We start from the raw sequence: 68,540 nt of genomic DNA, 5'->3' as shown, positions 1-68,540 counted from the left end.
TTCCAAAAGCCCGTTTTTTTTTCCACAACCAAAGATATTAGGTTTATTGTCATAGATGAGTAAAATAAGCAGAAAATATTCACATTTAAAGGAGTGGTTGAACCAAAAATTAAAATTCAGTCATTATCTACTCATTGTCATGCCAGTTGAAGATCACATTTAGTTTTTTAGTCCACAAAACACTGCTGGAGTTTCACTGGTTAGGGAAAATGCACAAAATGTGCATATTTTGTGAAAGTAAAATGGTGACCAGTTTTCAAACAGAAAAAAAAAGAAAAAAAAGTGATGTGGCTCCAAGCTAAGGATCTACAGTGATGATTCAGGCTAAAAACATGGTGTAAATGACATCTTTAAAGTCAACTTCGTATGTTGGGGCTTTAGGAGACTTGGATTACACCAGATAAGCTGTATGAAGGCATTTTATGTTTTTCATTTATTTTTGTACATTTGAAAACTGGTCACCATTCACTTCCATTATTTGGGAGACTCTGCAACACTGTTTTCCTGTGAAACTCCAGCAGTGTGTTGTGGACTGAAATATTAAACCTGACCTTCAATCAGCATGATGGTGAGTAGATAATAACTGAATTTACATTTTTAGGGTGAACTATCCCTTTAAGAGGCAAAATCAGAGAATTTAGTTTATGTTCAGTTTAATTTAGTCATTGGCAACTAATCAATTCATGGATTACAGTTGTAGTTTTGTGTTTTTTCCAACACCCACGCCTGATCAGTGGGATCAGGTGTGTGAAGGCACCAGCCCTGCTTCATGTGATCAGGTGTGGGCTGAGGAGGAGGAGGAAGAGGAGGAGGAGGAGGTGAAACTATGCGGTGGTGTGGCTCTGCAGGAGCAGCAGTCAGCAGCACTGCAACATAGGAACGCTGTTCTGCTGGTAGAGTCATATTACTGACTTCAGATCAGCACCACAGACAGCTCCTGATGCTGCTGGCCCCGGCGGCGGGGTGGGGGAGGTGGGGTGAGGGGGGGTCTGTCCTTGGTGCTGAAATGTTCCACCCTGCGTTCTCAAGTGCAACAAGTGCAGCCAAACATGCGGGCTGCTGCCCCCCCCCCCCCCACTCTTCAACACGTCTGGATCAGGTCGCCATGAGAAGCTGCTCTTGCTGTTCTGAACCGCCGCCGTGCCGTTACACACTGTTCAGTGAGCATATACCTGCAGTCAGTCAATCTATTATGAGGCCACAATCTGCTTTTATCAACACAAACATCAAGACAAATCTTAAAAAAAAAAAAAAAAAAAAGGATTTTAAAATATTGACTCAACATCCAACCACAGAGCAGCTGAGTGGTGGAGCCGGTGATGTTCTGCAGTGGAGGCGGTGTAGGTGGCTGCCGGGCTGCAGGGGAGGTGTGATGCGTGATGTGCACACACGCAGTGGATGATGGAGATTAGCAGAATCTAAACATGACTGATCTCATCTTCTTGACCTCCATGTTTGAACCAAAAAAAACAAAAAACAAAACAAAAATCAGCCTTATTGTCTCCAGCAGATGATGGGGGCTCTGGTCTAAGCAGGTTACACTCGTGTTTATACCAACAAAAGCGAATTAAATAATCGGCCTCTGAAGACAAATCTGTGAGCATAAAGCCACCTCCAAGACTGGTGTCAACATGAGTAACCTCCCGCAGCCTACACACACTCACTGTAAACCTCCAACAAACATGGACGTCAGTGTTCTGCAGACATTTTAGACACGACAGAGGACTGTCACTGTCTCTGTCTCTGTCTCTGAGGGATCAGAACATTTCACCGCACACGCGGGCTCCAATTTATCAATCTGGCTATTTTTGGCGAAGCGAGTCATGGATGATGGCTGGAAATGACGATAATTGGGATGATGATGATGATGCTGATCATTATAATGATGATGATGGAGGAGGAGGACAATAGGGCCACCTCTGTTCTGACCATAAACAAAGAAAGATGGCAGCCAGTGTTCATTCAGTTCGCACAGGGGCCACAATTCACCACAAAACCTCATTATAAAAAACAGCACATTTTTCTATGAATACTTGACTGTAAAAGATGTGATTGTTTGTATATGATGCTATTAATGTATCTTCATAAATTACACGTCATTGCTCGCATATTTAAAGAGAATTTAAGGTGAGTTTTCTGACATCAACCTGACAAACAGCAGAAATCACTCCACACTTTGCGCGTTTTTTTTTTTTTTTTGGTATTTTTCTGATCACCCTGCTCACTGAAAACACCGCTCTGCTTTGGCAACGAGGCGTCAGTTTTACAAACATATTTATTATTAATAATAAGTCAGTCTAAACGTATTTCTTGTGTGATAAAAGAAGAATAAAGTGAGAGATAAGTTGAGACTTACTTTTGGTTGAGTGGGAGCGGAGCGGAGCAGCGGGGGGATTCCAGCTTCCCTCCTCGTCACGTCACACTCTCAGCTGCTCGGCTCGTGCGGTCCTGCTCGCAGTCCTCTGCGCGCGCTGCTGCTGCTGCTGCTGCTGTTGTCGCCTGTGGCTCGTTGTTATTGTTGTCTAATGTCAGTGTCGTCACTGTTGTTGTTTGTTTGTTTGTTGCCGCTCCTCTCCCGGGATTCCTGCTCCTTGGCTCGTCTGTTTTCGGCCGGCTGCATGCGCCTCTCTTATACCTCCGCCCTCGGGGCCCACGTGATTCATGCGTCAAGCGGTCCCCATTGACGTCACCAGACTGGGTTTCATTCATAAGATTTTTCTGCAACCAGCAACCCCCCCCCCCCACCCACCTCGCCTTACCCCCACCCCCTCCCATCACCGCCGCCCCATCCTTTGATCAAACCAATTAACTGCAGTGCTGCGAGCTGCTGAATGAACACAAGCTGCTGAATGAATCCGCAGTTTATGGAGGCATGTGTCAGGGCCGGAGCCAGCCGGTCAGGGGCCCACATGGATCAAGATCTGAACTCATCTCTGCAGGCCTTCAGTCAGGAATCAACACAGCTAAAATAAAGCAGCTGCAATGATCAGTCCATCAAAAGAAAACTACTTTGTTAATTAACATTTCAGTCATTAAAATGTCACAAAACAGGACTCCCACATGCGGTAACTGGCGACATAAAATTTATTTGCAACGTTTAGGTACTAGACCTTCATCAGGCAAACAGTCTGTGTCAATGAAAAGATATCTTAAAAGGATAGTTCACCCAAAAATGAAAATTCAGGCATTATCTATACTCAACCTCATGTGGATTGAGCGTCGGGTTTATTTTGTTAGTTTGCAAAACACTGCTGGAGTTTCACAGGAAAACAGTGCTGAAGAATCTCCCAAACAATGGAAGTGAATGGTGACCAGTTTTTAAATATAAAAAAATTACAGAAAAAATAAATAAATAAAACACCTCCATACTGCTCATCTGGTGTAATCCAAGTCTCCTAAAGCCCCAACATGCACATGGTCCACACGGTCACACCACACACAGCCAGTTCAGACAGTGTGCATGTGTATGTGAATGTGGCTCCAAGATAAGGATCTAAAGATTAGGGATAAAAACATGGTGTAAATAACATTTTTTTTAAGTCAATTTGGCATGTTGGGGCTTTAGAAGACTTAGATTACACCAGACGAGCAGTATGAAGGCATTTTATGTTTTTTTTTTCTGTTGTTCTTTCACGTTTGAAAACTAGTCACGTTCACTTCCATTCCTTGGGAGATTCTGCAACACTGTATTCCTGTGAAACTCCAGCAGTGTTTTGTGGACTAAAAAAAAATCAGTATGACTGAATTTTCATTTCTGGATGAACTATCCCTTTAAATAGGGAGTGGTTGTCCATCTGCAACCAGTCACATCCCCCATGTGCAAAATAAAATAATAATCAAATTTACATTTAATCAAGTGGGTCCCTATAAATAAATCCTACAGGTACAATAAATGATAGCAGTAAAAATATCCATATTCATCAGGTTTCAACATGTATGGGTGAACCTGATATCTAGAAAAACGGCACCTAAAAATAAATGTACATATTTATACATATCCAGAACTGTCCAAAACTGAGAGAGAAAGCCCTCAAAATATTCTCGTCGACGTCACTTTGGGCGATGAGCAGTTTTCACATTGTTTTTTAATCATAGTGACAACCCTGTAACACAACAACAACAACAACAACAACAATAATAATAATAATAATAATAATAATTTAATTTAATTTAATTTGTTTCTGAAAAATAATCAAAGATAGGCAAAATAATTGTTAAAGTTCACCTTCACTCAAAACTATGTTTTTCATCTTGTTTCTTTTGCTCACTGAAAATGTGATGGTAAGGGGCGGGGCTACAAGCATTATTTGTGACATCACTAACTATTTTGGAAGTCAACCCTGCTCAAATTGGCAACTTATACAAGTTGTGACCAGTGCACACACACTGAGAATGGACTTTATAGTGAAGTAGTAGACATCTTGTGTCCATCAGGAAAAATTAACAAATTAACAAAATTTGCATATCCAAAGTTATGTAAGTTTTTAATGAAGAATAAAGTGAAGATGTGTTTTCAAGGATTTTAATGTGAAATTTCTAGTTTTTGTTTTTATCAAGGATTTTCAAATCAAAAGGCCCAAATCTAAAGGAAGTTAGAGTCATTGTCCAAGTTGAGTTGCAAGACTTTTTTATATTGTCAAGTGGAGGCAAAAGTCATTATATTTGTGACTGACTCGATTACACTGATTTGGATATGTGTGTCAGCTTTCAAGTGCTGGCCTTACAGAATTTGCCTTTTGTCACTTTAATTGTAGTTATGAGAAAATTTGTTATCAACATTTGTAATTAATGTGATTTTGTGGCCTGTCCCTGTCCAGGTCTCCATGGTGGACATGAGGTTGTATGCCTCAGGTCCCACAGCAGGTCCTGAAGCTGTTCAGTGTCCTCCTGCATCCACATCCTTTACATTGATTTGATCATGTTATGTATCGGGAGCTTTGTCATCAAATTCTGTATTTAATGTGATTTTGTTGTTCTGTACACACAACATCTATTTCACATCAGTCTAACTTGGGAGGGGATCTACACAGGGTAATTTTACAACAACCCATTACAACACAGGAGAGTTTAAAACAGCTAATTACAGCACAGGGGAGTTTTACAACAGCCAATCACAACACAGGTGGCTTTTATAAGAAGCAATCAAAGCACAGGGTAACTGTACAACAGCAAAGTACAACACAGGGGAGTTTACAACAGCCAATCACAACTCAGGTTGTCTTAACAACAGCCAAACACAAAACTAGGGCATTTTACAATAGCCAATCACAGCAGAGGTGGCTTTTACAACAGCTAATCACAGGTTGTTTTTGTACAACAGCAAATCACCACACAGTGGGAATTTATAACAGCACACAACATCACAACACGGGGTTGTTTTACAACAGCCCATAAAAACACAGGGGAGTATACAACAGCTAATCACAACACAGGTGGCTTTTATAACAGCCAATCACAACACAGGTTGACCTCACAGCAGCCAATCACAAAACAAGGGAGTTTTACAACAGCTAATCACTACAGAGTTGGCCTCTACAACAGCCAATCACAACACAGGGTGACTTTACAACAGCCAATCACAGCACAGTTTTTTTTCTACAATAGCCAATCACAAAACATGAGTTTCACAACAGCCAGTCACGGCATTGATGGCTTTTACAAAATCCAATCACAAAACAGGAGTTTTACAGCCAATCATAACACATTTGGATGTTACAGTAGCCATTCATAGCACAGGTTGTTTTTCTCCAACAGCAAATCACCACACAGTGGGATTTTGCAACAGCCAATCACAACACATGAGGATTTTACAGCTTTAAGAAGTGTGCGACTAGAAGAACAGAGCACAGTAAACTGATGGTGTTAAAACACGTAGGGCAGAATGAAAGGTTGAAACACTGTACCAACACTGGTACATGAAGGAAACTCAAGTAAAGCACGTCAATACTTCTTCATTACTGCTGTTCTGTGGTTTCTGCCACACACTGTGGTGGAAGAATGGAGGAGTTTGTGCTGTTCACAGCATTAAAAATGACATCTAAACAAAAACCTTTCTTTGAGCTGCAAGCAGCAGCTCTAGTATGGTTGGTCAACAAAAATTTCAAAAATTTCCTTTTGGCCTTTGGTGGCCACAGTTTTCAATTTGGCATGGAGGTCTAAAATGTGTGTGTGAGTTTGTACCCGTGAAAATTGGCCTATTTTAAAGAGGCTCATAATAACTTCTAAACTGATTCATGTAGCATGATCAAACCAAACAGAGCTCCCTTTTCATTAGTGGTTGTATGCTCTTCCACCTACACCTTAGCCACGCCTCCTTTCATAATTCATTAACTATTTGTTGTAGATGTAAGGGGGAAATCAAGATGAGGCCGATGAGCTCATGTTTTCATTCTTCCTGCTTTGGTAGACCCTCTATGGATCCATTGCTCTGGACCTGTTCTTGTGCTGCCGGGAAGTGGTTAGTAGTTCATCAGTATGAACTGGTACCCAATTAACAGATAAGCACCCCACGACTATGTGTTAAACTGCCTCAGAGGCATCTTTTATGTCTGCTGTTGTAGACCTCTGCCTCTATGAATTTCCAGTGCCAATGATACATCCCATGGTGGAGCTTGGCTCTCATATTATTTCCTCTTCCTCCTTATTACCCTCTGTCTTCTGTTGTCTTAGAAGGCAGTCCATCTTGTCCATCTTCCTGATGCATTCATATCTCTCATCAGTATGTTCTGGTCACCAACCGTGTGCTGCCATGTTCCACGGGAGGGAGTAAGGGAGATTTTTTATGGGGGACCTGTGACTCCTTACTGACTGTCCTGACTGTGTTTTGAAAGCTTGATCTTCTGTACGCAAGGTGGCAACACAACCACAGAGCTATGAGGTATCAGTTCAGCAGTCCTAGCTGTTCATCTCAGGGCGGCATCTTTCTGAGGAATTCATGTAGTCCATATCCTCATCAGTATGTTCTGGTCCCCAAATGACCTTGATGATGTCATGTTCTAAGGGAGGCTTGTGTAACATTAGGGGTCTTAGCCTGGGGACCCTTACTGGAGGTTTATCCTGACTGGCGTTTGCACCCTGTTCAGGCAGGATTAACATGACCACTGAGCTATCCAGCCTCGATCCAGTCGATGTCCTGTTCACTCCAGGCGTACAGCTTGATGTCATCTGTGTATAAGAGGTGGTTGATGGTCACTCCACTTCTGAATCTGTATCCATGTCTTCTCTTTGTGATGATCTGGGAGACAGGGTTCAGGCCTATGCAGAACTGCAACGGGGACAGCTCCGCACCAAGGAATTCATCTGCATACCATCTGCATCCACAGGGAGCTACAGAACATAAGAACATTTGTTGAGACCTAAGGAATGGGACAAGGCCATTCCATTCTTAGTCTTGGTCACAAGGTGAGGGGCCTGTTGGACCTGCTAAAGGAGCAAGTAATTAAACCAACATCACCAGGAGATATCCTACAGTATGTCTTTTCTTTTAAAACCAGACTGCAGTCAGCCTGTGAGGTTGCAGGGAAGAGGTTGGGAGGTACCAAGGACTGTATGGAGGCCAGGTCAGATAAGAAAGCAGTGAAACACACTTTTGATCCAGGGGACTTTGGGTTAGTGTTGGTCCATGGACAATGTGATCAGCTGAGACCTGGTTTTGCTGGTCCATACAGAGTACTGACGAAGGTTGGAGACCTGATTTACATCCTGATCGAATGTCTAAAACCAGACTGTGCCACATCAGTTCACTGAAGGCATATAGGGGTAGGAAAGAAGCAGTTTGTTGTACCAGAGTGTTGAGGAGGAAGGGTTGAGTTCACGTAACCCAGGATTGTCCTCTCTTCCTCCAGACATTGTGAATGCCAGGTTTTATAACACTAAGGCCCATGTTGTGCTTCATGAAAACTTAAATCATCTGACTGAAGCAGGATTAATTAGTGCTAATGAGAGAGTCTGGATTTACAACTGTATAGCCTTGAGATCCAGCATACTGCAGACAAGAACAATGTAACAGCTGGCTCCCTACCCAGAAGCTGAAAAGTTGCTCAGATATATCTTGAAGAGCAGGAGAAAGTTTTAGCTTAAATGAAAAACATGAATACTTCTGAGGATTGTCACCTGTAGCTGTAAGTGGGCGTTTAATTTCACTGTAAACAATGATCATGTGATATGACAAAAAAACATGAAAGGTGATTTCTTAAAAAAGGATGGATAATAGTAATGGCATGTTAGTCTTTTTTTGAATTAAGGGGTGTCCAAATTTCCCAGAGTTGGATTGCTGTGACAGTCGATCCAGGCGGAGCTCAAGTTGGTCTGCCTGGTCTTAGAGTCATGGGTGATCGCAATTATGTTAATGACATCAATAGCGGTGGGGTGTGGGGCTGGGCTGGGGGTGGACAGTGGCATGGCTTCATATCTGGCCACCTGGTGGTGCACTGAGGCCTCCGGTATGGGGCGGGTGGTGGGGCAGGGGTGGCCGGGACCACTTCTCTCTCTTAATATGAAACAATGACCAAAAATCAAACAAGCAAATCAAATCAGAACAAAACAGCCAAAGAATGCCACTCCTCAATGGACAGACTCCCTCCCAAAGGGTCTTGGAATGGTCCAGGTCCAGGACGAGGCATAATTCTTGGGCTACACCTGCAATGTGCCAGTGGCCGACTCTGGGACTGGGTGCATCTCAAAAGCAAGATCTCCCTAAAACTAAAACTGTATACAAAACAAACTAATGGTGGCGACGGGGACTTCACTGACCTGACCCACCTGTTTCCTGCTTTGGCTCTTAGTTGCGCTGCTCAGGCCTGGGTAGTGGGACTCTCACTCACCTCTTTGGTCCCCCAATTTGCCTCACCCCTCATTGCTGGATAAATATAATTCTAACGGTCCCTATTGTAATATACTGTACTATATTATTTTATGTTATATCATACTCCACTGCAATATCATATGTTGTGTTACTTTACATTGTATATAATGATAATACTGATAATTAGATTATTATTGTATTAATTTATCATTACATAATCATTACAACATTACCACTATAGATTTCCCTTCTCTCCACCGCATATGTTGTTGTTTGTTATCACTCTGTTTCACTAATGAAAAAAAAGAGCTACATTCTGTTATGAAAACACATCGACACCGTAGCTTCAACAGCTAACGTTGCTGTTTAGTCTTACTAATTATGTACCCTGTAAGGTCGGGGATTAAAACAAACTAACGCTGACTGCTGGTGTGAAACAGGAAATTATCAGCACTCTCCGGTCTTAAAGCCATAGTCTTTGTTGTTGACTTTTTTGACATTTTGAAAATGACATTTAAATAACTGAACAATGTCAAAATGGCATAACCTACTGACATGGTCTGTTAAAGAAGGCACCCCATAAATGTGGTTCTCAGCATAAATGTGTATGCAGCACCCATTTATTTCTGTACAAAAATAAATAAATACTGGGAATTATTTGAAGAGAACTGTAATTTTGATACATTTTAATTATAATGGAAATTGTTTTCCAATTGCTGTTTTTTTAATAACGTAGATTTACTAGCAGGAAGCGTTAATTCCACTTTCTCTTTACAAAACACCAAGAACACATCATTTAATTTAGTTTAAAATGTTTTATTTCTTTATAAAATTACATTCACACATTGAGTCCCTTTAGCCTTTGCCTGTTAAACATTACACAGATTTGCTTTCCTACACAAGAGCCCCTTTACAGCTCTATCAACCATGCACCGGCTCGTCTTCTCTTCCCCGAAGAAACCAAACAACTTCAACAAAAGATTTAAAATCAAAATCTTCATTCTCTTTTTACATGGATTAATTTATGAACAAGACAATCACCAAGTTGATTCAGACATTGCATATGATAAGCTGATTGACAAAGTTCAAACTGGGTATTAAATAAAATGTCACCCAGTGGAGAAGAAAAACATGATTCAGCACACTATTAAAAGAAAGTCCTCTTGAAGGAGAGGAGGGACAGCAGAGGTCAACATCAATGATCAGACCTTCAGAAGCAGATCAGCTGCACTAAAGAAATCTTCAAGTGGGTGCATGCTCAAATGTACAGAAGAATGAGAGGAGGATCAAGGCCTCTGTATGCTTCAAACAAAGTGCTGTCAGGACATTAAACATCTGGATCAAACTTTCTGTATCCTATTTTTGTACCTTTCTCAAACAATGAAACCAGCCATGCCCACCTCAGACAGCAACTGGCCAGGTGTGTGGAGGTGTGACAGTAGGCAGGGTTTTGACATCACCTTTGTCAAAAGTGTTCAAAGAGATACCGAAGGTGCGAGCTGTTACTGCATCATGACTACAAAGATATTCAAGAGAAACAACATTTTTGAAAGAAAGATCGGGGAAGCGGAGAGAGCATCCCACATCTCAGTGTGCACATTCAGAACAGCTAGAAAAATGTTTGCTTTTAGACGTGATTGGACGACATGTAGTACACACTGGTTTGTTTGAAGCATGCTAAGGCCTTTATAGAGCCACACAGACAAAATATAGTTACACTGAGATCATCGTTCTGAGATTTTGTTATAAGTCTAAAAAGAGGAAATTACTTAAAATAAAGATTTCTTAGAATATTGGATGTAATCTCAGAATTCAAAGTGTGCTTAATGGTGTTCCACGTACTGTACATGTCTTTGTTTTCAGCAGATCACATGTCAACATATTTCCAGCCTGTCTTCCCCACGTGCACTTCTTCGTGCTGACACAGAACATCATTATTCTCTAACATTGTAGAAAACACTCAGATCACACAGTGAGCCATTTCTCTTAGAACATAGACTAACATTCAGAGTTCAGCAGAGGAATACAAGTTGAACTGACCCTGCAGTGCCATTTGCTGATTCTTTAGACAGTTTCTGGCTGAATGTCTGCAGCCTGTTCCTGCAAACGTCCTCTACATTTTCTTCCTTTGTCTAGAAATACACTTGCTCATAGGGGATTTGAGGATGTAGTATATTTTCACTCAACATAATGTAGCAGTAACAGTCCAGTATTGACACAGAAGTTCTCCATCTGTACAAATAAGCAAGCAACATGATCAACAGCTTACATGAAGTCGATTCATGTCTGACAGAACTGAGTGAGAAACTTGGCTGATGGGTACATGGTCTGTCAAGGTCTGTCACGAGCCAAGGAACCAAACTTTAGTCAGGTAGATAAAAGGCTGATAAGATTTCAATCCTCTGCATCTTTTATTTGAAAGTTTTCAGTAAAACAGTGGCAACTGTTTTGAGAATAGATTATGAGATAAATAGTAAGCTCTGAAGATGTTTTGACTGAATCTGAGACTGATCATGAAAGCAACTTCATCAGCACAATATAAGATGTAAAGTCAAAGATTTTTGACCAACACGTACATGTAGACAGATGGCTACGATGCAACTAGATCAAAAAGTACATCCAATAGGGTGCAGGACCTGATTATGAACGACACAAAAATATATCTTTTGAGAACTTCTGCGCTGTTTTATCGCAAAGTAAACAGGACTCAGATTCAAGATTCCTGTTAATATTCAAATCACTGCAGAAAAAGCAGCAGCAGCGACAAGCTATACTAAGCTGCGTCTCCACCCAAAGTATTTGAGACTTTGAGTCACAGTCTTTTCCTTCAGCCCATTGTTGTCTGTTGAAAGACCTGTGAAGACTAGGCAAATTAGTCTGTTACATATGAAAAAAGGTGACGCACATCACGCAGACCCTGGCAGACCCTGGCAGACCCTGGCGGACCCTTGTGTCCTTGCGAACCTGGAAGTATAATACCAGAAACCAGGTTCATCTTGACCAGCCTGGTCTCCTTTTTTTCTTTTGTTCTTCTACTTTCTCTCTGTGGCCACACAGCTTCTCATGGCCACTCCCTGTTGGGTGGAGAGTAGGGCTGGGCGGTATGACAAAATTTCATGTGTTTTTTAAAAAAAAAATCATATTGGTTTCACTGTATTTGACGTTATTTTTTTCATGCAAGTGTTCTTACCCACATTTTCTTCTAATGAGAAAAGAATTACTGCAGCTGACTGGCTTTAAACAGCCCATTTTTCTGTCATAAGGATTGTATCATGTTTTTTTTCAGGTCCAGACCATCACATAGCAGGGACTTAAAAATAAAATATTTATTAATATTTCATTGATGCATGATGACAGTTATCTGTTGCCTTTAATATTCTATGCACCCGCACGCTAATCTTAACTGCTTTCTGAGTGTTTTCTTAGTGTTAGACTACTCGACTAGTCTAAATTGGCAGGGAGATTAGTCGGCAGGAACATCCATAGTGCACACGCTCAAGCAAGCATGCCTGTGGTGTTGGTGTGTAGCAGTGAAATAGGTCCCCGCTGAAACACTTTCCCGCCGCGCACGTTCCAGACGTTGTTTGGGCTATTCATCGGTATGGCGGTATATGAAAAATTAATATCAGAAAGAAAATAAAGACCGGTTTTCGGTATGAACTGGTATACCGCACAGGCCTAGTGGAGATTGACATGCACTGGCCCATGCACTGCCTTTGGCTCCTTGTTTAAATTCCTAAGCCAGTAGACGCTTTGGCGGTCAAAGCCATCGACAATCCCTAACCCTCTAAACGTAACCCTTTCAGTGGATGTGCACAAACAAGGCTCCAAATGAATTAGCAGCATGATACACTGGATAGCCATCATGTGCGAACAGTTAGATGCAAACATATCACTGGCACAATGGACAGCATTACTGCAGAAGTGAAAAAAGATAATTAAGCTGTTGAAAATGTTGCAGGTGGAAACCACTGCATAGATACAGTTCATTCAGTTAGGGACCCATCAACCTAGCTGCTCACACAGTGTAAAAGCTTTAATCTCTGCATCTTAAAACATTTTTCGCTTGAAGAGATAAACTAACGTCTTTCTGACAGTCCTTTTTCTGCAATGGTTGAGCTGAAGGAACTCTGAGCAAGACAGCAAGGCATGGGATACATGAAAAACAGTCAAGTTAAAACTACACTGTAGATGCAAGAGTCCAAGTTCACATCAAGCATTTTACAACAACCATCTCCCTGTCTTTCCTTGATTAGAACAGCTGTGAATGAACAAAGGAAAAACAAAAACAATTCATTTCCTATCAGAGATAAGAACATGGTGTTTGTCCACAACTCCTGAGAGGACAGAACACAAATTATATCCCTGTATAATAAAAAAAAACATGCATACAGTTTGAGGCAAGACAAGAAAAAATGTAACAAAAGCATAAGCAACAGACATTGAAACAAACAAGATATTATTTTCCAAAAAATATGACCCTTTCAGCTGTGTGAAATGAGAAATCCATGCACTTTTCCTAAGATACCATATCATCCACTCCTATTTAAGGTGATTTTTATGAAAGCACATTGTTACTGTGTCAACACTGATGTTAAGTCAAAAAGATTTATGTGGCCAAGCTCTAACCAAGAGTCTATGGGCAGTTCACTGGAAACCCTACTGCATGGTCACTTTGTAAGAAATAATCATTTTGGAGTTTATGATAACCATAATTCAGGATATATTAAATTACAGAAAGTGAAACTTAGCAGCAGTTCTTGCAGAGTATTTTGCTTCTTAAAATCTCATCTTGCCTGATGAGGTAAGATGAGAGAACATTAATAAAGCTGCTCGCAGACAACTTACATTAATTTATTTTCCTTAATTGTTTTTCCTTGCTCTGGTTCACTATATTTGATGAGCTATTATACATGCCCTACATGTGATCGCAAAGAGTTTATAGTACAGCTAACATATTCTAACCTGACACACCAGATGTTTTTTTGTTTTTTTTAACACAGAACCATCTGGGAAGTTGTCCTTAGAAACTATTCAGAAAAGGGCAGGCACTTTCAAAAAAAGATGATTGGATGGACCATCTGTGTATCACATCTAAAAAGAGCAAAAACATATTTTCCATGGAGAAAAGACTGCAGTGCCATTCTTTATGCTTCTTTCTTTCTGATATAACTGATGCTATCTACACTTAAGTATTCAGGAGTCACAATTGTTTGTTAGAGACAAGTCGCCTCCATGGACGCTTGGTGCTGTCATCTCACCTAAAACAACACCCATAGCTGCCAGGAAGCCCCTCCTAGGATGCTGATTGGTGGTGCGGACACAAACTGATAACTTGAAGCCTGGCAAGATGGATTCTCTCATGATCTCGCAAATCCAGCTGCCTCACAAGGTAGAACATATTCAGCCTTGTATATATTTCTGTGTATTACATTTTTTGTAGTTAAGTAAGAGCAGAGCAGTGCATCTTCCCTAGTGAAACAATCTATGTAGCTGATGGAATGATCACATTCAGGAGTTGGAATCTCTTGTTAACTTTCACTCATATAAGATAAATAGTTTCACTTTATCAGTTTCATAGTTCTGCATCAGGAATTCCAGTGTTTGGAAAAAGTAGATGGTAAAAAAATAAGGTTTGCAATTAAAGCAGACACCACAGTCTCTTCAATTTAAGTTTGGATTACTTTTAACTTTGTTACAAATGGATACGAAAGGACCCCAATGAGTTGAGTCAATTTTGGATTCAGATTTAATAGAACGCTGTCAAACCATGACACTATGTGTGAGCATAAACATAAGATATTTGTGCATTTGTGGGACCACAGATATACCAATCAGCCACAACATTAAAACCACCTGCCTCACATTGTAATATTGTGTAGGTCCCCACTCAACAGCTCTTATCTGTCTGACTCGTCAAGACCTCTGAAGGAGTCCTGTGGTATCAGGAACCAAGATGTTAGCAGCAGATGCTTTAAGTCCTGTAAGTTGTGGGGTGGAGCCTCCATGGATCAGACTTCTTGTTCCAGCACATCCCACAGATGTTTGACCAGACTGAGACCTGGAGAGTCTGAAGGCCAAGTCAACTCCTTGTCAACAACAGGCCACCTCCACGGTCCAGTTCGGACACTCACATGTCCACTGTAGGTGGTTTTGGTGGTGGGCAGGGGTTTGTGTGGGCACCCTGATTGATTAGCGAAGCACTGTGTTCAGACATCCTTCCATCAGAGCCAGCATTCTCCTTTTTAGCCGTTTGTGCTACAGTAGCTCTTCTGTGGGATCGGACCAGATGGGCTAGCCTTCACTCCCCACGAGCATCACTGAGCCTTGGGTGCTCATGACCCTGTCACTGGTTCACTGACTGTCCGTCCTTGAGCATTTTTGGGAGGTACTAACCACAGCATACCAGGAGCACCCCACAAGACTCAGTCTTGTCAAAGTTGCTCAGATCCTCATGCTGCCCATTTTTCCTACTTCCAACGTGTTTGCTGCCTAACACATCCCATGGTGCCTTTGTGGCGAGATGATCAGTGTTTCACTTCACCTGTCAGTGGTTTTAATGTTGTGGCAGATCAGTGTACACTTGACAGAAACTTACCTGCCCACTTAATGACATTAAATTATTAGTCTAATTACAAGCGGAAAAAAACTATTTCTATCTCACTAAAGAAACCATGCTGATACAGTATGTTGATGCAGGACTTTTAAACTAAAGAACAAACCAAAACCTGACTTAAAAACTGAGGTATGGATCCACCCTGGTTAATTGTCACGCTTCTAATGAATACATTCAAAACTGGTTGCAGGTGTACTACTGTAAGAAATGCACTTTGTTCAAATTAAATGCCAGTTTAACAAACTTGAACAATATGAGCCCCGCTTACAGAAAAAGCATTTATATGTGATCCTATTCTTTTTCTCTACTAGCTTCCAATGCATTGGTTGCTCATCCTGCCTAAGGTGGCATTTCACACAGAAATCTGATTTATATTACCCATATCAACAAGCACACCATCAAAAAAATAAAAGATGAAACACTGTAAAAACATGTATGGGACCATATGATACACTTGTCTAAAATTCACTTTATTCTAATTGCCTTTCAATCCAGTTCTAACATGTAGTACCAGCAGAACAATATCAAGTTTGACTTGATTAAACTCTGCTCATTTTCATTCATTTTCTGTGTTTGCATCCTCCTGTCTGGAGGAAAACTAAGTGGGATGTGATTCTCAGTTGCACTTAAATTGCATAAGACAGACTCGACATCTCCATCTCGTCTGGTACATCAGTCCACTGATAGTATATATGAATGGCTCATATGTGAACAAGTTATTTTAGGTTGTGATGGAAATCTCAAATGTCTTTGGTTCATTATTCACAATCCACGATGCAGTTTATCACTCTGTGCCCGTCATGTTAGGTAAGATGGGCCGATCACAGAATGGTACAACTCTGCCTTCATGAGCAAAATTCAATAGAAATTCTGAAAACATCAAGTGTAATTCAAATCATTATAATAATATACTAACAGATGTTGTGACAAGACCTCAGGATTAGTACATTGAGAGAGTGGAGCCTGAAGACAAAGGAAAATTCTGTTTTCTTACAACCTCTGTCTTATGTCGTAGTTACGGCCCTCAATCCTATTGGTTATGATATCAGTTGAGATCTGGGGCAACAAGAACAGCCATATTATTTATATCCAAACTAAAATGAGAATGAAGGTGAAAGTTTAAATGATTACCAGTGTTGGGGGTTACAAAGTAACATATTACTGTAACACAGTGATATATTACTTTTCACAGTAACAAAGTAATATAACGCAGTACTAACACATTTTTCTGTAATATTATTACATTTACTGTGTCAGTTAATGTGTTACCAAGGACACCTGCCTCACTTTAGAAGTGGTGGAGCCAAACTTTGTCTGAAAATACAGCAAAATCCAGCTTGTGTCAAGAAATGTAACAGCCTCTTTACTAATGCTTAAAACTATAAACCAGCAGAAAAATGACAAACCACTCAGTCCAGAACCAGGCATGATGGCAGCTCACTACAATATTTTGACCTACATTACAAGAGTAGAGAACAGCACGATCTGCTCTGCCTACAGTGCAAAATTTAGATAAATATATCAATTCAGTGCCTTTTTATTGGACATCAACGTTATGTTTCTGTAGTTGTTCTGATCAGAGTAACTCAGACAGTGATATAGTAAAGTAACTCATTATTTTCAAATGACAGTAATTAATCATATATAATGTATTACATTTTGAAAGTAATTTGCCCAACACTGACTGTTACACAACCTGTCTGCTGTAAATATCCACTTCACATGATTCTACTCTATAACATTATGGATGACTGCAGCAGACATTTCAGTTGCACTCAGTTTTTTTTTCTAAACTGGAAGATAATATAATATTTTTAAATTTAAAGTGGGAATCTGTTTGGTTGCCCTGTGTAAACGATGTTATTAGAAATGGTATATAAGGACAAAACTACAAAAAGTAATTTGTAATTAACTTAAATTGCTTTTACACAATGTGGACACAGGTTTTGCTACGATGTGTGCAGCCATTCTGTTTTTCAATGCACATTGTGTGTTTTTTCCTTTGTATATCATAATCATGGACATAACCAATAGGAATAATGGCAAATGCTACGAAAAGGATTGTATAAACAGAATTTTACCTAAAGGTCCAGTGTGTAAAATTTAGGGACATTTATTGGCAGAATATGGCAGAAATGGAATAAAATATTCAGAAGTACGTTTTCCTTAGTGTATAATCACCTGAAAATAAGAACTGTTGTGTTTTTGTTACCTCAGAATGAGCCCTTTATATCTACAGAGGGAGCAGATCCTCTTCCGTGGAGTCCGCCATATTGCTCTGCCATGTTTCTACAGTAGCCCAGAACAGAAAAACCAAACACTGGCTCTAGACACAGCCTTTAGCATTTTTCATGAGTTTCAAGGCCACTGTAGGTTCTCCTATATACTTGGAAGGGGAGGGTGAGATGAGGTGTTTGCAATCTGCAAGCTCACTGCTAGATGTCACTAAATCCTGCACACTGATCCTTTAATGTCTGGTGATATTCTATATTTTTTTCTGATTGTCGCAAAATTTCATGTTGCAGACCCAAACCAACAATGAACATGTCTAACTGACAAGTATCATGCATCAAAGCCTGATGTCTGTGTGCCATAGAGCTTCACTGTTGTCTAAAAACTATTAAAACACATCAGTGACTGATGTGTTCTTACATTACCATGAACACATGCGCTGGACTTAAGGGATAGTTCACCCAAAAATGAAAATTCAGAGGAAAAACAGTTTCACAGGAAAACAGTGTTGCAGAATCTCCCAAACTATGTAAAAACAAACCAACAGTATAAAAACATAAAAAGTCTCCATACTGCTCATCTGGTGTAATCTGTGTAGACTCCTAAAGCCCAAACATGCCAAGTTGACTAAAGAAATGTTATTTACAGCATGTTTTTTAGCTTTAATCTACACTATAGATCCTTAGCTTGAAGCCACGTTCACGTGCACATGCACACTGGCTGTGTGTGTTGTGACAGTGTACAAACAGCATGTCAGGACTTTAAGAGACTTGGATTACACCAGACAAGCAGTATGGAGGCATTTTATGTGTTTTTTTTCCCCAGTTGTTTTTTACGTTTGAAAACTGGTCACCATTCACTCCCACTGTTTGGGAGATTCTGCAACACTGTTTTCTTGTGAAACTCCAGCAGTGTTTTGTGGACTAACAAAATAAACCCAACCCTCAATTGACATGAGGGTGAGTAGACAATGACTGATTTTCATTTATGGGTGAACTATCCCTTTAATTTAGACTCAATCCCACATACACCATCCTGCTGCCCCAAATTCTCTCAACAGCACTTAATCAACTGCTGAAAATAGTCCCAAACACATGCACTAATTCCTTCTCTTTAAGTTAAGTTTACCAAAAACTACAATGTTGAGCTGTTTTAGAAGATGTTTTTAAAAACTATATATTCATGAGATGTTTTAAAATTTCCATCTTCAGTAGGAACCGAAGTGTTTGGGGCTGAGGCACAGACCGAACAGGGAAGTTATGAGTATTGAGAGATGGACAAATACATGGTTAGTTTTGGTCTTTCCATGAGTATTGTTGAAAATACAAAAAACATATAGAATAACATCAGATATTTGAGTTAGGTTTTTACTGTCCAATTACCCAAATCCCTGACCAAGTCTCAGTCCACATTCAGTGTCTGACAAACCTTCACGACAGGTTAGGCTCTTCAACCAGCAACAGTTAAACTGCCGCTCTAATACCAGCATCCACTGTGGGTTCTCCTCTCAACTCTGATAACTAAAGCTGGACTCACCCTTTAAAAATCTCAACACCCCCCTCCCCCCTTCAGCCACACGTAAATTTTAATATATCCCATTTCCTCTACCCCACGCTCAGATCACACATACACACACACACAGAGCTAAAAGGCCTGTCAATGCATGGATCTTCCATTCTTAACTGAGTGCCTCTCCCCAGTTAAACGCTGTACATCAGTCCACAGAGCCACAGATACACAGAACCAACGCCGTCAGTCCGAGCATGTTCACTCCCAGCTTCTGTCCCGCCCCCTCTCATCCAGCCCTCTGTCTCAGTATCTATAGTCTCTCATAACGCTGCTGTGTACTATGCCAAGCCCATCTCCTCCAACACACTCCGGGGTGACTCATCCTCCTGTAAAGACACACACAACATTATAATTGGACCAGTCAGTTATACTTAAAGACACCTTTAAAAAAAAAACAATTACACACATACATTTCAGAGGTTAGTCACTACAGTCAGACATTTTTCAATCAACACATACAGAAATGTGTAAAGATATTAACAGTGTATGTACAATTGTATGTAATCTTGTGTATGGCAGGCCATAGACCATGCTGCCTTGGAAGAGCAAATGAAAGTCACCGGTATAATGTAGGGATGTGTCACTGTCAGAGAGCAGCTCCTCTCACCCAGCGTATATGCCCAGATGGCTTACCTAAACCCGGACGTTGTTATCAAAGTTCAAGAGATGACAGTTTGTAAAATCAGTGCAGTTTGGCAGTGTTTTAATCTAGAAGATGAAAATAAGGTTGAATGTCGGCTGTGTCAGAATAAACTGGTTTACTCGACTGGGGCAACATGTGACCACATTCAGCACAGACATGGCTGCTGCTGCTAGCGCTGCTAATGTTAGTCACACTGTGTGGCAGCCAATGTCAGCTCTGCGTTAACAATGTTGTTTACCTGCAGACACTGTTATCCTGTTAATGTGCAATGTTGGTGTTGCACGTCCCAAAGTAGTACACATTTTAGCTGCATTTAAAATAAAATTTGGCGATTGTAGACTGAGTAACCGCTTCAAATGGCTCTTAATACACACTGTATTTTTTCAGACAAGGTTTAACATGATCAATTACTAAATTGTGCTCAATTTGAACTGCTTTACAAGTGTTTTAATTGATTTAATTAATTTAATCAACAGAGAAATTAGCCACCAGGAACATCCCTAGTAATCAGAAATTAGTTTAAATTCAGATTTGAAATATTGTTCTTCAAGTTTCAATTAGGCCTGATCATGCCCAGACATTTATTAGAAAAGTTCCACTGTCATATCTGCGACTTAATCATAAAACAATCCATGTCAGTTGTCCCATACAAACTGCTGCAACAAAGCCTGTGCTCTACTTAATATGCTTCTTCAAGTGTAAACCAACTCAACAACAAATTAAGCTGTTATTTTACTCCAGACTCCTCTGGCAAAAGGCGTAATTTTACCTGACAGGACACGTGAGTTGCTCCGCAGCATCAAAACTTACGTTATTAAAACACCAAAGTCACACAGTAACACAAGCAAACTGACCCAATGAGGAAGCAGTAGGGCAGCAACTCCTGTGTCCTGTGAGATAAAATGTCATTGAGTGTTTGAGGAGAAAATAGATGGCAGCTTCAGTCCCTGTCGCAAAGCGCAGTCTGACAGAACAGTAAAGTGGTGACAAAATTTGTCTCATATCCTTCTGGATACTTAATGAGGCTCTCAACCTTGATATCATGTCTGCATTTTTAATATTTTTCAGTACATTTAAATTTGTTGCAATAACTTAGGTAAAACTGACATCTGACAAAATGTTTTAAACACTTTTGCTGTCTGGTCTTCCCCCTGTGTCTCACTGAGGAGGCTGCATCTGAAATAAAGACCGTCCCTGATAATATGAGTAGAAAGCCTGTGCGACTGCAGGCACAGTGTACTTCTGCTGTGTGGTTACATGTGTATTCATTTCAACAAAATGAGTTGGTTGGAATCACTCAAATTTGTTTTTTGAGAAGTGACAGCCTGAAGAGAAGCAGAGTGCAGGTACTTCTGCCACAGCAGGCTGAAGTTAGTCTGAGAATCACAAGCTGGATGCAGGTTTTACCCAACAGTCTGCATGAAGCCTCCACCTTCTAGCCTTCACTGTGCCACCCTGTTCCAGCTGGGTGTGCTCTCATATGCAGTTCCGCCAGGGATAAACGCAAATTCAACCAAGCTCTGTAAATTCTGTATGACCTTGCAATTTTGCCCAAACTCTGCAACTTTTCCGCAAATTTGACCAATCGCTGTTCCTTCCCACACCTACTACCAATCACAGCCAAATATCTTACATGTACAGCTCAATACAACAACTCAAAGTTTAATCATTTACAATTATTCTGTATTTATAGATTTTTTTATTTTCTCACTGGTACTAAAAAGAACACAAGGTTTGTCATTGTCATTGACATTTATCACTGCTCTGTGTCTTTCTGTATTTTGTAATTTTGTGTGTGCTGTTTTGACTGAGTTTGAGTTCCAAAAAAGATTTTGCTTCTTTGTGCACTTCTTCATCTATAAATAAGGCAGATTCTGTTAGAATTTTTGTAATCCTGAGGCTTTTTGGCAAGGTTGCTCAGAACAGAATATGTTTTTATTCTCCCTGGAACAGGTTGCTTTTGATTTTTAATGAATTATCGAATTCTAGGAAAAAAAGCAACTTCTTTCCTGCAATTTCATTGCAAAAATGTCTTAAAAACATCTCAATTTTTTAAAAAAGCTGCTGTTAAATCAGGCCTTTTAGGCCACAACAATCCTGCTCAATCTAGGAGGGACTGCATATGTGGACTTAGAAATGGGACAGAAAGTCTAAACATCATTGTTGGAGGTGGTGGTGAAGCCCAGATTACCTCCTGCAGTAGGTCAGCTTGTTCAATGGCTTTGAGGACGCTCTTCTTAGACGTGTCTTGGATTTCTCCTCCCATCAGAAACTCATCTAGAATGAAGTAGGCCTTCTCGAAGTTAAAGATGATGTCCAGCTCACACACCTGCACAAACACCAGGGAAAATCTTCACATGTTCCTTACTGACCTTTGGAACCTTGTTGTGTGAAATAAACTACAGAGGGAGACAGCAAACAGATAGAGTCACAGATCTGTGACTTACGCTGCCAAAGTATTTATCCAGCAGCTCTACAAAGCGGTGGATGACTTCCAGTGTGATCAGCTCATTGTCCTGCTCTTCAATTGCACAACAGAAATACAGGCTGGCATACCTGCATGAATACAAACACACAGAAATAACATATCAGTGTATGCAGTAAGCAGTGTGTGGCATAATACACTGTTCTTTGTGGCAGAGTTAAAAACACACATTTCGTAGCTATATGAAGTAAAAATCACAGTCTGTGTGTTCAAAGTGTTAATCTGAAGTTCCTTCATTTGCCACTAGATGTAACAAATACCAGATTATGGATGATCCAGATTGCATCATTAAGCTCAGAGCCTGTCTTTATTGACACACTGTCTGAGGGCTGAGCAACAAAGGAAGCTCAACACAGTCACACTTTCTTTTCATGAGCTGGCTTTACAAAACTTAAAACCCAGAGAGAGGGAACAGGTATCACAATGGTGGTTAGTAATTTGCTTCACATGCAAGCTGCCCACTTAAGTAAAGATAACCATAAAAATTAAGAAAAGATCATAAACAAATACGTATTACAGCAAAAAGCAACACTGTGGCTGCAAATAAGAAAAGAGGCATGCTGGCAGAAAATTAGTAATTGACTTAAAAGTGCTTTTAATGGCTTACGTTTATTTCTAACATGACGACTGTACATTAAGGAATGACACTTTATAGAACAGATTTTAACATTACACTGTCAGTCACACTGTCTCATTATAAAGGAGACATGGAAGTCAAGAGTTTTTGGACAAATCAAAGTACAATGAAAGTTACTCTTTGCCGGGGTATTTAGAAATCTCAAAGGTATGGTTTGCACACTGTCTTTGGTATTGATGGAAAATAAAAATATAAAATGAAATGAATTTATTACAATAGGGAACTTGGTCAACAGAGGAATTACCTGTAGGTAGAAAACAAATAAATGCCCAGTCATTTCTGCTCTATAACCTGGATCTCCAAGCTAATAATTAAATGACTAAATAGGGAATCTTTAGGATATTGCCACATATAACTTTATTTTGAGATTATGTCGTCCAACTGTAAAAAGCAGTAAAAGCAGTATAAGTATAAGCCACATGATACATCTGTACATCATCTCTGTTCAGCCAAATCATGTGTTGGTATCCATGGTAACAAGTGTCATTGGGTCCTTCAGCAAGAATCTATGGAATAAGGCTGCTTACTTCCTATATACTCATTTTTCTATGGGCAATAAGTATTTAAACCCAGCAAGACTTGTCTAAAAAGGCTAACTGCATATAAGACACAAAGCATTGTACGCTGGACAGTGTCATATATGGTACAATGACTTCTATCATCAGCTTTTTTAATGATTTGTTTTTTTCCACACAGATATCGTCCTATACCGTTAGACCCTGGTGAAATGTCAGGAAGGTATGAAGGTATAAAAAATAGATACTGCCCAAGTCTAATCAGCATCAATGTTGTCCGATAGGTGCCAATATGAAAACAAAATTCAGTTGTTTTTACGCTTTATAATGAGCATTTATATACATGTACATTTGATCCTTTTTACTCTATTTGTTTTTATTCATAGTTATTTATTTATTTAAAAATACTGATGAAGTTTTACTGTTTCAGCGGCCTGATATCATTTTGGTCAATATCCAAAACATATCTTTGTCATGACTGTTAACCACTTTTGAGGGATCTTTATTAAAGCTGCAACAATTAATCAATTATTAAATTACTATTTTGATAATGGATTAATCTGTTTGAATAATTTCTTAAGACAAACTGATTTCAGCTTCTTAAATGTTTTTGGTTTCTTTACTCCTCTCCGACAGTAAACTGAATATCTTTGGGTTGTGAGTAAAACAAGACATTTGAGGATGTCATCATAGACTTTGAGACACACTGATTGATGTTTTTCACCATTTTCTGACATTTTAAAACAACTGTTAACAGATTAATCAATTAAATAATGAACTGATTAATTGATTGTGAAACTATCGTTAGTTGCTGCCCTGCATTTTATATTCTGTATCAGAAATATCAGTCAGTATATAAATACTGGAATTTGATTTTACTGCTTAATATCAGCATCGGCTCCAAAATCCAGCATTAGTTGGACCCTTCTTCCATCTGAGAAGCTGAAACTATCAACTTCAAAAATACCTTACACAACTAATTATCAAAGTAGCTGCTGATCGATTTTATGTTGATTGATTAATGGACTAATCATTTCAGCTATGCTCTCAACCCACATCTTATAATCTTATAAGAACGAAGATTTATACCCACTATAACAGTTGAACTCAGGGTCCACATTTGCAATTTTTAATTAAAAATAAACACACAAAATGCCAGGCTTAAGGGTTAACAGGAGGTCTGTGATGAAGTAGAGAGCCTCTATTAAAGTGCAGTGTTCCCTCAGTCCATCTCCACTGCAGGAAATCCCTCTGTGTTCCACTCATCACCCACCCACCTGCCCACATACAGGCACAGGCTGCTCATAGGTTCTCCTTTGTTTTGTTTGTCCACCCCTGCATTCTGCTCACAGTAATGAGCCCTGACACACACTCATCTGTGTGTGTGTGTGTGTGTGTGTGTGTGTGTGTGTGTGTGTGTGTGTGCGCAGTTAGATCAATGAGAGTGGAATGCTGGGTCTCACCCTTCCCACCCACCTAAAATCTAATGCTGCTCAGCCCACATACAAACAGACATGAACTTTCATTGGTCTGTGGGAGGTGAACTAAAGTAAAGAGTGGAGACACTAAAACCAGAAATTCTGCTGCTTTACTGAAGATAAATGTAACACTTTTTTTTATAGTTACCTGGAAATTAAATCATCACTGATACAAGTCAAACAAAGAAGCACACATTTAAAATAAAATAGGCCTAAATAAAATAACATTAAAATTTAGTTTAACGTCAAACTTAAAGTACAGGTATGTATTTGACTTGAGTAGGGATTTCTTGCTTTTGAAATGAAAACTAGTTGCCCATCCTAGCAGTTAAAAAAAAGTTTGTTTTTTTTAAGGCTGCTGCCTACACGTTGGTGATTCCAGTCATCAGTCGAGTCCCCTTAAGTGAAACCTCCTTTTGTCAGTTGAATCACTGTAGACAGGGAAAAACAGGATAACAGCATGCCAGGCTAGTCTTGTTTCAAAATCGTGATGCAGGGCAGCATGACTCATTTCTGTTCTGGTGCTCTCAGCTCTGGCAGTGTCCACTGGTGAGGTCAGCTAAACTGCTTTTGAACCAGACACTTGCATCGCTTCCTCTGCTCCCACCCAGTGTGACCAACACTCGAGCTGACAGAGCTGCCAGGACCCATACAGGAGGATGGGGTGAAATATGGACTACGCACGTTATGTACGCATGTTTCATCATCTACAAATATAAGCAAGACATATAAATGTGTATGACAATCACAAATGCACTGGACAATCCACAATCTGAGCAAATGTAAAAAAAAATTAACATGGGTTAATGAGAAGCTTCCTGTTCTTATGAATGTCTAAAAATATTTGTGAAGGGTTTTTGCATTTATTTATAGTAGGGACGCACTGATTCAATACTCAGACTCAGTACTGGTCTGATACTGGCCAAAGTTTGGGAAGCTCAGTAACAGATAAGGGGCGCATGAAGAGATGCATTGACTGCAATTTTCTTGGCCGGTTCTGATTCCTGATTATTTAAGCATCTAACATGCCAATTCTGATTTTCAGTCTTTCTAAGAACTATAAATGACAGAATATACAAACATTTTTATAACTTTTCTTGAAAGTAAAATTAAATTGGATGTTCATAATCAAAAACTGATTATTAATGGAGTTGTCCTAACGACTTGTATGAAAAAAATCATGAAAAGATGAACATGAAATTACAAAGGATCTTTATAATTGGTCAACATCCCTACTGACCTTTAATGTGGGAATTGACACTGTAAAGATGTAAGTTTTACCTAAGTTATTGCATTTATTTATGTCAAATCATTTACGTTTCAACCAGTCAATTTCATGAATGGGACAGACAAATTTCCAGATTTATTTGGAGTGGAAGGAAACTGAGGATAAAATATAGAACACTAATAATTAGTAAGAAGGGAGGCGGTATGTCTCTCCCTAACCTAAGAGATTAATACCAGTCTGCCCAATTAAAAATAAAAGCTGGTGTGACAGTGAGGCTGAATGGAAGGAGATGGAAAGTGAATGCAAGTCTCAATACAAGCAATGATTGGGGATCTCATATTAAAGTTATATTACAACACCATCTGAACTCCATCATATCATTTCCCCTGCATACTTGGCTTGATGTTATACAGCAATTAAAATTTTTGGACCCTGATAAAAAAAAAACCTCAGATGTAGAGATGTGCGCAATTAGTTGACTATACAATTAAATGTTGTGCACCAGATATACTAGTTGTTTAAACTATCAATATTTCACTCATGCACAATGCCAGTTATCTGCTGCCTCCAAGGTGTTATACAGACACTTGCCACTAGTTGGGGCTGCCCATCAGATGGCAGCCCCTCTCGCTGTACATCCTAAGCGCATGGCCCAGGCAACCCCAGATGTTTATATCAGCAAAGTCGGACAGATGACAGCTCATAAAACCAGTGTGATTTGGCAGTGTTTTAATCTAGAAAATGGAAATAATGTTGAATGTAGACTGTGACAGAATAAACTGGTATATATTCACTCGACTGGAGCAACATGTGACCACATTCAGAACAGACACGGACATTAACCTGCAAGCAAAGCAGCTGCTGCTAACATTAGGCACACTGTGTGGCAGGCTGGCAGTTAATATCGGCTCTGGGTCTTTCACCTGTAGATACCGTGATCCTCTTCAGTCTGAAAAGCTGAAGCATTTAGTGAGTTGTTGTCATGTTTGCAGGTTAAAGTGTAATGTTTGTATTGCACAGCACAAAGTAGCATGCATTTCAGCTGCATTTAAAATATTATTTGGTAATTGTAGACTGTGATTAATGGCTTCAAATGGTTCTTAATGCACTATTTTAATGTTATAAATAAATAAATTCTGCTTAATTGTAATTGCTTTCTGAGTATTTTCTTAGTGTTGACTGGACTAAATTAAATTTTGCGTTTAATCGACACAGAAATGAGTCAGCAGGAATATCCCTACTCAGATGTAGGGATGTGCGCGATTAGTCGACTACATGATTAAACGTCCACACCCATGCTAGTCGGCACCAGAAATACTAGTCGTTTAAAAAAATATATTTATCAATATTTCATTCATGCACGATGGCAGTTATCTGTTGCCTCTAAGATTTTATGCAGGCGCACGCTACTAGTCGGGGCTGCGGCTCTGTCAGACGGCAGCTCCTCTCGCCCAGTGCGTATGCCCTGATCGCCCTGGCAACCCCGGATGTTTATATCAGCAAAGTCGGACAGATGAATGTAGACTGTGACAAAATAAGCTGATATATATTCACTCGACTGAACAAACATGTGATCACAGTAAGCACATACAGACATAAACCTGCAGGCGGAGCTGCTGCTGCTGCTGCTGCTGCTGCTGCTGCTGCTGCTGCTACTAGCACTGCTAATGTTAGCAACAGTGTGTGTCAGGCTGGCAGCTAACGTTAGCTCTAGGTGCTTTACCCGCAGACACTGTGACCCTCTTCGGTCTGGAAAGGTGAAGCATTTATTGAGTTGAGTTGTAGACTAAATTAAATTTTGCATTTAATCGACAGGGAAATTAGATACGAATATTTTGGGAAAGCATTTGGAAAATCATGTAGCATATTCTTGGTCAACAGATCCCAACGACATGTACGTCACTTTATCTGGGTGATCTACCAGAAGGAATAACAGGAAATGACAAATACCTCCTGAAAATATTAACTGTGGCAACAAAAAAAAAGCGATCACTCATAAATGGCTACAAACCAACCCACCTACAACACAGTAGATCATTGGACTAAAATTATTAAAGAGATTCATGAGATGGACTTTCCTTCTAAGACTGAAAAAAAAAACACATACATCACAACATGAACAAAATGGATAAGATACTTGTGGGAATAAGATATTTGGTTGGTGACTACCAATCTTGTGGGGTTATACAAATGAAATGACTGAATAAAGATGCATGTACATATTCTACAATACATGCCTGTTAGATTGAATTTTATGGATAATATAGTGCCTGACAACTTTTGTTGTTGTACTGTATATTTGTTTTGTTTGTTTTTGTTCTTTCTTCATAAACAATGATTAATAAAATCTAAGTGTCAAAAAAACCCCACTGATTATTAAATAACTTTAACATTTTCTCCAAAAGTGCTCCAGATTACACCCAGGCCTTATTGTATTATTATCTCAAGATTAAGTACCAGAGGGGAGATCTCATACGATCTTGTGTGGAAGCAGATGTAAACAAACCGGGGACAGATGTGGTGTAACAGTTTCCTGCATCAAAGCTTTGCGGTGAGAAAACAGAAGCAGAAGTTAAACAAGTCTGCATGAGAAAATGTTTGAGACACATCAACACAGGTTGTTTATTCTTCCAGCCACAACAGGAGGTGAGATTTGAATTGTCAGTCTATGAACAACAGTCTGCTGCTGGCTAACATTATCCTGAAGAACTAGAAAGTTTACTGTTGTTGGCCAATACTGTCAGCTGCTCCATCTCCTTGGAGACCGTCTGTCTCCTCTTATTTATCCTGTTCTTGGAATCTATCATGAATACCAACTACACAAATGTATGTGTGTAAGTGCCCGTGCTATTGTGGCTGTGGTGTTACTGACTGTCACGGCACGCATGATGTGGCCGTCATGTGAACCGTGTGTGAATTTGACCGGTACAGAATCGGATATGTGATGCACACCGGCTGGTCAAGCTGAAAACCAGCCAGTACCGGTCTCTGGCTGGTCCATCGTTGCATTCCTAGATGTATGTCATTGGTATTGGCCAATAAATCTTTTAGAATTAAATATCATATCAGTTTCACTGATCCAGATCGCTTGTTACACCCCTACTGCTGACCCAGTCTTCATCTGAGGTGTCCAATCAGAAGTTAGCCAATCAGAATGCAATCATCAATGTTTTGTGTGACAATGGCATTAAGAGTAAAACATGCAGTTGTGTAGAAAACTACACTGTCAGACAGTTACCAGTGGACAATATCAATAATAAATCAATCAATAAATCTATTAACAATCTAATTAAATGCCATTGGCTAGAACATGTTGCTATGGTTACCACAGCTATTGTGGCATTTGAACAGACCTTTACACAGAACCGGGGTGCACCTAATGATTACTAGCGACTAATCTATTGATTCATTTATTGATTAATCTAATGATTGTTTTGTTATTATTCAATTATATAACAATTAATTTACCTAAAATAACTAAATAACTAATAATAAATAATCCCGGAAAACAGACATATAAAGCACATAAAAGTAAACAGACAGAAAGTAAACAGGACGATGCTGCTGCTGCAGCTGCAGGAGTAGGAAGACAGGTCGCTTGGTGCTTCACTTCCAGCACTCATGTGGAGCAGTTTGTCCCACTGTGACAAGTCATGTCCTGTTTGTGGAGCTAAAGAGAGCCAAACAGTTGCATCTCTGTCTAAAATACTCTCACATTTTAGATGATCACGGCGAGTCTTGCTCTCTGCACCTTGTTCTCCATGAATCTATCTAAATATACATATTTTCATAATTGATGATGTCAATTACATCAACAAATCGCCCCAACCCTACATAGAACCAGCAGGACTGTTTCCTGTTTTGATTTTAGGTTGTGACAAGTGTCAGCTGAACGGACATCAGGATATTTTATATCTCGAAAAACAAGCGCTAACATAAAATGACTCCAGGCTGCAATCTGAGTGGTCATTTAAGAGTTCAGAAAAGTTCAGATCTTCTAGCTTTTTTGCAGTTAACAACACACACATACATGTGTCACTAGCAGAGCTGAAAGAAAACTGACTAAGCAGTCAACATAGAATGAACCGCAAGCTATTTTGATTAGGGGTGAGAGAAATATTTGATTCTTAGATGCATCACGATGCAAATGTGGGAGATTCTGAATCAATTCAGAAAAGTCGAAAATCGATTTTCTAAATGTTAAAGGGACAGTTCACCCAAAAATCTAAATTCAGTCATTATCTACTCACCTTCATACCAGTTGAAGGTCAGGTTTAGTTTTTTTAGTCCACAAAACACTGCTGGTGTTTTACAAGAACACAGTGTTGCAGAATCTCCCAAATAACTGAAGTGAATGATGACCAGTTTTCAATTGTAAAAAACAACAGAATAAAAAGATAAAATACCTCCATACTACTTGTCTGGTGTAATCCATGTCTCCTAAAGTCCCAACATGCTGTCATTTGCACCATGTTTTTAGCCTAAATCTTCATTGTAGATCCTTAAGCTTGGACTGACAATCACATACGCATGTACACTGTCTGAACTGGGCATGTGTGTGGTGTGATGGTGTGCGCATGCGAGTGAACAACATGTCAGGGTTTTTGCCGACTTGGATTACACAAGCAGTATGGAGGCATTTTAGTGATTCTTTTTTTTTTGTTTGTTTTTCATTTGCAAACTGGTCACCATTCACTTCCATTTTTTGGGAAATTCCACTCCAGCAGTGTTTTGTGGACTAAAAAACTAAACCCGACCTTCAGTTGTCATGAGGATGAGTAGATAATGACAGAATTTTCATTTTTGGGTAAACTATCCCTTTAATTAACAAGATGTTGTCGGAGCGAAAAAAGGTGGAACTCAGCTGCGAGGGCAGTGCAGCACCCAGACAGTCTATAGCGCTCACACAGTCGAGTTATTAGCAGTTAACAGGGAAAGGTGTACTTCATTTTGTCAAAAGGCAGCAGTAGCAAACATGTTTCGATTTAGTGTCTACATAGTTGCATTTGTCAGATGAACATGAACTTCATTGGGAATATTTTTTACGCCATCACACAGAGACATTAAGATGAACGGAGTGGAGCAACGATCAGCTGTTACAAACAAGAGCAGCTGAGTGACACACAACACAGCATTAGTTCAACCAACTCTGTGCTGAAGAAACTAACTCTACCCAGACTTTTCACCTTAAAAAATCTGTACTTGCTCTGCATCTTACAAAGTGATGTTTCCTAACAGCTAACAGTGCAGCAGAGAGGCTACTCTCGCTGCTGGAGGCATAACATTAATAACATCACACACAGCAGAGTACTCCACTCCCCCCTCACTTGTCATACAGGCAGGAGACAGTATGATGCTTTCAAATTGATTAATTCATTAATTGATGCCACTAACGTTTTAAAATAAACTTCCAATTAGGTTTCATATTAAATTTCAGGGAAACTGAAGCAACAGGCTGAAAATTGTGTCTCCTTTTCATCCAGTCAAGAAAAGATTCTGAAACAAATCGGACAAAAAGATTCCCTGCCTTAAATGTAACATGTGCATCATGTTTACTTCTTAACTAGGCTATTTCTTGACTTTTGGTGAGGATGGCTGATTGTAGCAGCTGCAGATGGTTACAACCTGACTGATGCCCCCTGACTTTTCATTTCATGTGATGCATCAAGAATCGTTTCATCATCGAATCATAGCTCTCTAAATCAAAATCTAATCTAATCATGAGGTACCCTGAGATTCCCACCCCAAATTCTGAGCGTGTCCTAATTAATGACAGTCTGTCCAGTTAGAGAATCTGGATTTCTGATCTATTACTATCATATCTATTGACGTCATGGTGAATAAAATCATTCAGTGTATCAATATATCATCAATACATGTTTATTGTATGTTTTAATTTATTTAGAGCTATTTAAAAGAAAAGAAAGAAACTGCCTATAAGTGCACCAATAATGCATCATATCTGTGAAACTGTCATTGAACCTGTCATGTTAAATAAATACTAGAGTTGAGTACTTGAGCAGTCACAGCTCAATAACATGAATTTCAGAAGTTGGCAAAATACTGGGATGAAACTCTTGTCTGTTGTCTGGTTGATGTGCTCTCTAGAAGCTGGTATCTGTAATATTTACACTCAGTCAATGATGAAAAAAGCAAAGATGGTATAAAAAGACAACCTTAATAAAGAATCATTGACATGGACACTTCCAGCTGTCCAGCAGAAATAACTGCAGCACTGTGACAGTTTAAGATTAAACAATTTTACCTTTTGTAGACAATCTTGAGGTCTCTCCATTCTAGAAAGCTGCACATCTTTGGTTTGCGGGCAAGCACTATCTGCATCAGCTCTCTGACCATCTTCTTCTTGTCGCGCTCCGCAGTGGCTGTGTACCACTTCTGCAGCCGCAGCTTGCCCTGCCGGCTGAACAGCAGCATGAAACGCATCTGCAAACAGGACAGAGACACAAATCAGTCAAGACAAGAAGAGACGGAGCAGTCTGTCCAGAGTCTCTGATACAGCTGCATAGGATTGAGGCGGACATTAAATTTGACATGGTTTTAACTGTATAGCCTGTTCTATCATCACCCTCTCAGCTGATATATAATATAAACTGTATACTAACTATATAAACTAATAATAGCCTACTGCACAGGAGCATTTTATTCACAGGGAAAAAAAACCCTTTGGCATGCATGAATATCAAGACATACTGCACTGACTCTGGGATGATGACAGATTTAATAAAACTCATGCAGGTACTTTACCACCTACAAGTTACTTTACTTACATCTGCCTGCTAACAGTCTTGCACTCTATGGTCTTTATGACAAAGAAAGAATGTGGGGGAGGTGTGGTTTCTGTTTGTTTTACAGCACCAGGATACTTGGAAGGAGGATATATAAATATTTGTCGATGAGCTATTTTGGAATGGATCTATTTGTTTAGTGCAAAGAACTCTGTGTTGTAAATGAATGACCAAAGCAACTGTTCAACATTCTGCATTAGTCTTTTGAATTTGGACTGCATGGCTGATGTATGGGGACAGCTGAGTCATTCAGTAGAACACTGAGGCTTCACAAGTCTGTTAAAAACACTGTGTAATGGAAGGCCTTCAAAAAAAAAAGCACCAGAACCATTTTTAGTTTGGCCCTTGTTCTCTTTTCTACACTGACCTCAAGTGAGTCTGGGGAAATGCCAATCACTGAGCCAGCCTTTCTGATCATCTTAATTATCCTGTTTTTATCATCTGCAGTGATGCTGCCCCCTCAGCAGAGCACAGCATAAAAGAGGACACTGGCTCAGATTTCCTGATTGAAAAATTAGAAAAAGCTTCTTGCTGATATCAAATAGGCTTGGGTGGTATCTATTTTTTCATACCTTCCAGACATTTTACCAGGGTATATGGTATTATGATGGTATTTATGTAAAGCAGCTCAACTTGTCTCTATTCCACTGCAGACAGTACTCCTCAGCGTCATATATCCACGCTGTTCCTGCAGTTGAGAAACAATACACACACAGCCACTGTTCTTCACTAACCAACTCAAACCTACACTATACATACACTGGTAGACCAGCAACTTCTCTGCTCACCTTTTCCTTCCCTCAGCGCACATTCACCGTCACTCTCTGACACCAGAGACAGTAATTACTCCACTCGTCCTCGCTCTCACTCTCCAGAATAACACACCCACTCTGCTACTCTTATCTGACCAGTCAGCGGTCTGCAGTGCTTGTTGGCTCACCTTTATCACCACGACTAAATCCAAAATATCCCCAAACAGGGACAGAGCCATTTTTCTTTTTGTACTAGTTATTCCTGTAACTTTACCCCCCAGACCCCATGTTTCTCAGCTCAGCTGCGTTGCCTTGTCCACCAGTAGAGAGACTGACCTCTTATGACGTGTGCTGTGCACTACAACACATCACCTCAATACAGCCTCTCTGTATCAGCCTCATAGAAAGAGGAGTGTCTGTATTTTTGGCAGGATTTCTTAACACCCTGGTATACCGTAATCAGTGTTTCCTCTAGGATTTTTTTCAGCAGCGGGGGCAGGCGTTGCGTTTCTCTTCTTAGAGAAATATTTCAATAAACTCATCTGAAAAATACAGTCAGTTGTTACATGATGTGTAGATATTAACGTTAGCCTAATACTATCAATTAGTTATGTCACGTTAGCAACACTGAGTTGGCACCGGGCCAAATTAACTTAAACTACCGATAAGTTACGTAATGTTAGCTGGTCATCAACATATTGTGAACGTCTGTTTAACTTGTAAAATCTATGTCGAGTTATCTCAAGCTAATAACTTACGTCTACCTCTTCTCCGGCCGGTAATTCGCTGCTTTATTGTATATTTGTAATTCGGGAATTCGCTCCGACTCTGCCCTGTCGCCTAGGCGCTTGACGACCGCGCCCCCCAAACAACACTAGCATCATGCAAATGAGCACGCGCAAGTATATTTCCATACTGAGCAAGATAGTTATCTGCAGTTTACCTTAGTGCTCGCAAGTACCCGACAGGAGTCTGTTTTGAAGGTGGAGAGATGCGGCGGTGGTGTATTTGCGTCAACAATAAAAAAAAAAAAAAAAAAAAAAAAAGAAATTTGAAGGAGTGGCAGCTAGGATTTAGGAGTGGCGGGCCGCCAAATTTCCTAATTTAATTCACTGTTGAGGTTGATGCCATTTGTAAGACTGGATGATCACTCTATGCTGCCTAGGGCTGGATGGCGGTTGTCATTTTTTTTTCTTTTTGAGGGGGTGATTTTTGGGGTGATATCTGTTATTTTTAGACTTGCACCAATTAATCGGCAATACTCGGAATCGGGCCGGTTTTCACGTGACGGGCCCTGACTGGTGACCAGCCGGTCAGCATCACAAATCCGATTCTGTGCTGGTCATTGTCACACACATGTTCTGCACGATGGTCACGTCATGCACACAGCAGACAAATTGACCGTGATAACAGCTACACACTCAGACACATGCTTGTGTGAAGCTGGTGTCAGCGAAACATTCCAAGAACTGGATAAAAAGAAAACAGTCTACAACGAGACAGAGCAGCTGTCAATGTCGCAGAACAGCCGTAAACTCTCTAGCTCTTCATGCTAATGTTAGCCAGCAGCAGACTGCTGTTCACAGAGGGACAGTTAAAATCTCACCTCCTGTTCTGGCTGAAGAATAAACAACCTGTGTTGATGTGTCTCCTCAAGCATTTTCTCATCCAGACTGGTTTAACTTCTGTGTCTGTTTTTCTCACAGCAACGTTTTACTGCAGCAAACTGTTGCACCACGTCAGTCTCCGGTTTGTTTACATCTGCTTCTACAGGAGATCATGTGAAATCGCGTCCCGTGAAATCCCGCGAGATTCCATGATCTTGCAAGATCACGTTCACCCAATTGATAATCTTAATATAAAACCATAAAAAGGCCTGGGTGTAACCTGGAGGACTTTGGAGAAAAATATTATATAATGATTATTTAATAGTCAGTGTCTTATTATGAACATCCAATTTAATTTTTACAAGAAAAGCTGCAAAAATGTTTGTGAATGCTGTCAATTACAGTTCTTAGAAAGACTGAAAATCGGAATCAGCCAAAATCGGAATTGGTAGGTCAGACCCTTCAAAAAATCGGAAATCGGAATAGTTCAAGAAAATTGAAATCAGTGCATCTCTCATCTCTCGGTTATTTTATTTTGTTAATGTAATGGTCTGCAGAGTGACAGCAACACTCTCATCCAGCAGTACAAGACACACCCACTCAGCCAGAGCCAAGCGCTCTGATTGTGGCAGATTTAACTTCAAAATTGTGAAGAACTGTTGAAACACAAAGTTTGCAATTCAACAGAGAATAAAATGAGGCAGCTTCTCTTTTCTAGATGATGATTGTGGATTTTATTGGCTAAAATGACTCTCACAAGCAGATTTCATAAGTGTAGTTGGCTAATGTGAAGGCTAACTCCCTGAGATGCCTGAGAAGTCTCCAGCTAATGTTTTAATGTTTCCATCTGACATGTTTTAAAACTAGAACCCTGTGAAAATGTATGAATGTGTAAAGTTAGCTAGCAGCTGTGTACATGATATAATGTTAATGCTAATAGGCTGAGGTTAAATCTAGCTTACATCTCAGGAAACGTGTCAGACAGTGAAATACAGGAACTACATCTACATGGCAGATGACAGAAATACACTCATTAATGTGGGAAAAGGAAGTGCAGGGACCCAATTAAGCAGATCTTGAGATGGGTCACCCAGCCAGACCAGCCGGACCACAATCGCAGAAGAGAGCAGGGATAAGAGTTAAACTAACCCAGCTAAGACTTGAGACAGCAAGCCAGAGAGACACGCATCACCATTGACCCACTTTGATTTTGCACCAGCCCACATCCTCCTCCTCAAACCCACACAGAACAAATGCAGATGCAGTGATGTCTAACAAATTTCGCTTGAGGTAAAGTTTCCGCAGCTAGTATGTTACAACAGATGAAGACAGAGTTTAAGGGCCTGTGGCAGGGGCAGGGCCTTTCTATGTGCAGTTCTCCTTCTGTTCTCATGGGTTCTCTCTGGGTACTCCGGCCTCCACCCACAGTCCAAAGACACACAGCATTATAGGTTAATTTATAACTCTAAGTTACCCATAGGTGTGAATGTGAGTGTGAATGGCTGTTTGTTTCTATGTGTGTCCAGGGTGTACCCCGCCCTCACCCAATGTCTGCTGGGATAGGCTCCAGCCTCAACACTCCCCAACCACCACTGGATTTACACCCCTAGAACAAACGCAAACTGTTGAGACAAAGAAGGACCCCTTTGGGATGAGCAATTTGTGGGACTTATTGCACTTCTTCTGGCCTGCACATTCTATATAATAGTAACAAGATATAATTGTACCAAGCATAAAATTTACCTTGTCTCTACATGATTAAAAATTGATAAAATAATTCAGCTCCCTGTTTTTGAGGTTCTTCGCCTGTTAAGATGTCAACTCAGGTCACTCAGTACAGTACTTTGCAAGGAAACCTGAAAATAATATTTGGATGTAACCCCTTTGTAACCACCAACATTTTGATTAGCAAGTGCAATTTAATTCTCAGTAACTGTAACAGATTACAATTGCATTTAGACCTATTTTGTAATTTAATTACATGTAAGTAATTACTCCCCAACATTGCTAGGAGGTAGGCCTTATTTTTAGCCTAGCGGTTGTTTTTGACTGATGACCCCTACCAAATGGTTAAGAGGAGTGGACAATCAACAATCAATGTAGGTAATATAAAGGTTTTATATATTATATGGCACATTGCAGTGTCTGGTTTCATATTTCATAAAGTTCACAAAGCACCAGTTAATTACATGAAACTCCTGACCTGTGGTTGATTTTTAAATGTAGTTTTCATTTAATGTTACATAATAACTACAGTTATTCTAAACTGGCAGAGCGCTACAGTTGACTGGCTGGCTCTATATTGTAACTGTAAAAGATTACAATTGTATTTATTTAGTAACATATTTACATATACATAGTTCCATGTACGTAGATACTCCCCAACACTGCTTGAAGTTAAGCCTTGTTTTAGCCTTGCAGTTGCTGATGACTCGTACCCCCTTACACATTTTTCAACGTTTTGCCAAAATTTGTGAATCAATGCAACCACAAGAGGTCCTAGAGCATAAAGTCAGAAATGTGCACAAAAAAACATTAGGCTGATGGGTCCAGTACAACAGAAGATTAGCTGCAGACAAGCTCAGACACACAAGACAGATCACATGATGGCTTATGCCTGGTGGAGATAATGAATATGATTTATATAGGGAAGATAAGCAAATGACTTTACTTAAGCTATCACGCTGACATTTATTTCTCTAAAATCAGCTTGCTTCATGTTTGACTAGATGGTTCCCAAATGATTGTTAATGACTGATAAACAATTGTGGGGTTGGGTAAGGGCATGACCGTCTTTCAGCTTCTGAAGGGGGACTTAAAAAAAACTAATCTTAACTAGCTAAATCTGAAGTTATCTGCCAGCCATTATAGCCAGTGAAATTAAAGAGCACAAGGACCATTTACATAGACTATGTGTCCACATACGTGGTGTACAAATACATTTAAACAACCGTTCAAGAGTAAATTGGATGAATTATTTTACCTAGTCTAATAATTGAACAGTTACTATACATTGTAATTAACAATCATTCAGGACTGTTTAATGAAGCTGAATGTTGGGAGTCTGTCGCTGAATAACAGTCATCTAACTGTCAGCTCCACTGTTGACACTGACTACAACCTAAGGCTAAACTCATTAGCTTACCTGCGCCGATGAAGCTCGACAATTATTCAAATCTTAACTGGTCTGCTATGTTCAATTTTAACATCACTGACTGTCATTCAGATGGAGCTAACAATCCACGGGCCACACGCTGACAGAAAGCTCTGCAGTGTCACACACACACGGGACTATTTGACACATTGTGCTGTTATTTGGCCTGTTAGCTCGCAGGCTACGCTGACAGAGCCAGGTGAAGGCAGCGCAGGTGGACACTTCCTGAAATCATACACCTTGCTAGCATTAGCAACCTAGCACCTAGCTCCTGTCTTTTTTTTAACCACAGAGAGGCAGTAACTCACCATTTTGTCGGATTTTTTTTAAGCTACTGCGACGTTACAAACGAACTCTCCGTCTACACCGCCCGGTCCGGTCCAACGCAGAGGAACAAGCCACAGCTAACGCTGACAGTCCATGTCTGTGACAGATACTGTACCACTGACACTACACTGAACCTGAACCCATTCACGGCTACACTCAGCTGTTCCGCCTCTACTGCGCATGCGTGCTGAACACTCCATGGAAGCCCTGAGTTTTGCCTGTCAGGAAACAACTGAGCTCTGCGATGTTTACGGAAGCCATTTCAGTAAAAGAAAGTCCCCATGGTAAATCATAATAATGAAATACACAATTAAATAGTATGAGATAAAAAGTCTTAGTTATGAGATACTTGTTGAAAATTGCGAAATAAATAGTCATAATTTGGGATACAAGTCGAAAATATAATTAAAAAGTTACAACTTGGAGTTAAAAAATAATGATTAAAAACAATTATTAGATTAAAAAGTCGAAATTATGACTTTAAAATCAGAATTCTGGGATGAATTGTCATAACTATGAAATAAAAAGTCAATTATGACGTTTAAAAAAATCATAATTATGACATAAAATGTCATTATTATGACATAAAATGTTAAAATTATGACATAAAAGTCAAAAATATCACTTAAAAGGTCATAATTATGAGATTAAAGTTCAAAATTATTCAAAAAGTCATAATTATTAGATAAAAAATCTAAATTATGAAATAGAAGTAATAATTATGAAATAAATTGTCTCAATTATTAAAAAAAAAAGTCAATTATAAGATTAAAAAAATCCAAATTATAAGACAAAACTCATAATTATGAGATTTAAAAAGTCATGAAGACATTATAAAATGGAAAATGAAATTACTCAAATCAAGTACAAATACCTCAAATTTATACTTGGCACAGTATTGAGTGAATGTGGTTACATTCCACTGTTGGAAATTGCTGGTAAACTAAATATTTTGTCAGAAAATGGCAAGTAATGTTGATCAGTGTTTCCTAAAGTCCAAGATGACGCCCTCAAATGTCTTGCTTTGTCTACAACTCAAAGATATCCAGTTTACTGTCAGTGAGGAGTAAAGAAAATATTCACATTTAAGAAGTTGAAATCAGAGAATTTGTGCTTTTTTTTAATTAAAAAATGACTCAAAATGATTGACTGATTATCAGAATAGATGCAGATTAATTTAATAGTCAATTAATAATAGATTAATTGTTGCAGCTCTAAGTGTTTTATGTTTGTTGTTTGGTTTATTGGTTTGTCCAGTTGTTCCTTACTTTGTTGTGTGCAATTTATTTACTGATTGATTGATTTAAAGATTAAAGTGAAACATTTTTTCACTAGAGGCCATGATAATGAATTGGCAGCTGTGTGTGCATTGTATATGGTGGTATATTGTTCTTTATTTTTAAACTGTAATCCCACTGATAATCTACATTTTTACTAAATGTGTCTGCAATCTGATTAAATCTTCTTTATCTGTAACTGTAATGGAATTTAGGTACCTTTTTTGTATCAAAATTATATAATCCTATTATATAATTTTCATGGTGCAAACTTTGCAAACGACATAAAAATACCTATAAATGGCTTAATAAGAATATAGATTGTACCAGGCACGTGCAGGGGGGGGCGGAGGGTGCTGGAGTACCTGCCCCTTTGACCCTTGATGCCCAAAGTGCCCTTTTGTCAAAGTGTTTTTTTGTTTGTTTGTTTTTTGTAAGTGTGTGTGTAAAAGTCTGTCTGTGTGGCCCAAAATAATAAATAAAACAAAATAATAATAATTCAGATCTACCCTCGGTTGGTCACATGATCCACGTAGACGTGCCCTCACTGCCCAGATGTGCCCAGATGTGCCCTGTAGCTAAGCGCTGCTAAGAAACGGATCGCCCTCTACAGTTCGGCACGCGTGTGATCCGCGGACCACGTGTGATCATCATAGTTTTACTGTCACTGTTACTTTTGTATAAGTTATAATATGCGAAATCTCAATGCAGAGTTACAGTGAACAGACAGGACAGATGCTGCTGTGTGCAGCGCATCTCTGTAAAGAGCGACTGATTTAAAAGCCGTCACATCACCTTGAGTGAAATCCAGACCATAACTTTTTTCACTGATGTAACTATGCTATCACCAAAGAAACAGATCATAAAACTGTGATGTTCATTGAAACTTTGGTGATATCAGCTGTCTTAACTTCTACACAGCTCCTCTCTGCTCACCGGTGCAGCTCTGTCTCACCCCGTCTGTGACACAGTGTGTCTACTGATTGATCATGACTTCTAACCAATCAGATGTGCTGCTGCAGGCGGGACATTGAGCCAGACTACAGAGCGTAGTTGTGTATTATACTGTACAGTCTGTATGATCTAATATATGTGTAGTATATACAAAGTACAGCACTGAATAAGTTTGAAGTTTTTAATATTATTACCATTATCATTACTATTATCATTATTATTACATTACATAACTATGGTGATAATTACAGACAAAGATTAGAGACAAGTGCATTTTTAAAATAATTTAACCCTAATCCCACCACTTTTTTCTTTTTTGCTGATCCGAAAAACGATCTGATCCGTGACTCAAAACCGTGATAACGATCCGTGAGCATCCTGTGTGTGTGTGTCTGACTCTGCACACACCTCTCATAAGTTATAGCTGCTAGTTAACCACACACAGCGTGCTGAGAGGAAAAAGTATGTCAGGCCTCTTTTTGTGTCTATGTTTCTTTTGTCGTGGGCAAAGTGCATTAGAGAGATGTATCATTTTACTGTCAAGTGAGTTGCAGTGTTTTTCCTATGTTTCTAGAGACAATGAGGCATAGGCTATTATTTCACTAAAACTATGCAATGTACATGCATAGTCACATAATTTTGGACTATTACAGTATAAATACAACAACAATAACAATAATAATTAGAAGAATTTGAATTGTGATTTTCTCAACCTCTCATTTAAACATATCAGTACTTGTTTCTAACATTTGTATATATACACACAAATTCAATATAATATGCATAAATATAAAATATATAACTTTTATAACCTTGCTGTCTTGCGCAAAGTGGATAGTCAAACTGAATAAAAGCACAAATACATTTAAATACATGATTTCTATATCATTTAATTATTTTTTTACTTTATTATTAGCACTACAAATAATAAAGGGCAGATTATGAACCAGCACTATGGAGCAAATTCGTGGCCCCCTTTTAACTTTGAGCACCTGCCCCTCCAAAGGTCTCTGCACGGCCCTGGATTGTACTGAAAGCTTATATTAATTAAACCTTTATTGAGTGTGTGTAAGCATGGTCAGATGCACAGAACATTGTGTTGTTTAAATGAGTGTAGTCATGACTTTTGTCTCTTTGGACACAAGAGGTCAGTGTTGACCTTCTGCTGATCTTAACACTCCAGTAATCACAGACACTGCAGCTTCGTAAAAACATAGTATTTTAATAAATATAAATACTGCAAAATACAAATGTAACATGGCAATAACAAAAATATATATTACAAGTAACACTGTAAAAATAGACACAAAAAATACATCTTTTTTTTAGTACTCATGCAGCCATCAGTCTCTTTGTGAAGTGCATTGTGCCTATGGCATCAGACAACAGTAAACTACTTAATTAGTAAATGTTCCTTCATATTTCTGTCTGTCTCCTCAACCACAAGCATTCAGAGAAATAAATTAATAACAAACATATAAAGTCTTTTCAAAGAATATCCCAGTCAATCATGTTTCCAATATCTGTCTATGTTAAATCTGTGTGTCTGGTTGTAATAAAGACATTATAAATAAATATATGAGTCAGAGGAAGTTATGTGGAGTCTGCAGGTGTGTGTGTGTGTGTGTGTGTGTGTGTGTGTGTGTGTGTGTGGTCGTCATGTGTAGTATGAGTATAAGCAGCAGTAGTCACACAGTGGAATGAAGGCATGTCCTCAGTGGGTTCTTATTGTTGAGGCTGGTTGAACTGACCCATGAAGAGAACAGCACCTGAGCACAGGAGGGAGAGAACGTTAGATACAGCGCACACACACACACAGCGGACCTGGACCACCCAGCTGAATGTAAGACGGCATTTCAAATTCAACTTTAATGAGGGTGTTACCTGTGGGTTTGTGCTGGATGAGGAAGAGGAAGGGTCGGTCCAGGGTGATCTCTTCCACTGCCATACGAGAGAACATCACAGCCGCTAACAGAGGGAAGAAATGAAGGACAGGTCAGTGTCTGTGAGCTTTGCAGGGGCCCTGTTTAGGGGCCCCATTATTATTTTTGTCTGAAGTACTCCTGAATACAACCAGGCCCCATCTTTTTTTATTCAACACTAACTATATTTAGGAATATCTGCCATATTATATGCTTAAAATGATCTAAAACAATAAAGGCTTTAAAGGGATAATTCACCCATAAATGAAAATTCAGTCATTATCTACTCACTCTCATATTGATTGAAGGTTGGGTTTAGTCTTCTAGTCCACAAAACAGTGTTGCACAATATCCCAAAATGTGTAAATGACTGGTGACCAGCTTTCAAGCCGAAAAAACATGCATGCATACGTGAATGTGGCACCAAGCTAAGGATCTACCGTAAAGATTCAGGTTTAAAACATGTAAATGACGTCTTTCAAGTCAAACCTAAAATATCGGGCCTTTAGGAGACTTGGATTACAGCAGGCAAGCAGTATGGAGGCATTTGTTTTTTGACAAAAACTGGTCACCATTTACTTGGTGTAAATGGTGTATTACTGTTTGGAAGAACTCCAGCAGTGTTTTGTGGACTTAAAAACAAAAATCGACCTTAAATCGGCCTGAGGGTGAGTAGATAATGACTGAATTTTTTTGGGGGGAAGGGGGTTGAACTATCAATTTACAACTGTGTGGCTCTTTAAAGTACAGGGTCACAAATGATGTAATTATGATGGCGTATATTCTCAGACCAATTATTACCATTGCTTTTTTAAGTTCATCCTACCTGTTGCTGATGCTCCCTTGGTTCCTCGCTCATTCACCTCGATCTTCACTCTCTGCAGAACCTTTGACACACACAGCCTCTCATCAGCTGGAAGGATCAAACACAAGAACATTAGATACATAGTTCATCTGGATGCACTTTAGGCTTAATTATTGTAGTTCTTACATGTTTTTATTAGTATGGAAATAATGGCAGGATAGATTGATTGCCAATAACTCCCAAGATAACATATATGACTGTACCAGTGTCAGGGGTAGTGACACTGATGTTAAACATTTCAGCATGCTAAACTACTTGGTTAGGTTTAGGAGAAGATCATGTTTTGGGTTAAAGTAAGTTGAAGCAACATGGGACAGCTCCTGAGTGGAAGTGCATTTGTTTGAGCCATCCATCCACCCTGACCTCCTCTCACTCTTAATACTTCTAATTAAGAAGTATTACTGCAGCCACGAGAGGTCACCGTCTACAAATACTGGTCATAATAAGCTTTACAGATGATTTGCTGCAAGGATGGTCTGCTAACCCCAAAAACTAATGATTTCAGATTGTAGGTGATTCTTACCATCCTTTGCACCCCTTTTAGTTTCTATATAGGAGCTTAACTTACTGGTGATGCGTGTGAAGTCAGCAGTAGCCAGGTTGAACATGTCTCCCAGGCCCATGCTGAGCAGAGCTGTCTTCAAATCCATGTCAGAGTTCAGAGTAAACCTGCAAAATCACACACAGATCATCAGTTTTCATCCTGGTTTATTAAGACTGGCAGCCACACAAATTAAGTCAGATCAGTCTCATTTGTGTGGTTATTTCAGGGCAGTTTTTATATAGACTGTGCTCTTCATAATATTATTGACAGAGACTCAACAGTTCCCACTAAGGAGACAGTGATGAGGAAAAACTACCTGACTCAAGCATCAATATGGCACAAAGAACCAGAAAACTACACCTAATCATTTTTGAAATCTTTTAACATTAGCTGTGTGTCTACAGTGTGACCCTCTGTCCCTCACCTGGGCAGGGCGAGCTGTCTCTTGACGTTCCTCAGCTCCGCTCTCCACTGATGAATCCTCTGGCTGGTCAACTCAGCACTGAGCATGCTCAGTGGAACTTCAGGCTCGATGGGTGACACCAGGAGCATGCTCAGTGAGTCACCCTCGTATGGGACCTCAATGATGTCATAGTCCACCCCATCGGCCGACACAAACTCGCCTGAGGATTAAGAAGAAGGATCAGTTGTCATCTTTGGGAACAAACTTATCAAACATAGATAAATGAGAGCACCAGCTCAGTGTGTTGGACGTACCGTAGTTGAAGCGGTTGGTGAGTCTCATCATGTGGACAGGCACAGAGCTTCCATTAGCACAGTGGAACATCCTCTCCTGTGTCAGTTTGGGGTCGAAGGGAACCTTCCAGATGCCCTGAAAGTGGAGAGCGTTCAGCAGGACCAGGCGGGTCTCATCAGTCAGAGATCCAGATGCCAAGAACTCTGGGATGGCACCTACACAAGAAAGCAGAGGTCACAAAGGAGTTCTCTGGAGAAGTGTGCGGATGACGTGCTGTCATCGGGGTGGTGTGAGCACTTACCTGCAGTGTGGTCTGACACCCAGGCGTTGATGACACTGACGGCCTGCTCTGGATTGGTGAAGTCTACCTGGTTGGGGTGGGTCTGGAAGGCCTTGGCCAGGGCTCGGCGGTATCCCTTCTCCAGGCTCATCTTCCTCTCCACCATGACCCCGCTGGCTGTCTCTACTCCCTCCTCACTGGACACATCCCGCTGCAGCAGACGCTGCTGCCGAGACATCCCTCGCTCTGCAAGAGAGGAGAATGTTTTCTTTTGTGAGCCTGTACATCGTCATCACTTGGTTTTGCATTTCCTAACAGAATCCTCACATCATCTTCTGTTGATCTACATATCACTCACCTTGCAGGGAGAAGCTCATGGCAGCAGTTAAGGCCTTGCGGGTGTTTCCAGCAGCACCGAGCTGAGCCATGGCCAGGACGGAGGCCACACCGTATGGGGACAGGACCAGGTTCTCATCTGCAGAGTTCTGAGCCAGCTGCGAGAACACCTTCAGGCCAAAGTCAGTCTGTTTATCCTGCAGAGAGCCCAGGCCCGCTCTGCTCAGGGTCAGCAAGATGAAAATATACACGCAAAGCATCCTGGGAAAAAGAGAAAAGAAAGTTTTGATTATTTTATCTAAAAAAAACTTTTCTAAAACTTCTTTTCACCTTATCCCACAAGAGAGCAAAATACACTGAATGGAGCATCAGGACAAAGTTTTGTAAACTTTTTGCCCATTTGTTCTTCAGGGAGGAGGAAAAAAAGTGAATCTGTGGGAAACAATATGCTCCACATGTTTGCAAGCGTATCATGTCTGCTTCTTATTAAAAAGGAACAGTGGGGAGAAATTCCCCCACATGTCTTCAATCAAACTCTGGGACTTAGGAAAGAAAGGAAGGACATTTAAAGCTTCCAGAAACGTATAAATGAAAATTTCTCAGAATAAATTCTACTTTAATACTACTACTTTTTACTTTTTAAATACTTTTTTAATACATCCTTTTTAGCTCACTTGTTTTTCTATTTTCTGTTTAATACTGTGTTTTATTTGCAGCATTATTATCATTTTTTATTACTTCTTTTAGTATTACTGTTGCTGTTATTATTATTGTTATTACTACAATAATTTCTATTATTATTATATACTGTTAGCCAGTAAACAGAAGATTAAATAGTACCAGAAATGATTCCATATCAGAGAAAAAAAAGTAAAATCTGTTGTCTTAAGTCAAGTAGGTTGGAAGCCTCTGATTCCTCTGATTGAATCCATCAATTAAATGTTCAGTCTATTCCAGTGACCACTCCAGTGAGCTCTGTCTCTGTTATGTAAGGCCTACATCTGTCCAGGTCCTACTGTAGCTACCATAAATCTGTCTACGATTTCATTTTAAATTGTTTATTTGACCCTGATTCTGTGAGGACAGGTATGTAGCCACTGACTTTGCAGCTATATTGTGTAACTAATAAGTGTGTGAGCGTGTATGACTAATGCTACATTCACACCGGTGTGTTAACTGGAAACTCTGTGAGTGTGTCAGTAACATTGGTTTTCCACCGCAGGCTGCATCAATAGTGTGTACTGTACAGCATTTATAGCAGCAGCATTGCAGACCTGGTTCTGGTCCTGCTGTTTGCATAAGCATTCATTCTGAACTCTGAGCCCTGAATAAACATGCCTCACTGAACTACACACACATGTGAACCACACACAGCCTGGTTTCCCAGTTTGGTGCTTTATTTTAACAAGTGAAGCCACATTGAACAAGCTGAATGTGACTGTTTATGTCTTGTGTGCTGTTCAAGCTTTAAACACTGGGTTTCTATCCTAAACATCTTTCAAATCAGCTACACTTTGGTACTGCTCAGTGTTAACATTAATACATCTAGTTTAATCTAGTGTAATCTAGTCTAATCACTACTCCATCAAAAAAAAAAAAAAAAAAAAATAGTTGAGACAACTTAAAAGTTCAAGGCAACGCTCTGCAATAGATTTTGAAATAAACTTTACAGGGCTGGCTGACCTATAATCTTTAGTTGAGATAACTTAATTTTTGTCTTTATATAAATTTGAATCTTTGAATTTTTAGAAACTAAATCTTTTTTTTTTTTTTCAAAATTGGTCGCAAAGAGCTGAAAACCTGATTTTTTTTTTATAGTGTCTGAAAAATTAAAACCCAAAGCTTTAAATTTATCTAAAGAAGAAAAGTAAATTATCCCAAACAAACATCAGTAGTTTAAGAATTTGAGTTTGGTTCAAAACTCAAAAATCTATGAATCTATTGTCTGTTGCAGTCTGAGTTTTCTCAACTTTTTTCATTTTTACAGTGTATAATTTGAAATGAAAATAATGGCACATGTGTTCTCTTAATTCTGTAATTGTGTTGTATCCACATAGTTTGTACTAAATAATGTACATTTAAGTTATCACATTCATTTAACAGAAATCAGTTGAATCAATCTGTTTTGTTGCTCAAAGATGGCTATATTCTGATGCTTGTGCATCTTGTATTTAATCATAACGTGACTGTTATATACTTGATTCTGATTGGTCAATTACAACATTCAGCAGTCTGCTATTTCTGAATCATTTCAGCTGCTGTGAATAGAAGACTGTTGCTAGGGACACACTTCTGATCATAAATTCACAGGACTTCATAAAGGCAATAAATAAAACATCTAGTGTCAGATTATTTTTTCAGTAAGTAGCCGTGCAATACGTGGGATAATGTACACTGAACAGGTCATTATTGCAGAATAAATCCTGACACGAAGTGGTACATTATCCTTTGTCTGTTGTATGTAAAACCTAAATGCTTACAGTAACTATGTTAATGTAGCCACTTTTATAATGCCACCTCAGTAGAAATGATGGCAGTAATGCACAAACCACTGGAATCTGAGCATTTTTATCATTCCAGGCAGACTCTATCACAATTTATCTTAAATCTGGGCTATAATTAATGCTAGGCTCTGTTCTTATTTGGCACACTCTTAATGCTGTAATGCAATATTTTAAATCTTCTTGAGATAGATTTGCACTTAATGCTTTACAACTGTTATTTTTGATAAACCTTACTCCTTGTGATGTGGTTTTAACAAATCATATTAGTGTAACAGTCCTGTACGTAACACATCAATCAAATTTAAGACATTTTGAGAAAAATTCTGCCAGTATATTTATATTATATTTGCAGATATAATTAAAGCTCTAAGGTGTCATTCTTACCTTGTGGTTGAAGTGTATCAGATGTAGTGATGAAGTGCAGTAGGTCTTTGTTTCAGCTTCAGTCTCCTTCACTGCTGCTGCTCCAGTATGAATGACTGAATGACTTTCTTTCTTTTTATAGCATTGAGTTGCACGGTCTGAAGCCCCGCCTCCCACCACACCTACGCACTTACACACACACAGAAGTCATTAGAGATGATGATGTCATCTGACTCTGTCTGGACAGGCTTCCTTTTCATGAACACACACATCCACCCTCCCTCCCTCTCACTCTCTTCTCTTGTCTGTTGTCTGCCCAAAACATGACACAGCATATGGAAAGTCACTTAAGTGTTTTCTCTGTCTTGTTCAAACACATACACATATACACACACATACACCAAGCATATAACAGGATATTTTCACACTATTACAACACACCAACATATCACCTACTACTGTTTATCTTGTTATAACATCAAACTTTTCATGTTATAACATGATATCTTCTATGGTTATAATGTACTAAACAGGGACTGGAATTGAGAACTGGTTCCAAACTGTCCTTATCAATGCTGTCATGTTTTTGTGAAAGTTGTGCATCATTGTGCAACAAGAAGACGTGATTGAGGAGAGGAAGAAATGGTCCAAAGTGTGTCTTCACTTCTCAAAGAAAGATGACAACAGTCCTGTTGTACTGTCCGTGACATGACCTTTTCAAGTAAGGGTGGAAACACCAGCAACGTGCTGAAACATCTCTACTCAACAGGGACTTAATTTCCAGGATTGCTGTGTGTTTGACACTGGCCAAGCAGCATGTCCGTCCCTCAGGACAAATATCCTGTTATGATAAGATTAGCTCTATGCAGATTTTTTTTTTTCTTTAACTCAGAAAACCTAAATGACAACTAAGGCTGTGTACATATTGAAGGAATCAAGACTGAAGAACCAGTTCCAAATTAGACAGTTACGCAGTTAAACAGAGCAGTCTTTGCACATCTGATGCTTTTCTACTCTGTCTTTGCTGCGTTCAGACTCAGAGATGAGTCAGAAAGTTGTGTTGACACTGAAAACTATGTTGGCTTTTTCCACTCAAAAATTGATCAGCAATTAATAAAGAATCTGACCAATAAGCAGAATCATTAATGGCATATGGTATAAATAATACCTTGCCAATTCCCATCTCTAGCAATAACTTCATACGACATTGATAATAATAAAGAAAACTTAAAACTTATCATGTTAGAATGTGAAATGTTTATATTATAACATTAAATTATGAAATTATTCCATGAAATGTTTCATGATAAATAATACATTGTTAAAACAAAAAAGAATTCTAATTATAACATATAATACTTTTCACACTTGGGTCTTGGGTCTTTATATTTAGGAAATTACTCTTATTCTTTTTGCATACCTTTTTTTTATTAATTGGTTGCTCCTAGCTTCACATTATTCTGCATATATAAATACAGAGTGTATATACAATGGGGCTACTATAGTGATAGATTTAAATGTCACTCTTCACACTGAAAACACTTGTTGTCAAAGCAAACTCACCATCAGCTCCATTCATAAGCCGTCCTGGAGCTTTGAAGAATTTGCTCTGCAGTTGAGATGTCCAAGCTGTGCTTAGAAAAAAAAATGTAATCATCTACAATTGCATTCCAACTGAGCAAACTGCATCTGTTGATGAAGATTATGTGATGAACAGCTACTAAATGGATATTGAAGTGAGATTATTTTATCAAAAGTCACATGATAAACCAGCTGTACTCAGCTAACTGGTGTCATCTTGAATAAACGTCCAGCTACACCACTTAGCCATCATGTCACTGATAAAATGTATCATGACTGATTGATATTGAGACAAATGATCCAAAACTAGATCCACAAAGGTATCCACACAATCTGATCTAAAATATTATTAGGCCAGACTATCATTATGATTTTTATTTTATTTAATTCCAGTTATGTTGGCTGAAAATTTTAGGTTGCTATATAACTTCTTCTGTGAACATTCATACACTACAATCAGGCCAAAATACCTGAAAATCACATTATTTTGCTACTACTTATTTTTTGCCTTTTTCTGTACTTTCTAATGCTAATCTTACTTTGTAAATGTTAATGCAACACACCATTTCAGAGATTTTGTTGTGCTTGCTTTCAGTTCTTGACTCTTTGACCTTTGATGCAAGATATAAAAGTTGCTGTAGACATGTACAGTCCCCAGTAGATGACCCCATATGTGTTTGGTGACCTCCTGAACCTTTGTTCAGAGCCCTATCAAGTCAAAATGTCCACTTTTACCCAAGAAATAGCTGAGTCTAATGGGCAGGTTGCCAGGAAATGCACTGAGCTCAACACACTCTGATGCTTACAAGAGGATGAGCTCCTTTTTTAAAAATATTTTCTTCGTTATTTTTACCACCACGCATAGCACTTTGTTTTTACATGTACAACATGAATCAAGTTTTAACATGAGCTTATCTGTCACACAGTAACTGTCATGACTCTCACTTTGAGGGGGGGTGACACACTGAAATACCAAATTTGGTCATGGCTCCAAACATTCCTTATCCCACTACTCACCAGGCATCTGGTAGACAGGACAGAGATGGGAATTAACACACTTTTTCCAAGTCTATCTGGAATGAGGTCTCTGGCGGACCCACAAAAATCTTAATTGAAGCCACTTTTTTCATAGAAGTTAAACTGCTAAGCCATTAAGAGCCTCCTGAATCTGACACGCCTTAGCTGCCTCAGCTCTGGTCTGTTTGATTTGTTTGTCTTCAGTTAAAAAAAATGAACGGAAGTATCAATTTCTTGAGATACTGGGTTGGAAGGATTATTGTTGAATTTGGTATCCACAGATATAATGTATGTTGTTAGGACTATAGAATGGAAACTAAACTTAAAAGTGAAATGAAAAATGCCTTTTTAACCTTTTTGGGTCACATCCCTGGTCAGACACACTTTTCAATCAGTACATAGCCCCAGGCTAAGTTAGCTGTTAGCCCTTCACACCAGTAAAATCCTGGCCCATTTCAAAGTGGCTAACCCTGACTTTAGCCTTGGGCTTGTTGGCCCTGCTCTGGAGCAGGGTTAGTCCCATGTTTGTGGGGTTATCCCCAGACAATCACCTGAACTCAGGGCTAAAAAGTACCATTGTGAAATGAGGTTAAAAGATCAAAGACTGAATTGAAAACATCAAAGACTGGCTAATCTTTGGGGTTTTTCACATTCTTGTACTATATTTATATATATGTATTCTCCATTCTATTCTTAGTGTCTGAGAGTTAACCCTTGGCTTACTTAGCCCCTTTTCACACACAAATTGTTAACCCAGGGTTAAGCTAAGCCCAGGGCTCTATGATTCACACTGCCCTCCTAGCTCTGGGTTAAAGCTTTTGTACACCACAAAGGTTTTGCGTTCATCTTCTTCTTCTAATTGTTTAGCCCTGCATCACACTGGCAGCTTTTAGTCCTGGGTTTATTTGATTTTCAGGGGATAACCCCGCAAACCTGGGGCTAACCCTGCTCCGGAGCAGGGCCAGCCAGTCTTAAGCTAAAGTCGGGGTTAGCCCACTGTAGAATGTTCTAGGATTGTGTCAGTGTGAAAGCCCCCTTAGCCTGGGGCTAACTGCTCTCTTAACATTGGGGCTAAATGCAGTGTGAAAGGTCCTTTCAATCTTTTCACTTCACTTGCTGTATCTACAGATATTTAAACATGCAGAGCTAGTAAAACGGCAGGGTGAATCATATAGACCTGGGCTTAGCTTAACCCTGGCTTAACAATGTGTGTAAAAAGGGGCAAATTATCCCAGGGTTAACTCTTAGGCCAGGGTTAAGGATAGCCCCATTCAAATTAAATTCCTTCCAACATTTATTTTGATGGGTTGATTTTCTTTTTTGCCTTTATTTGATAGGAACAGCTGAAGAGAAGAGAGGAAAGGGGGTAGAGAGAAAGAGAACCAGGTCAACTCTTAGGCCAGAGTTAAGGGTATTCACTCTGAAAAGAGTAAAAATAAAAGTAACTACAGTAATGTTTTCTTTAAGTGATTGCAGTTCTTGTGGTGAGGAAAAGCTGTTGTAATCATTTTCCAAAATTGTGTAATCTTGCCTCATACTCTCACTGCTGTGGTTTGGTGTCTGATATAAGATTTCAGGCTAAACCACTCCAGTCTCAGAAACAGCTGAGTGCTTACATGTAGTCAATACTGTGGAAATTCTCTGTAATTGCCTGGAAGTAACTAAGCCTTCAGAGTAAAACTCATGCAATATGTGGTGAGGACTTAAATAAAAGGTATTGTGTCAGTTCTGGCTGCCTAGAGAAGACAGGCTGTGTCAACTGTGTCCACAAAGACATTTGAAGACAGAGCAACATATCCTGCTACACTGTAGCAAACATGATGATATTAGGACAAAGTTCCTCACAAAAGTGAAATATAAACTCAAAGATTTCGATACACTATTCAATCTGTTGCCAGCGTGGAGACAGAAAAAAATAGTTTTGTCATAGAAAACTGACATGATAATTCTGGCTGGGCTAAATCGTCAATGTCTGCGAGAAACAAAAGTGAGACATTAATAAGATTATTCAGTCCCTCCAAGAAGTTGTAATGTTGTGATCACAACAGTTAATACAAAGTCAGCTAATCCCCATGAATTCTGAAAACTTTTCTGCAAATTTGATCAATTATTTTAGTTTCCCATGAGTTTCAGCAATCATAGCAGTCCCCCATGCTAAAATCATACTTGTACATCTTGATATACCGACTCATTGTTCTATTATTTAGTATTTTGTTGTATTTTTTAGACATATATAATTGTTATTGTGATTGATTTATAAACGCTCTGTGCACTTACAATTTTTGTTTGAGCTCCAAAACGATTTTTTGGTGGACAACCTGCCAAGTGAACTTCAGAATTTACATTTAAAGCAGATTTTGTTAGAATTTTGTAATAGAATTAGAATTAGAAACCCTATTTTTAATGAATTATACAAAAAAAACCTATTAAAATAATTTCAAAATCACAACTTCTTTTGCAGTTTTTCGCTTAGCCCCACAATTTCTTTGCAAAAGACACCTAAAAACATTGCAACACACATCACAAATTTTTAGAAAAGCTGCTGTGAAAGCAGCCATTTTAGATCTTCACCCAAAAAATCCTGTTCAGACCGACACACCTGTCTCACTATAACATCAAAGAAAGGGACAAACCCAGTCTATAAAGTGAGATGACTGCCCTGATCTCATTGTCTTCTGTCTTTTATCTGTCTTCATGCAGAGACAACTGTGTGTCTCGGGGTCATATTTATAGGCTCATTTACACTGTCTTGTTCTTTGTACTTGTCTTGTTTCTTAAAGTCTAATGGTTTTGGTTGTGTATCGTGGTGGCTCTGTGTGACTGTTGTTGCACTTAAATTGCCTTGTTAAATTACATAATATAACTATTTTATTATCAAGCTTAAGAAGCTGCAGTTACCACTAATACCTTTGAAATGTGAGCGCATGAACAAACACAACCACACAATAACAGCTGTGACTGATGGCTCGATGACCTCATGAGTTATTTATGGAGGTTTTTGTTTCTCGTCTGTTCTTGATGTACAAGTCATCCTGCTGTTTGTTTACACAGTGTTGCCTAATATGTTCTGTTCAGAGGCAGCAACACATCTTTTCACTGTAAAATCCCCCACAACCCCTGAGGACTTGGTACATTCCACATATGGCTGTGAATGGAAATTTGGCTTGTACCACCCACCCACTTCTCTGTGGGGGCTTCGGGAACATGGGAATCAACTGTTGCCAAGACAACACACAACATCACTACATACAAAGACTCGTGTTATCACTGTCACCGACATAATGCATTTCCTAGCCCCTTACCTTAACCCAACCCATCACATCTAAGTGCCTAACCCTAACCCAACCCTGACCTAAATCTAAATTTAAGACCAAGTCTTAGCCCCCCAAAAAACCTTCAAAGTGTGTACAAAGCCAGTGTGACCCCAGACAAGTGTAGTGGACTTCTTGGGATCCATCAGGAATCCATCTTGCCTGGTTCCAAGTTATCCTTCCAACTTCAGAGGGACCACTGGCAGCTACAGGCATAGTTTTAGGTGCACTGAAGCGAGTCACAAAAGTTACGTAACTTGTTATGTAGGTAATTAAGCAGGGCTAGCTCGTATGGGGTTTAACAGTAAACAGGATGGTGTATCGGCCAGGACACAGGAATGATGATGAGGAGATGTAATGACTCAACTTCACATATCACCCAAGTTACTTGACTCGAGTGCATGAAGGCTAACGCTTAGCACTGCCGTTAGCTTGAACTCTCGCCAGTAAGCTAGATCATGAGCAACGTGGCTACATTGAGATTATCGCTCATTACAACAGACTAATTAACATACATTAACATAAATCAACGGGCACTTACTTTTAGTCATTAAATCAATACTGGAAACATCAAACGCTGGATTACACAGGAGGAACAAGGCAACAATCGTCAGGTACAGACAACAGGTGACAAAAGGCTAAAACTGTGAGTGGTGCATGCTGAACTGCAGCTCCTCCTCTATCCAAACCGCACCCAAAAGCAACACATATGGGTTAAAGGGGCAGGGAACCAGAATGTCCAGGCCTTTTATACATAACTTTTGTAAGTTAGGTAATATTATGTTACTTACATAGGTATGTACATACGTTATATTATGTTATGAACTTATGTAATGTACTTATTTTATCCCAAATCATGATCTTTTCCTAAACCTAACTAAACAGTTTTTGTGCCTTTATTTTGAAAGTCTACCTAGATGTTGCATATTTATTATTGCTAACTTGTCCACAGATTCTTGGATGTGCAAAACAGATGCTAGCATAGCCAGATGTCTCTCCAAAATGTTCAGTGCTGAAAAAAGGTCTGGCTTCACGCATGCACATTCTGCTACAGGGGTAATAAACAGCCTGCCTAAGCCTAAAATGCAGCGATGGTGCTGCTGCAAAATAATCTCAAGGGGGATCTTGCTTTGGCTGCATATTTGGACATCGGGAGGCGTGCTCTGGTATTAAAATGTCTACATCCCTGCTATAGAAAAGCTAACAGCTGTTAGTTTGTTTGTGTTTGCGCAATTAGCATCCCAGGCACTAATTTGCCATTTCCAGTGTGTTGGTTGCAGCTCTGAGATTGTTCTTGCTTCTCAGGGACCTTGAAAACGTACATAGCAGATGCCGCGAAGCAAGTGGGGCAGAAACAACAACAGTGATGTGTTTTTGTGACTTTACAGTGTAAAACAAAGCAGATTTCAGTCACTCCTGGCAGTACTTTTTGCAGTGTTTTTCCCCCCAGTGTTTGCCTGTGCTGTGATGCTTGATTCAGAGTATTGTGCGCGTGTCAATAGAAAATGGACATTTCATTCAATCACAGTATTGCTTTTGGATACTTTTATAGATTGATCTCACATGATGAGAAAACATGTGGCTCATCTAACCACAGCGACTGAATTAGCAGCTGTCATTGAAACTTTACTGATCAAATATGCTGACGAACTTTTCTTTTGTCTTAGAGGAGGAAAACCTCTTTCAAAAAATAAAGTACTTAGCAACTCTGTATTTTGCTTCCTGAGGCTAAATATTTGTGTATTTCTTTTTGTTGTGCTTCTGTTAAAAAACAACAACAAACATTTACACACATCCGTTGCCAAGGAGAAAAAGTCGAAGAAACATGGAAAGGACAGTGAGCACATGATGTGCTATAAATAAGAGAAAAGGGAATTCCCTGTTTCACTCGCTGACCCTTTGACTTGAAGTTTGGGCTTGGTTGGTTTTAGTGTTTGTGTTTCCTTCTGTGTTTGAGTTGCGTGCTCAGTCTAACATCCAACCATTAGAATACACCTGAAAAAACACACTGAAAATATGCACTGAAACAGAAAAAAGACTTCACATGTGATAAGTGTCTCATCAGACCAGTCTGAACTGGTCCATTTTATTTGTATCAGCAATAAAATATTGTGTTGCTGCAATCTCTTGTGGCTAACTGTGAGGTGTTTTACTATAATCATGGAAACTACAGGCTACTCATCAGACCACATGGTCAACAGTCCTGTCTTTGCACTTTTTCTGATTTCAGAGAATATGCGATGAAATGGCAGGACAACACAAACAATGTTTGCCTCTTATCTGCCTTTATTTGTTTCAAGTAGGACAGACACAGTGTTACTATACTATGTTATAAAGACTTCCTGTAAACCTGTTCATGTAAGTTATTTATAACCCCCAACCCCTATAAGGCAAACATTTCATGCCAGTATCACAACACTTTGTGAAATAGTAACAAATATAATCTATAGATTTGTGTACGCAAATTGTCAATATTTTCCATGACAGTCAGAATGACCTTTAAAGTAATAAGTAGTAATGTAGGATAAAGGGTGAATAAGACGAGGCTGATTGGTCAAACACAGGACTTCCACACAGGAGACTGGGGTTTGGTTGCAGTGTGAGACCAAAGGGCTTTTCACGCTGCACTTAGCCCAGTGACGCGCGGTGAGGTTCATGGCTGGTGAGGCACTGACTCTTTCAGAATCAGATTTAGAAATATATGAACCCAACAGAGTAGCTTATTCACCATTTGATTGGCAGCAGTTAGCAGGTTATGCTTTATATCTCATATCAGCATTACGTGACGCATATTTAAGTTAAGGTCAGCCCCCCAATCTTGAGACAAAGCAGGAAAAAATACAGTTGTCAAACAGCAATAGTCTAATAAATTTAATTGGCATTTGAATTTAAAGGAAAATAAAGTCATAGAATGCTGCTATATTATTCTTAGTATTTGATTTTCATGCATACTGGAATGTGTTTTGACGATTTTATGTGTTGCTGGCCGAGCACAACGAGCACTTTAATTAATTAGTTAGCGAGCACAAAGAGCCATTATTCATGCACTTAACTTTTTGCTCTACCATCTGAATGAGACACACAACACGATGTCTGCCACCAACTCTGTGTGGAAATACTTCAAAAGATACTTACTCTTCAGCTGCACAGTAGCAAGAAGACTCTCTAAGCTCACGAGTGTCACTTCCATGAGGCAAGAGTATTGCCTGCCTCACATCGTGCCCTTTTACTGCAGTTTATGATCGATCAGTGAGACTAAATATGTTACACACATCAGCTAGACTATGGAAAGTCAGGGCGTATAATAAAAGTTTTATTTTTATTACCATATACCATTTTATTGGCGACATACAGAGAGACAGCAACACGCTCTAATTGCATGGCACGCCAGCACAGTTTGTGAGGGATTGCGCAATCCAAGGTGAGGCTCAGCTCGCTGGTGCCACACCGCGCAACTCTTCCCTGTATTTGAACGGGAAATGCAAAAATTCAGTGATTTTGAATTTAAAAAATTATCAAAATTGTTGGAATTGTATGGAGAATAAATTTATAATACAGATCAGTGGGCAAATATCAACATTTATTTTATTTTATCTTTTTTTTTTCTTTCTTTCCATGACCGCACATCACTGACTTAGCCCCAGGTTAATAGAAGTGTTAGCCCCAGGTTAAGAACTCTCTTAGGTAGCTAAGAGAGCTTTCACACCAGGACAATCCTGGCCCATTCCAAAGTGGGCTAGCCCCAACTTTAGCCTATGGCTTGCTGGCCCTGCTCCAGAGCAATGTTAGCCCTGCATCTGTGGGGTTATCCCCAGAAGATCAGCAAAACCCAGGGCTAAAAGCTGCCAGTGTGAAACATGGCTAAAAGAAAGGAATAGTCACGGAACATTCTAAAATGTTCACTTGAGCTGGTGTACCAACAGGCATGTCAACCAGTCACCTAAGTTAGCCCAAAATAAACTCTCAGCACAGGGCTGAGAATATGCCCTTTTAAGAAGCAGTAGATATTTGAACCCAAACCACAATTTTCTCCTACCCAAGAGGGCTTTACACACTGCATATTCTTAGACCTGGGCTATCCTTAGCCTTGGGCTAAGAGGTAGCTCTGGGCTAACTTAGCCCCATTTCTCACACACACACACACACACACACACACACATACACACACACACACACACACACACACATGTTCAGGGTTAAGCTAAGTCCAGGGCTATATGATTCAAACTGTCCTTCTTCTAGCTCTGATTTAAAGACTCTGTACACTCAGGCAGGTGTTGTACGTTCACTTGGCTGATTATCTTCCTCCTCTAATCTTTTAGCCCTGTTTCACACTGGCAGCTTTTAGCCATCAGTTTAGTCAATTTTCAGGGTATAACCCCGCAAACTCAGGACTAACCCTGCTCAGGGCTTTTCACATTGCATTTGCAGGTTAAGAGAGCAGTTAGCCACAGGCTAAGGGAGCTGTTAATGCAGGGTTAAAAGAGCTTTCACACAGGCACAATCCTGGCATGTTCTGAGTGGGCCTGCTCTGACTTTATCTTAGAGCTACCTGGCCCTGCTCTGGAGCAGGGTTAGCTCTAAGTAAGGCCAGCCAGAAGAAGGGCAGTGTGAATAGCCCTGGGCTACGAATGTGCAGTGTGAAAAGCCCTATATATATATATATATGCTCATAAAAATAATAATAATTTACCCAGCAAATTAGTCCTGCCTAAGATTGTCAAGAACTGCTGATGTGTAGAGTTTTACAGAATAATCCAGTGCTGATTTTTTTGGACTGTGCTGGCCACCAACTTTTATTTGTATTTGAACATGTGATGGTCTCTCATCAGACCGCTCTGAACTGGTGACATTTGTATTAGCAACTAGTTCTTGCACAGCAGTGACTACAGCTCACTGATGGTTACTCTGAATGACCATCAGAGCACATGACTAACAATCAGCAGCAACTCAATGAATGTTCATTACCAGTCAGATATCTGACAGAGACCATAGCTCATATCATAGCTTTTCAGTGCAAGTTGATGACTCACTAATAAAAGTACAGTTCACCCCAAAATGAGGCACTTGTGTCATGAGTGTGCACTGACCTTGAATAGTGGTCTTGAAAGTATTTTGAACTGTCACCTCATTTTAATCTTAACCTAATATCTTTTATTAAGTCTGTCAGAAACATCTATTGACACTCAAAACCGGTCTTTTAGGTGCATTCACACCTAACCTGTCTCTTTGAACTTACTTGCCTATTTAGTTTGTTAACTAAGGTTTGTGCCCTCCCACCTCACAATTTTATCACTCTTTAACAATAACTGGGGGTAGAACTGCTGAAAAGGGTTTAAAAGTTGAATACTAGTGAAATAAAGTTTAGCAGGATAGAATCAGCAAACTTTTGGAACAACTTTATTAGAGACATACAGCTTCATCATACTTATTTTAACTATAAAAATAAGTTGCAGACTAACATGTATAGTGTAGGAATTAAAACTGTCCTATTATACTGAACCTGCACTCTAAAGAAATTTACATCAGTTTGACTTATTTTTGTGTGTGTATGTAAAAAACTAATAAGATAATAAAAACATAAGAAATTGCTGTAGTTTTATGTAAGAATGTGACACAGCTGTTTTTTGCTCTATTGAGCAAATACAAATTATTTGTTTTGAAGAACTGTTTTGAATTGAATTGAAGACTAAATGTCCTGTGAACATAAAAACATTGAGTGCACATCTTTACAACAATTTTCAAGTTAATTCGACTAACAAAATATATCCTAAGCACAATGTAGCTGTGTTAATTGGTATTGAACTATTGAGGCTATATCAGCCTTATACTTTTTGGTAAAATAAAGTAATTTAATCAAAACTTGACTCAACATAAAAAAAAGTTTTACAAGGGATGAGAGTTTAAGTCAAGTGAGCATGAAATTTCCATGTCATTTTGATAGCCCTGAATATCTGTGTGGGTCAGAGTAGATGGATGGTTCAACACAGCGTGTGACTTTGGTGCATGAGATTTTTCTTTATAGTTGATAGTTTGTTTAACCATGAAGGCCTTAACAGACTGCATATTAATATTACTGTAGCTTAATTAATATAACAGTGTTGCTTCTATGAGTTGTTGGAGTGAAGGACACCTCCTGAGGGTCTGCAGCCACAGCCAGGGTGGAGGATGCTCTCATGTGTTTCTTTGCAAGGTGCTAGTTGCTGTCAGAAAGGTATTTATGCAATTCTGTGGAAACTGCAGAGCCCCTTGTAATGCATGACGAGGAATAAACAGGAACAACCGTGGTTTTGTCAGGTTTTGTCATGTCATGTTAGACAACAGCCAGATGCCTCATGAGATTAAAACAGGAAGTGAATCAGGGGCGAAGAAAGTCACACTTCCTGACTTCCAAGCAGAGACTGAGAAAAAAAATATTATCTTATTTGTGTCTGACATTGTTAGGATGGCAGTATGTTGGAAAAAAACAAGACAGGTTGAATAGACTTGTACTGAGTTGGTATGTATCACAGATGCCAAGGGAGTTCCAGTCAAACATCATCCTCCCCATGTTCTGACAGGTTTATTTAGCTGCTTTCATGTTACCACCCTGCTGAAGGGATGAAAAATCTCTGAAATTGGCTTCAAAGATTGGTGCGTTTCATTTGAAACTGAGCTCTTTTCCTAAACCTACCCAAATAGTTTTCGTGCCTAAACCTAATCAAGCAGTTTTGATGGCTAAACGTAACCAAACTGACTGTTTGAGGGGGGCGTCATGACCTTTAGTGCTGTGTACCCACAGATAGACCTACCTGGTTAAGTTAACTATAATAAATATACATCCAACCTAAAGGCACAAAAACTACTTGGGCAGGTTTAGGAAAAGATTGTGATTTGGACTGAAGTACGTATGTTACTTCAGTAAGTTCATGTATGTAATGTAATGTTCAAACATGCAAACATTCTTTATTTGGATCCCCTATAGCTAACGTTTTTTTTTTTTTTTTTTTTTAAAGTTTCCAGCCAGCGCCAGCAGTTTTGACAAAATTCACAGATTCTTCAACAGCCACAGAATATTCAGGTCTATAGCACTCAAAAAAAACACTTTTCAGACAGAAAACCAGAAAGAGAGATTTTTAAGCAGTATATCGACTTCAGGTTTTTAGTTTTTTCTTTTTTTTTATCACTTCATATTACATGTGTGACGTCACTGTCACTGTTGTGGCCAAGGTTAGCTGTGTGTCTTCCCTGACACCCAGCTGAAACACTCCAGGGACTGGAGTGCTCTCTGCCCTGGCTGTGATGTGAGGCCCAGGGTCTGCGGTGTGAGCAGCCTCGCTGTGTCCTGGCTGCTGTGGAGGTCTGAGGGCTGCAGCAAGAGCGGCCCTATTCTGTGTCCAGGTCACGGTGCTCTCTGCCCTATGGATCTGCAGCTGAGCACAGATTTTTCCATGCTACATAATATCATCTTCATTTACTTCCAATTGGCTGAACTTTGTAGATAACTGAAAAGCTAGCTATTGTAGTAACTGTATTTCATGACACAACAGAAGTTTGTGAGTTCAGCTGTCATCAGATTGATTCTTACATCTCCAACAGTAAACCGTCATCATGAAAAGAGTTCCTATATAAAAGAAAAGGGGAAGTAAAAGTAGGAGCATGTTCTTGAAGGGAAAGGCTGTGGTGTAACTGGTAAATGCATCACGTCACACTAGAAGAATTTATCGAAACCACAGACTCATTCTTGATAAGCGACAGACCATTTCCATGACAAAGAATGACCTGAGTGCACTGTAACATTATTCATGCAGCCTCCTGTTTAGCAAGATTTTCCAGCTGAATTTTTCGTAAGTAATGAAAGTAAAATATATGAGTATTACGGAAACTGAAACTTCCAAAACATATTCAGTTTCTTCATCAAAATCCTTTTTTTTTTTTTTTTTAACAAAACTAAAATTGTCATGTGACGAATTAAAATCAGATGGTGGACCCAAATGCAGACCGGGCAAAGTACAACAATTCAAATTAATTTTAATAATAAAGGATGTTCCAAAGAATTACAAACTGGACTGGCTGGTCAAACCCAAATATGAATTTTTTAAAAAAAGCAAACAAATCCAAAGAAGGCCAAAGTGGAACACATAATTCCATAAAACAAATGCAAAGTCCAAAGCATTAATCACATGGCACAGGACTGATGCAAAAGAGGACAACAAATTGACACAGAAACAGAGAAACACAAGAGCTAAACAGGCAAGGAACTAATCAGACACAGATGGAGCTGATGCTGATCAAAAAGGATGGGAAAAGGACAGAGACGGGAAGTAAAGACAAGACACATGACTAGAAAATAAAAAAGGAACTATCTAAGAAAAAAAAACAAACCATGACAAAAATTACATTAAACTTCAAGTCAGCGTATCCAAAATTATTTTTTAAAATAAGACCAAACTAGTTTGCTAATAATGGAATTAAATAAGCAGTATTACCTGATTTCTGATGACTATCAACTTGACTTGGACTAGGAACCAGTGACTCATGACTTCATCTGGACCTGAGTCTTTTGACTTGAAAATACTTGATACCTTCCCCGAAGTCCAAAAAAAAACAATGACAATGTCCAACTTGTACATTAGCCTCCAGCTCACAAACACACACACTGAAACTCCCAGATTCCCACAGGTATGTTCCCTGGGAGAGGGGGATCAGGTACTGTCAAGAATGTATAGGAAACAGACATATCTCACTATCTGGTATTCAGCCCTGGTTGACATTATTTGACATTATTACTTGCTGAAAATAGTTTCTCAGTTAAATTTATATTACTTGGCTCTGTCTTCTTGAATAGCAGAATTCATGTTGAATAACACATCATAAGTTATGGCTCAAGTTCTGATCTCCCCTCTAAATGCTGATAAAGTGGTCCTGCTCACAATATACTACAGAAATGGGACAACATAACTGGATGCTGTTAAATCAGTTCAAACAAAGTGCATCTGGTGAAGTAAATGTCGACTTGCTGAGAATTAAAAGTGTTAACATTCCTTGACTCAGGAAATGAATTGATTCATAGAATCACACTTTTTAAATAACAGATTTTTTTAACAACAAAAATGCAGCTTATCAAATATTTTCAAGTCAAAAGGCTCAAGTCCAAGTGAAAGCACAAGTCACTGGTGTTAAAGTCCAAATCAAGTTTTAAGCTTTTTTTTAATTTCATTAAGTCGAGTCATAAGTCACCAAATTGTTACTCAATACTGACTCAAGTCCAATTCAAGGAAAAAACAAGACAGGTTGAATAGACTTGTACTGAGTTGGTATGTATCACAGATGCCAAGGGAGTTCCAGTCAAACATCATCCTCCCCATGTTCTGACAGGTTTATTTAGCTGCTTTCATGTTACCACCCTGCTGAAGGGATGAAAGATCTCTGAAATTGGCTTCAAAGATTGGTGCGTTTCATTTGAAACTGAGCTCTTTTCCTAAACCTGCCCAAATAGTTTTCGTGCCTAAACCTAATCAAGCAGTTTTGATGGCTAAACGTAACCAAACTGACTGTTTGAGGGGGGTGTCATGACCTTTAGTGCTGTGTACCCACAGATAGACCTACCTGGTTAAGTTGACTATAATAAATATACATCCAAACTAAAGGCACAAAAAGTACTTGGGCAGGTTTAGGAAAAGATTGTGATTTGGACTGAAGTGCGTATGTTACTTCAGTAAGTTCATGTATGTAATGTAATGTATGTAAACCACACAAATAAGCAGACTTACATTTTTCTTTATTTGGATCCACAATGGTAACTCAAGTTTTAAGGATTTTTTTAAATTTGATCAAGTTGAGTCATAAGTCAGTAAGTCTGACTCGAGTCCAAGTCACATGACTCGAGTCCAGGATACATGAAACCAGACAAAACATAAACTAGGGCAACAAACTTAATTACTCATATAATCAGTATGATACATAAAACACTGTGTCACTGTTTAACTTAAATATGGCCTCTGTGGAATCACCTCATGACACTTGGTGATGCAACTGAACCAGTCCACTCACGGCACATGTTATCGTGGATGCGGAGGAGGACTCAGGGTTCTATCCTCCACCCAGCTGAAGTAGTGAAGAACTTAACACAGCCATCATTGCTAGTTTATGACTGATGCAGCTACGATTTTGTCACCCAGCGCCCACGCTGTATCGACAGCGAATGTGCTCCTCTGTGGTGTGCCCATGGTCTTAAAGTGAGGTGTAGTCAGGTGCTCTGTTGGTACACTGAGGCAGCAGAAAGGGATTCACACCTTTGACCAACAAAAACCTGCTCTGCAGTCAAAGGCGCAACATTTTTCTGCTATTTGAAAGTCGTATTATTCAGACAAATGTGCACTCTGCTTCTGGGGCATGGCAGTTAATCAGCAGATTCTAAAAATTAACATTCTGGGCCACATTTCCCAGTTTCAGTGAAACTCAGCAGTTTACGTAGGTTTCTAAGGTATACCTTAGCAAAGGAACTTCTTTTCCTACGAGTGTTTCCTAGACTGTCCCTGAGCAGGTGTCCTTAAGGAAGAGCTGGTGAGGTACATCATACACTGTGGTGCGTGCATCGATTGATCACTTTCAAAAGCTCATAAATGATGTTTAAAAATAGAATAGTGTTACCATATCTATTTTACCTCAATCTAATATTACAGCAAAGGAAGTTATGACTACTAAGTAGTCCAGACGAGAGTTCCAATAAATACGTAGCCTACAGCCTATAAAATATTAAAACAGACTATGTACTGGGACGTATAAGCCACCATTCTCATACAAACAAAAGGTCTGACACAAATTTGTTGTTGTCACTCAATAGGCACCTGTAGCAGCATATCCATGTATGTGATCTGTGTCTGCACTGTGCTTCTCTGCTGTGTTCAGCACTCAGGGTCAGTGTGGGGTTCAGGCTACTAAAGCCTAAACACAGTCAGAAAAGCCATGTCCTCCATTAGCTCCATTACATTAAAATAAAATCCAAAATTTTTCACAAATTGGATTGGTGTTATGGAGAGGTCTTATTTTTTATCAGGCTACAATCATGATAAGAATAGACAGATTAAATGACAACATTCTCATGATGTGTTCTGCACAGAAATGTTGTTTTCTACTTTGATATAATTTTCATGAAGTTAATTTTAAACTAATGATGTAATTTACGCAGGTTGGTTAGATGTGAACTATACTGCAACTGACTGTCCATTTGAAAAGCGCAATGTTGGCCTAATAAAGCTACAACTGTGACAGGATGAACAGAGTGCATCACTAAGACACAGCTAAGGGACCCTCAGAAGGGTTACCTTCAGCTAAGCAGACTCTGAGAAACAGCCTGTAAGCTAAAGGGAGAACTTTAGACACAGCTTACGATGCATGTAGTGCTAAGGAGGCTCTGAGAAACGGGGGTCCTGATTAATAGTGTATGATTGCAGGTGGGTAAAACGTCATGTCAATACTATCATGTCATGTCATCTGTTTCATCCTGCAACCTAATATATATATATATATATATATATATATATATATATATATATATATATATATATACATATATACATTATATTCCTGTCCATTATTATCTAGCAGAGCTACTTTGATAATACACCTGAAATCATGTGACCCTAACAAGTCACATGACAGCAGAGTCCTTAACGACTCTCATTCACACCTCCCCCCAAGTGAAACTCACGAGTCACACAATGGAGGGGTGGGCACATGAGTCACATGCCCCCCTAGGTGCTAACAACCCCCTTAGGTTTAATACCTGAACTCCCAAACCAGTCAGGCAGAACTGAAGAAGCCTCTTGGATGAGAGGCGAAACATCTTCAAGAACTCTATCAAGTCCAGTTGCCTACTACAAACCTTGATATGAATACCATGACCTGGATGAAGGAGAATATTCACAGACATACTTTGATAATATGTCAAACATACTCTCTATAACTTAAATCTCTCCCTGCATTGCCATATTTTGGTGTCCAGAAGACTACAACTGGTACACTTTCTGGCAAGTCCACTAAAGCTCCTTCAAGCACTCAGTGGCTCAGGGATGTCTTGTCCTTTCTAATGCTAGAAATAAGCGGCAATTCTTTTTACTTTTTAACTTAAGTCTCTGTCTCCTAACTGACATAAGTAGGTTCAGTCAAGATCTACTAATAATAAATGTCCTGTGTTATTTAACTTATCCACACACACACACACACACACACACACACACACACACACACAGCCAAAAATCATACAGTGAAACTATCTCTGTCTTCCATCAGAGTTATCTAAAATATTTCCTCTGGAGAGTATCTTCTGTCCTGTCTCTTTATAACTGCAGTTTTTAGTGTTTATGCTTAACTATTAAAGGGATAGTTCATCCCAAAATCAAAATTCAGTCATTATCTACTCACCCTCATGCTGATTGAAGGTCAGGTTTATTTTTTTTGTCCACAAAACACTGCTGGAGTTTCACAGGAAAACAGTGTTGAAGAAACTCCCAAACAATAGAAGTGAATGGTGACCAGTTTTCAAATGTAAAAAAAAAACAAAAGATGTTATTTACACCATATTTTCAGCCTGAATCTTCACTGTAGATCCTAATCTTGTCACATGGACATGCACACTGTCTGAATTGGGTGTGTGTGGTGTGACGGTGTGCAAACAGCATGTTGGGACTTTAAGAGACTTGGATTACACCAGACGAGCGATATGGAGGCATTTTATGTTTTTTCCAGGTGCTTTTTAGGTTTGAAAACAGCATAATAAACCTATTTCTAATATCTATTCCTTTAAATAGCATTGCACCACAGGCAGGTACACCTGGCTCTTAAAGGGATGATGATGAAGATGATGATGATGATGATGATGATGATGATGATGATGATGATGATGATGATGATGATGACACTCTGTTTGCTTATAAAGTCATGTTACACCCAAAACACACCTATGATTAATTAAGAGATGAAATACAACCCCTTTGCGCCTTGCACCTTACTTTGCAGGCAGATTATGCACCATATAATAACAAAGTGGAGTCAGACCCTAAATTCCATTGCACCATGCACTTTGGACCTGTAGCTTGTCTCAACATGGCCCTCTGTGTTTGCACCGACGATGCTTCATGCTCAAACACAGTCACAGTGGATGGACAATGTTTCCCAGGTGCTGAACTTTGTATTGACCATAGTATCATCAACATCTTGTTGCTTCTATTTACATCCAACCTGGCACACATTTTAAAAAATTCACAGAATAATTTCCTGAGTGGTTCATTTTATTTTATTTCGCTTTACTTCATTGTTCCATTCTGTTGTACTGTGAACTAAATTAATTGTCTGTATTGCATATGTGTGTAGAATGAAGGAACTATGACTCACTCTGTTATGCAACCCTGTGTCATATAAAGATAATAAATGACCTTGGTAGTTTAATTGTGCTGTCACAGTTTCATATATAGTGTTGTATATTGCAAGCCTACAATAACAACCTAAAGTGCCTTTGTTACATAATCTTTCCTCGGCTCTGAGCAGAAAGATGCTGTGTTAGTAACAGGATGTACAGTCTGATCTTTGATGGTCAACCACAGAGCTGGAGTTAAAAGGAAAAAGGAGTGGAGAACTCTACTGGTTGGCCTGTGTTTACCTGCATGTGGTTAGAGTGAGTAAGTGGGTGAGGTTCTGGTGAACCAGACCAAATGTACAGACAGAACATTGGTAAGCTGCATTCATGTATACGCTTGTAGAATAAAAACACTTAGACACGCACTGTTATATAACCTGGCTGGTGCCCGCTGACCTCCTTAAAACTAGACAACACACACACAAACACAAAGAGTCTGGAATACCTCACATACCTGTAACCAGCATAACTCCTGATAAGCACTGCTGAGATTTCACAGATAACACTCCAAACTCCTGGCATCTTGGCACTGGTCTGGACTTGGCCTGGATCTTGCCTAGATCCACCCAGTGTTTCCTTGGATTGTCTGATGTTCACAAAACAGCCAGGGCTAGAAGGAACTAATTACATTTGGATGGAAA

The 68,540-nt window shown here is 39.3% G+C and overlaps 3 protein-coding genes across 3 annotated transcripts in view; all 3 read right to left on the bottom strand.

Annotated features, from left to right (window-relative positions):
• vgf (VGF nerve growth factor inducible) overlaps positions 1-2,486 on the bottom strand; it is an 11,339-nt gene extending 8,853 nt beyond the window's left edge. The window contains exon 1 of the mRNA XM_084712747.1: positions 2,357-2,486. The gene's annotated coding sequence lies outside the window, so the exon portion shown is untranslated. The remainder of the gene's footprint in view (positions 1-2,356) is intronic.
• Positions 2,487-18,839: 16,353 nt separating this feature from the next.
• ap1s1 (adaptor related protein complex 1 subunit sigma 1) lies at positions 18,840-39,026 on the bottom strand. The gene is made up of 5 exons (XM_084711865.1): positions 38,834-39,026; positions 32,472-32,650; positions 22,311-22,419; positions 22,055-22,192; positions 18,840-19,546 (listed from the first exon to the last, which is right to left on the bottom strand). Exons 1-5 carry the CDS (start codon positions 38,834-38,836, stop codon positions 19,499-19,501), a joined length of 477 nt encoding a protein of 158 aa, XP_084567991.1. The 5' UTR covers positions 38,837-39,026; the 3' UTR covers positions 18,840-19,498.
• Positions 39,027-42,285: 3,259 nt separating this feature from the next.
• Positions 42,286-48,729, bottom strand: serpine1 (serpin peptidase inhibitor, clade E (nexin, plasminogen activator inhibitor type 1), member 1). The gene is made up of 9 exons (XM_084712590.1): positions 48,616-48,729; positions 45,750-45,988; positions 45,413-45,637; positions 45,132-45,326; positions 44,839-45,037; positions 44,439-44,539; positions 43,832-43,918; positions 42,968-43,051; positions 42,286-42,852 (listed from the first exon to the last, which is right to left on the bottom strand). The coding sequence occupies exons 2-9, from the start codon at positions 45,985-45,987 to the stop codon at positions 42,809-42,811; spliced, it is 1,173 nt and encodes a 390-aa protein (XP_084568716.1). The 5' UTR covers position 45,988; positions 48,616-48,729; the 3' UTR covers positions 42,286-42,808.
• Between the last annotated feature and the right edge of the window lie 19,811 nt (positions 48,730-68,540).

Source organism: Lutjanus erythropterus, chromosome 23 (genome assembly GCF_056507025.1).
Source record: "Lutjanus erythropterus isolate fLutEry1 chromosome 23, fLutEry1.hap2, whole genome shotgun sequence".
Taxonomy (NCBI): domain Eukaryota; kingdom Metazoa; phylum Chordata; class Actinopteri; order Lutjaniformes; family Lutjanidae; genus Lutjanus; species Lutjanus erythropterus.
This window is presented reverse-complemented; position numbering and strand designations above follow the sequence as displayed.

Excerpts from the sequence above, each read along its gene's own strand:
- ap1s1 (XM_084711865.1), bottom strand. Across the intron at positions 22,420-32,471 it reads CTCAAGATTGTCTACAAAAG|GTATGCCAGCCTGTATTTCT; the intron begins GTAAAATTGTTT and ends GTATTCATGCAG. Across the intron at positions 19,547-22,054 it reads AAGCTGACCTACTGCAGGAG|GAGGATGAGTCACCCCGGAG; the intron begins GTAATCTGGGCT and ends GTGTCTTTACAG.
- serpine1 (XM_084712590.1), bottom strand. The coding sequence starts at position 45,987 with ATGCTTTGCGTGTATATTTTCATCTTGCTGACCCTGAGCAGAGCGGGC. Across the intron at positions 45,638-45,749 it reads CATGAGCTTCTCCCTGCAAG|AGCGAGGGATGTCTCGGCAG; the intron begins GTGAGTGATATG and ends CCTCTCTTGCAG. Across the intron at positions 43,919-44,438 it reads TGACTTCACACGCATCACCA|CTGATGAGAGGCTGTGTGTG; the intron begins GTAAGTTAAGCT and ends TGATCCTTCCAG.